At 35.0% G+C, this 64,815-nt stretch overlaps 1 protein-coding gene across 1 annotated transcript; it reads right to left on the minus strand.

Annotated features, from left to right (window-relative positions):
* Positions 1–6,253: 6,253 nt before the first annotated feature.
* Positions 6,254–7,998, minus strand: LOC125647807 (myeloid differentiation primary response protein MyD88). The gene is made up of 4 exons (XM_048874627.2): positions 7,899–7,998; positions 7,238–7,430; positions 7,000–7,091; positions 6,254–6,813 (listed from the first exon to the last, which is right to left on the minus strand). The coding sequence occupies exons 2-4, from the start codon at positions 7,423–7,425 to the stop codon at positions 6,533–6,535; spliced, it is 561 nt and encodes a 186-aa protein (XP_048730584.2). The 5' UTR covers positions 7,426–7,430; positions 7,899–7,998; the 3' UTR covers positions 6,254–6,532.
* Positions 7,999–64,815: the final 56,817 nt, after the last annotated feature.

Consider the following 64,815-nt stretch of genomic DNA (forward strand, 5'->3'; position numbering starts at 1 on the left):
CAATTAATCGTTTGCATTGTATAATTACCATTTGCATTGCAAAATCTTTCATTTGTATTGTATCCGAGGGATTGTTTATTTTGATTTGGTACGAAGGATTTCCTTAGTTTAGGTCCCTCTTATATATAGCCGTCACCAGCTGTAGGTGACGTACCATAAATAGACGTACTATACTCGGCGCACAATGGCGCAGCAGTGGGGGTTCTTTAACGTGCCAACGCCTGTCGCAACACGAGATGTCAGAAAGACCCGTGATTCTCACCTTTAAATAGCCATGTGGATGGGGAAGTATTAGCTATATTTACGTCTAAGGTTCGATGCAGCCATGACACGAGTAGAACTCGAACATGCGACCTCACGGTTACGAACCAAAGGGTATATCACTGAACTACCGCAACCGGTTCCATATAGGACTAGCTGAACATACATGTAGCTAGCAATGACGAATCTTGCGCCTGGCGACACCCCCCCTCCCCCACTTCCTTTACAAATATGATATTTTGTTTATTTTGTCTAGAAATGTCGAAAAAAAGCATGTATGTACGTTTTATTTTGTCAGAACACACTTGTTTTAGGGGACTTCGCCCTCCACCCCCACCAAGGCTTTGCCCTGGACTCGCTAGGGATATTTAGACAGTCCCCAGACGTCCAGCAGTTTACTGCATCCTTTCGTTCAGAATTATCTAGATCAGCCAGTGGTTAAACACGAGACTAGTTTGAATGTGTTGATCACATTAGGCGCATAAAAGCGATAAATTAATTGAGGGGGGTTGATTGGTTACGCCATGGCATCGAGCAAATACGGTACATTCCTGCGAAACGTGGCTCCCGAATTTGACCTCTTCAGCATCTCACGCATTACCAAAATCAATAGACGATAACTTAAGAGTAATCCAATGAATAGTTGTAACAAACCAAACTTGATGTTAACAATTGGTGGGGACCCAAGGGCCAAAGTCCCCCGAATCTACTGAATTCTGACTAATGCTTTTCTGGACAGTTCTATAAAATAAAAAAGATCATGTTTGGGGTGGGGTGGGGTGGACTCGCCATTGCTAGAGCTAGCTACGTATTTTAAAAAATAACTAGTTCTCCATGGACCTGGTCGCGGTAGCTCAGTGATATATCGCTTGGTTTGTGGGCGGGAGGTCGTGAGTTAGAGCCCCCGTTCCTGCCATTGCCGCATCAAACCTAAGACATAAACATAGGTAGTGATTGCTCCTTTGCCAAATACTCGGCATTTTAAAGTGAGAATCACGGGTCTTTCCGTTATGACCTTAAAAACAGATATCCTGTGTTGCGGCAGGTGTTGGCACGTTAAAGAACCCTCATTGCTACGGTCCTGTGCGCTAAGCACGTCTACATTTGTGGTACATGAGTGAACAATTCTCAAAGCAACGTTAACTAATGAAATCCTTCGTAACAAATCAAAATAAACAATTCCTGGGATACAATACAAATGAAAAATTATACAATATAAATCGAAAATATAGAATACAAATGAAAAATTATTCAATATAGATAGAAAATTATGCAATACAAATGGAAAATATAGAATGCAAATGGAAAATTATACAATACAAATGAAAAATATAGAATACAAATGGAAAAATATTAAAGTTTATCTACTCAGGAGTGAGGATAAAGTAGGTTATTTTGAGCATATTATTTCACGATTATTATAGCAAGAACGATAACTTCTAGTATTTTTATACTTATGCGACTGAGCATGCTCAAGTGTAACATCCTTTTCCTGCTGAACAAGAAAGCTGCAAGGTGCCAGAAATTTAACTAAGAAACTGATCTGAAGCATCACGAGGATAAAGGTAAAATGAGCTTATGAAATTAATCGGACGTTACATAGAAATGAATTGAATTCTTTAATATAGAATTTAGTCTTTTTATTCAAATTTTTAGTGAATTTGAATTATTTCATTTTAGTTTGAATAAAATCTGGCCAGCCTGGTAGGTCAGCCATGTTGTAAAAATAAAATAATATATAATGCTTTCCAAAAATAATTCAATAATATTAACTAAAAAAATTTGGAGAGAAATGTCAGTAAAAAAAATCAAATAAAAGTTGATGCAGTTTCTTTTGTTTTATGAGCCATGTTGAGAGCCAATAAAACCAGAGCATCTAAGGCGAAGAGCTCATATTCCCGACCACCGGCAAGGACATCCCTTGATCGTGGTGTAGTAGTGACCACGGTGACCACCCAGGCTTCCACATCCTGCTTTGACCCTATCATTCCCATGTCAATCGCCAGTCTTAATTCAGAGGCAGCTACCTCAGCTTCAGGAAGAAGTTACATGGTCAGCCATGGATTACTAGCCCAATCAGTACACCTACAGCCTGTTTATGAGATTTGAAGATCGGCGCATATGTTGTTTTGATAATAAATTGTGAATAAATGGCCATGACAAGCACGTCAAACAATTACTTATTAGTTATGACTTATTTTGGGCAAGATAGTCAAAGTCATGGTGATAATGATTAAATTCAACTGACACAGGGGCACCTTGTGTCTGAAAATAAACAATTCAAATGAAAAATATAGAATACAAAAGGAAAATTATACAATACAAATGAAAAAGATCAAATATTGCAACGTTTGACGTGCCATAGTAACCTATCTAATTCTTTGACCACTTCTGGTTTACTGAAAAGGATAAATGGTGCGTACTATTGTTTTGTAGTGTCTAATACAGGATTTAATATCCCTCTTATACTTTCAATCCATTTTGACAAGGTATCAAGTTTTCCCGTTTCATATTTAGCGAGAAGTTTATTTTGGAAAGAAAAAAAAAAGATTTTTTTTTATAAAGAACTTACTATATTGCTCTTTTACGACGTACAATTAAATTTTGAATGAAGGTACATACACTTATCTATTGTCATTTATCGTAACACGCAAGTCAAGAATCATTTTCTGTATATATGATCATTTCTAAGTACATGTATATGGTATTCTAGAGCTGTCTACTCGTTACCCTCCATTAGCTTGAAGGAAATATCATTGACTGTCGTAAAATGTAAATCAAGATAAGTCAATTTGTGTATATATGTTGAGCTCCAGGTACTTGTACATAATATTATAGTTGTAGAGTCGTTACTCTCCATTAACTTGAAGGAAGTAAAGAATATTTTATTTTACATTACTTCACTTTATAGTGAAGACTGGATTTTGGAGACGTTTTATCTATGAAGAATAATAATTTTCATTCATATATGGATTCGATATATCCCTGTAATAAAAGACACCACACAGTCGTCCACTTCTGCTTCCTGCTTAGATATTTTATTGAAAATAGATATTAACGGCAGACTAACATCTCACATTTATGATAAACGGGATGATTTCAGCTTCTCCATCGTCAATTTCCCATATTTATGTAGCAATATTCCATTATCATCTGCATATGGTGTTTATAGCTCTCAACTGATTCGATACGCAAGGCCTTGTTCTGCAGATGATCAATTTTTAAATCGAAGCAGGCTACTGACAAACAAGTTGATGGTGCAGGGGTTTCAACAGTCTCGTTTAACGTCAGCATTTCGCAAATTCTATGGTCGTTATAACGATCTAGCTACCATTTCCACCTTTTATTGGCGTGCCATGTGTAGAGAGTCCATAAATTATATAAAAAATAAAAAAAATAAAAATCAAGGAAAATCAACCCGCTGATTAATTTCATTCCATTATTACGTATTTTGATATTTTCCCTTCAGATTCTAGAGAGGGAACCGGACTTTACAGCCCGCACCATAAATGTCTGGACACTACTTTAATTCAATCGTGACGTCACATGTGTTAACAGTTTTCAAATAACAATGAACGTAAATGCTTTTTCTGCGAACGAAAACGTACACGAATATGTGCTTCTAGAATTATGAATGTATGGAATTTGAAATTCAAGTGATCAAAGTTGATGACTGAATATCAAGAAATATGCTTGCCCCCGGTCGTTGCGAAGAAGAGGATCTCTAGACTTGGTCCGATGTATCGTGCAACGACCTCTGGCGGGTATATTTCCCATTATACAGTCAATATCCTGTAATTATATCATGAGTTATTCACAGTCTGACGTGTTTCATGGGTCTTTCAGATTTGACCTAAAAATCGGAAGTCACGTGTCTCGGCAGGCGTTGGCACGTTAAAACCCTTCACTGCTACAGCCCTGGGCGCTAAGTATAGGTCCAAATTTGTCGTACTGCACCTACAACTGGTGACGTCACATAGTGGGTGAAAAATTCTCGACGGGGCGTAAAACAAACAAACGAAAATCACGGTCCTGATCTGACCAAACTTTCAAAATCATGTTCCGATAGCGATAATTTTTTTTAAATGCACTGGTATTTCGTTGACATTGACGGATTGCAGTGCTTGATTTATTTTTGGAATTAAAAAAACTTTAATGATCTTTGATGTTAATTTTTCATTCAATATATGATTCGATTTAGCTACCGACCTGCATAAAAATAAGACATTGAGTGATTTATGTTAAATAAAAATTCCGTAAAAGTAGGTTTGTTTAAATATTGGAAAAATCCTTGCAAGGAATGCAAATTACGATACGGTAAACACTTCTATGTATATTTCGAGTTTGTTTTAAGTATGTGAGCTTGAATCACACACACACACACACACACACACAAAATCTATTGTCACCTTCATTTTCAGGCAAAGTAGATTTACTTTTTGCCATGGTCACATGAAACCAATCAAAATTATTGCAGAAAAGTTCCGCGTTAACGGGTTATGCAGTTTTTTTACGTAACGCCGTAACGATTGCTACCTTCATCACCTGGTAACATAACAAAGAGGACATTTATTGTTTATATGAATAGTTTTATGCATTTTCTAAAAATCTAAACTAGATTTAACTGGACTATCGTATCGTTGACCCATTCGTTACTTTTTACGGAACAGTCAATACACCCATTAACCTTCATGACGCTCCATATTTGGTAATTATTATACGAACAGGTGGTAACTAAAAAGTCTGGATCGAACTAGTTTGCAATATACATGTAATCATTGTCGAGGGTGAAAGCAATGTCAAGTTCAAAAGAAAAAGAAGAGAAAAATGATTTAGTGAATGTAAATATATTATGACGATTTCGAAGACGTATGAGGGAGAACGACCAGTGTCCAGCGTAAATTTTACTGTTATGAATTTCAATGCTTCTAAAACCAGGAAATCAAACACAGGTGGACAGCATACCTACAGGTGTTCTTGGAATAAATCAGAACAACATGTATATAATAAATACTGACCAATAAAATGCCTCGATGCTTAACGTGCGTTTGTATGCCGATAGTAACGACGACATCCGTGTTTATTTGTTTACTCTGTGCGGAGTGCTGACTTGAATGTTTAGGTGGGGTGAGGTAATCATAAGTCATGTGTTTTGTTGTCGCATGAAAGAGCTCAGTCACAAGAAATTCATTAACACCAAGCATGTTCATGCTAATATCAAGCAAATAATGACAAGTATGTGTTTTAAGGTGTATCCTACAAATGTGAAAATGGCTTTCTCAGCTGAAACATTGTCAAATATTAACGAAAGTAATAATTGTTTGAATAGAGCATTTGCCCTCAATCTAGTACAATGATTTTGTCATATTAAGTTTTGGAGTTTGTATACACTGTTTCCGCGAGACAGTCAATCATTTGGACCCTGAAATTTTAACACCGTGTATTTTTGTTCAATTGTTGCTTCTCATTTGCCGTGTTCCTGGTTGACCCACGCTTTTATAAGTTCTATAAGGAGAAGGAAATGGATATTAGCCTGTTGATAGCCTATCGATTAATATTTAAGTAGCGGAGATTTATGAAAAAGCTTGCAATGAAAAATATCTGTCCTATGCGAGTGTTAGTATGTGAGTGTTTAACTTGAGTCATTTTTTTCTGACAGCGCTTTGACAGTCCTTAGTAGTTAACAGCAAAATATATCATTAATCATTTTAAATTTACTCATAGCAATGTATTATTCATGACATAAGTACTATAATTATAATTGATGAACGCTAATTAATTTTTTTTCCGGGATATTAAAGCATTCTTGATAATAGTTCTCAATATAATTTGAGATCGCAACCTATATGTAGTTAAATGCAGTAAAATTTGGATATGTAGTCGGTTGAATCAAACATTCTTCATAATATTCTGATGAAACAAATTCCCATATGAAAATTTACTGGACATATTAGATGTGCTATCTGATAAGTGTAAAACAAAATATGGAAAATAAAATTCATATTTATTCAAAACGAAACAAATGTAAAAGGAAACTAGACCCGCAATTGCTGAACATTTGCAAGTGTTTCAATTATGTGCATGAAATATCACAGCATGACTGGTGTATGTACAGGGATATATTTCAAAGTTAAAATACTTCAGACAAGTTATCACATAAAAGCTTGGTGCCCAAAGGAATTAAAAATCAGAAAAAAGTTCATATATATCATCGTGTATTATTTCTCTTACCACAACCTAATTATTACTAATTGATCTCGTGATGTTTATATCATGCCACAGATGCTTTCAGCCTCCACCAAGACCGAACACGCTTCAACGGAGACGAAGTCGGAATTAGATCGGGAAGCTTTCGTTTCTCTGGAAGGGACACCGACTTTGATACTCTCGATTTGAATGCGTAATCACTGTCCATAAAAGCAGCATGGAGCCTGTCCCACACAAACACTCGAAGTTCTTTCTTGTAATAATCACATGACGTGGTGAACCGAATCACCGCCGGAACTTCTATTGCATCCAATCGAATAGGTATGACTTTTCTGCTCCGAGCACCTGCACGAAGGAAAATGTCCCACGGAATAAATTTTGATTCAAAATTATCAATCACAACTCACTAACATATTATCATTATACATCAAAAGATCAAAAGACGTGTACATTCTTTCGGGTTTTCCTAATAAATCAAATCTCCATGATTTAGCAAATGGGAATAAAACCTGTTAATCTTGTAGTACGCACCTGGTGACATGGAGTGGGCAAGTTTAAGTTGAAAATGGAATAGGTCACTCTCCAGAGATGCTGCTGAAATCACAACCAGTACTTTCTTACACCTGTAAACGAATTATATAATAATGTAGTTATGTTTAGAGATTTCGTAAAATGTACAAAACGACACGTCTTTTTTGGGCCCGGTGAAGAAAGAATAAAAAATGTCCACCGCTTATCATGCATAAAATGACTAATACGAAGTTTTTACCTTTTCTCTAGATTTTCTGCAGTAGCCACGGCTTCAAAACAATCGTCTGCATCATCTGTCCATGGTACATAAAGCCTGAGGTTGTAGGGAGGAGATGAAAGTACTCTGGTCATAAGACTGACGAATTCCTGGTCTTTTCCATAGGGATTATACACCACAAAGGCATCATACTCAAATTCTGTCATCATGAACACTGGAATAAACAAATTCTAATACCTCTATTGTATACCATAGGAAGCAAAACCATAAAAGTCTAAAATAATAAAGTCTACAGATATATCTTAATAATGCAATGCCAATTTAATTTTAAATCTACCACTTTATTAATCATTTTTCGAGACAAGCTTTTGATTCGTAATTGAATACCAATTGATTGTGTATTTTTTCTTGCCTTATCACAAGAAATGAATTATAATTATCTTTCAAACTTTTTTGATTTTTATGATATTTTGATTCAAAATTAAAGCTTTTCCATAAGCCTTTTCGTGGCATTGATTTATCTTTAAATCAATCTGCACATAAAAAAATCGATAAAAAGTAAGCAATCATCGGAAACCACGATTGCAATTCGTCATCAAAGTTACACATATAATCAGAAAAATTTAAATTCATTTTTATCATACTAAGGCTTTTCCTAGAAAACAGTGTATAAAATTCTTACCAAAGATTTTGAACTATGTTACACATTCAACAATAAATCCGATCAATAAATGGAATACCACTTATGTAACAAATATATAGTGATGTGAAGTGTTTGATACAAAAATAAACTCATCTCCAGAGAATAAAAGTCAATGAAAATACGGCACTAAGGCCAATGATTTGCAAGGTGAGAGGTCAAGAAGGACCAATCAGAACGCATCTCTGACGGAATACGTTATTGATATTGCGGTTCGGTGGTTTTAAGATAGCAATATTCAATGGGATGTTTCCTTTTAATAGTGAATGAGCTGGTTTATAATTAAACACTGTACTACAATATTTCGGTGCGTACTTTGAAAACAAAACACGATGATATCAGAGTAGAGAAGTGCATGTTTGTGTGTACAATGAGGAAACCCAGTCCCTCTATGTTCATTTACGTTCGTGGTTATGCACAACAGGAATTGTTCATCTAGAATTTAGCAGGAAAACGTTCAATCTAATCAATGTGTTGTTTCTGTTAATGGCTTCCTTAGCATCGCTGCTCGAGTTCGAAAACACATTAAACGGAGTCCTTACATGCAGGAGTGCGCGTTCTACTGTAGGTAGATTGTATTTATCATAGACCTCCGACATAATGTTACAAATATCAATGCTTATGAACTCTATGTTGAAAAACTTCACAGTTACAGTGCTTCGTTTTATTTTGTTTAAAATGCATTTTAGAAGTAAGTGATAAATTCATATCTAAAAGCATCATCTTTCCTCGTGAAATAATGCCAAATAATGATAATAACAATAATATAAAAGATTGAGAAAATAAACCCAACAAACTCTGGTCATAATAATCAATATCCCTCGCTAACCTGTAATAGTATTCTGTGATGTGAATTGTGTACCTTTACAGTGGGATAATACCATTACGTGACAAGGTTAAGTATTTGATCATACACCAATACATTTGTCAATGTGCCCGTTTCACGATGTCATTTCCCTATTCGCATTACTTGTTATAACATTCATCTTCATGAACTTGCGGCAAATAGACGAGAATATTTAAGATTTTTCGTAAAAACGATAAGAGATTTGCATCGTTTTTGCATAGGACGGTGGCTATTTTATAAATGTCTTTCAGTTTTCGAAAGTACCAGTATATTGAATAGCTCGCGTTAGCGATCTATAAAAAGCATTCCGATGTAAAGAGGCTCAAGGCATGTCATCTTATGTACATATACAAAGACTGAAAGACACTTCTTATGTTTATGTTTTAATCAAATTAATTGGATTTTTAATAATAAGCCCGTGTAGAAGAATCAAGTGTATTTATAGGCAGTGATTAGCCTATTTTAAAAGTAGAAAGTTAATGAAATAATAATTCCCAGTTTTAGTTAGTTAAGGGAAATACAGAGTAACTGTAAGTACAACGGTACGTTAATAAAACAGAAGAAATATACACGAGTATTAAAGTGCTTGTCACTTTCAGTTTCATGCTTCTTTACAAGCTGAATTTTAAGACTTTCTCATCATTGACCAACATAAGAATGATATATAACACTGCGTTTGTTCATGTACGTTGTTTTCTTTTCTAAGATTAAAATGACGAAAATATTTTTTTCGCCCAATAAAAAATACTAAAGTAGGCGAATGTATGCTAATAACATTAAAAAAAAATTCCCACACAATGGTAAATACGACAGGGCATGCAGAGTGCCTTAATGTAGTAGAACAGCGATGCTAATTATGTCCCATAAACATATTTATGCAATTTTTTATGTGTGCAATGGTTAATGTTGTCACCCGTCCATGCTTCAAATGACCTGCTCATTTAATACAATGACGAAACCGGTCAACATTGGCAATATCTCTTCATTCGGAAATGCAATGTATCATTTCTTAGTTTCGTATCTGAAAGCAATATATATATATATATATATAAATTGTATTAAATCTATTATTAAACGGACTAATAAAATCCTCCACCATGCAGATTATGAGGTCAATGTCGAATATATTTCCATAACAAATATCAATGAAACATACACAAACCAGTCATTTTCTTTTGTTTCATGAAAGGCTGCACTGTTCTGGAAACCATAAAAGACAGGCGTGGTTTGATAGTTTCGTGAATGTCGCTTTGTTCTAGCAAGTGAGAGTGCAACGAACTATTTGAAAAGTCTTCAAACAAAACGCCACGGAGTTCGACGACTCACATACTAAAAATGGCATTCTCAGAGCTTCTGTTGATATTGAAGAGTTAGAAAGGGTTCATAGAAGTACAGCTGGGATCCTTACAGGTATTATATTAGCACCTTAAGAATCTCTTTACTTAGAAAATAAATTGTTGACACAGAGATAAATTAACAGCAATGTTCAAGCTCGGGTTCTTTATTGCCTTAAGTCGTACGGCTTATAATATAACAGGGAATAGAAAAATAACATTTACATACATGTACTAAATAGTTTACATACAGATACATGTATATCACATAAATATCAGGTAAATCCAGGTGCATATGTATCGCATGTCAACCGTTACAACATTTTATCTTTTCCATTTGTATAGTGGAAGGTGAAGATAACAGTGATCATAACTAATATAACGATTAAAAGATAAATAGTTGGGCAAACACGGACCCCTGGAAATACCAGAGGTGGGGTCAGGTGCCTAGGAGGAGAAGGTACACGTACTCCCTGTTGACCGGTCAAACCCGCCGTGAGCTCCATGTCTTGACCAGGTATACAGTGTAATCTGTGGTCAAAATCAGTGTGCCAAGAACGGCCTAACAATGAAACATGTCATACAGCATTTGACCCAATGATGAGTTGTATTGGCAAACTATATCATAATAACGACCATAGAATAAATGCGAAATGCTGACTGTTGAAAACCCTGTAACATCAACTTGTTTGTCAACAATAGGGAACTTGTGTGATATAGCGAACAGTGATGTGTTTTGCATGCAAAGGTGGACGTGAGATGAGGTTTTGTAGCTTCTGAGCAGGTTTTAAAAAATCTGTCTGGGGTATATTGGTTGTTTTCCTATTAGAACGGGCCAGTATTTGACTGCTGTTCTTGTTGTACTTTTTTGTACTGTGTAGGTCAGCATATATCTGCTACACAGTTTTTTCCTTAGGTGAAAAATATTTCATTGTAAATTTTTTGTGTCTTTTATCGGTGTACACATAGGTGCTTTTTATAATTATTTTCTTTATCATTTGTTTGATTATCACACATTTGCTCCCTCCAACTCACGATATCAGCATGTCCTATTACGTATTTGTTTGTTTTGCTGTTTTCCGCCACATTCAACAATATTTCAGTTATCTGGTGGCGCCCATTTTTTTTTTATTAGTGGAAGTCAAGAGAGAACCCGGTTACAATGTACCTGGGAAAAGACCACCGACCATCCGAAAGTAAACTGAGAAACTTTCTCACTTACCGGCACGAGCGGGATTCGAACCCGCGCCGACAGAGGTGAGATGCCGTGTGAGTTTGAGCGCGATACTCTAACCACTCTGCCACGGAGGCTTTTATCCTCGAACTCACGATATTAGCATGTCCTACTACATGTAGGTATTCGTTACGACTGTTTTCTTTTTTAATTATATTGTACGCTTATTTATTGTCATTAATGTTGCGCAGGTCAGTATTTGACTGCTGCGCATAATTTTTTCTCAGTAATACACACTTGCCAAAGTTCAATTCTGGTAATTCTTGGTTGGTGCAGCAACTCGCATGCAGAATACAACATGTTTCCTTGCTGTATGGCCCCTTTTGTGCACCACCTTTTTGTTATAGTTAGTGTTTTTAAGCATTTGTACTTGTTTTATTTGCTGGGCTACTTGTGTCATGTGACTAGTCAGCCTGTTTTAAACACCATGTAGTTAATCTCTACTTATTAGTCAATTCTCTGATGTAAGCCCAGCCAAGTAATTGTTATGCAAGATAATGTACATATTAAAGTTGAAGATGACGAACAGTGATCAATCTCATAACTCCTATAAGCAATATAAGATAGAGAGTTGGGCAAACACGGACCCCTGGATATACCAGAGGTTGGATCAGGTGCCTAGAAGGAGTAAGCATCCTTTGTCGATCGGTCACATCTGCCGTGAGCCCCATATCCTGATCAGGTAAACGGAGTTATCCGTAGTCAAAATCAGTGTACTAAGAAAGGCCTAACAATATCTTGATCAGGTAAACGGGTAAACAGGTAAACATGTGTAATTTTAGTTGGTAGTCATTTGTTATTTTGATAAATGACGAAATCATAAAATGGTATTTTTTCTTATCTTTTCATTTGTAATGTACCGCAAAACTAAGCTGCAAATTACCAGAACTGTTTTCTTACATTCTTTGGGCCAAATTGTGAATATAAATGCTTTGCATGCAAAGGTGGACGAGAGATAAAAACAGGATAAAATGGCGACGAATGCACAACATTCATGGTAGTTTGTAAGTCCTCCCTTGATTGATTGAGTATTATTCAACGTCCCACTCGAGAATCTTTCACCCATATGGAGACGTCACCATTGTCGGTGAAGGCTGCAAAATTTAGGTCTATACTCGACGCTTATGGCCTTTGAGCATGGAGGGATCTTTATCTTGCCACACATGCCGTGACACGGGCCTCGGTTTTTGCGGTCTAATGCGAAGAACCGCCCCATTTAGTCACCTCTTACGACAAGCAAGGGGGTACTGAGGACATATTCTTACCTGAATCTCCACGGACGTCCTGCCTTGCCTTGAAGGTATCGATATTTATGGATGTGGCAGTGGCAAAATGTTCGATTATGAAGCCATAAGATATAACTTTTCCATTACTGCTGTTTCCCTACATGTTTTCTGTTTTATGAATTTGTAGATGATTATGCCAGTCGATGGGCTTAATATGAAAAAGAAGAACTTGATACCTTGTCAGAATGAATTAAGAATATAAGAAGATTATTGAAATCCCGTATTAGACGCATCAAAACAATAGTACGCACCATCTATCCTTTTTAGTAAACCAGTGATAAAACAATTAGATAGGTTACATGAGGAATATGTTTTGGTTCCAGCTGACAAAGCTTGTGACAACATTGTCTTTGTTTGTAAGGCGCATTATTACAACTGCATTTTAAACGAACTTGGTATTAATTCCACTTTTGGTAATCGTACTTATACTCCAAATGCCATTTCAAGATGAAATTCTTCAAAATCATACTTCAGTTTTAGACACTTTTAACATCCCATTCAATGGGATGGATGTATATGAGTTACTTTAATTATACTGGACACCTAAACTTCACAAAAACCATACAGAGATACATTGCTCGATACAGTAAATGTTCTACCAAGCCTCTATCATTGCTCCTCACGAAAATATTAACAGCTGTGAATGAGAAACTTCAAACGTACTGTGCCACAACATATGCCAAAAGTGGTGTAATTCAAAAGTGGATTCTAAAATGTTTAAAGGACATTTAGTAAATTTGAAAGCGCACAGCTTTTCTCAAATCAACATCAAAACGTTTGTCTTTTCAACACATTACACAACCGTTTCTCACGATAAATTAAAGACTAGACCTCATGACATCATAGACTGTTGCAGCGTCAAAAAAAATTAAAAGCAGGAAATATTCATATCTGGTGATAAGTCATTCAAAAAATTACTTTTTTAAGCACCACTCTGATTCCACGCATAAGTACTCCGAAGTACATGAAGACAACAGAATCTACATATTTGTTGTTATTCCATTTATCTCCAGTATTTCTGCCCAGTTCAATTCTGAAACAATATAATGACAACCAAAATTCACAAAAATCAAAAGCCAGAGTGTTTAAGAGACATTTGTTTCCTCTAGAATAAGGAAAATGTCATGTCAAAACATTTGGAACGGAGAATACGGTTCCAAAATGCAAAATTGACATTTTCAAAAAATCTTTTGTGTCATACGCCATTAGCCAAATTACTGAGTTTAAAAACAAGACAGACATGCTCTCGCAGTGAATTTATAAAGCATTTTGCCTATAAAGTGCTGTATTTTTCAACTGGCAGGAGTAAAATAAATGTAATTCTCACTACGACACAGCTGTTTACTTAATTAAAATTTATAGACATTATATAATTGTTTCCCTGGTCTGTTCTTGTGGCAAGCAATAATATGCTTATCATTTCTTCTTTCCTACATTTAATATCCCACTCAATGGGATGAATGAATATGAGTTACCGTACATATACTGGGTTCCAAAACTTCACCAAAAACCTTACAAACAGAAATAAATTGCTGGATACAGTAAATGTTTTACTAAGCCCATTTCTTTACTCCTCACGAAAATATCAATAGCTGTGAAGGAGAAACTTCAAACATATTGTGCCACAACATATGCCAGAAATTGTGTAAATCAAATGCCGATTTAAAAAAAATTCCAAGAACTTTTAGTAAATTTGGAATAGAAAAACTTTTCCCAAATCGTCAACATCAAGACATAACTTTGCTACACTCTCACGATAGATTAACAACATCCGCTTCTTCGATAACAATGGAACAAGGGATATTCATGATAAATTAAATTAAGATAACGAACAGTGATTAATCTTATAAATCCCATAACGAATACAAAAATAGGTGAAGGGCAAGCATGGACCCCTGGATACACCAGAGGTGGGGTTTATTGCCTGGGAGGAGAAAGCATTTCCTGTTGAACGATCGCAACTGTCGTGAGCCCTATAACTTGATCAGGTAAAGAGAGTAAACCCTAGTCAAACTTGACGTGTAAAGAACAACATAAAAATTTGGTATGAAACACCTCAGCCAGCATTTAATCTAACGACAGGTTGTATTTGCAAATAAAAGCATTACAAGGACCATACAATTTATGAAATACTGACTTTAAATGAGACTGCTGAAACCCCTGTAACATTTACTTATTTGTCAGTAACTAGTCTCGATTTAAACATCACTCATTCGCAACAGTTGAGAGAATTAAACATCATATTATTTGTCGAAATGCGCATCTGGTGCATCAAAATTGGTACCATATAAGTTTTACATATGCAAATGATAATATGGGAAGTTGATGATGAAGAAGTTAAATTGATCTTATTTGTCATAAAGGTGCGATGTCAGACGTTATATCTTGCGATGAGACATCCAAAATTACTTTGTTAAATTTCACTCTGATTCTACGTACAAGTACTCTGCTGATGATATAACAGTGATGCTGGAGTTCCTTATCGACAATATAGTCCATTATCACCTGTATATGGTGTTTATGTCTCTCAAGTCATTTGATACGCGAAAGGACGTTCTGCGTATAATTTGTTTTAATCGAGGCAAGCTACTGACAGATAATTTGATGTTACAAGGATTTCAACAGCCTCGTTTAAATCAGCATTTGGCAAATTCTATTGGTAGCCATAAATAAAGATATGATTTACAAATACAGCCTGTCATTAGTCGAATGCTGTCTGACGTGTTTCACGCCAATTGTTAGACTGTCCTTTACATATCAATTTTGACTGCGGATTACTCCATTTACCTGATCAAGAAATAGGGCTCAGGGTGGATGTGACCGGTCAATAGGAGATGCTTACTCCTCCTAGGCAGCTGATCCCAAGGAAGGCATGACCAGGAGTACGTGTCTGCCCTACTTGTAATTTTGTATATTTCATACAATCTATGAGACTGATCACTGTTTTTATTCAAAAGTTGAAATAGCCACAGAAAATGTTTATATATATATATATATATTTACATTATTTTTATTCTATTTTCACCACAAGGTATTGTTTTACAACCGAAATATGGAACACTCAATACTTTTCATATCACAAATGTCTTCAGAACGTGCTACGATTGACGATTAAAGACTATACATGTATTTGCGCCTACGCATATCTAATGCGTCAGAAATAGACCGTCACACGACACAACAGTGGTATGTTCAAACGAAACCTAATAAACATTTTTATTGTTGCTGCATTTCTTAAATTCATTGGATGTGAGAGATTTACGTTCAATTGATTTGATATCCAGGATCTCAATTGTGATTTGTTTGTCCTTAATAGACGTTATACCACGAAATTGAATATTTCCATCTTTGTTTACGTGGACCAATTTTGGGTTTTCAAAATCACGAATTCAATATGTTTTGTGAATGAAATATAATCTTTAAACAAATTGATCTTATGTGGAAATTGTTTATCATTTCTATTCCACACGAACAACAAATCATATTTAATTATAGGTTTTGCAAATTTATATAAAACACGAAAAAAGAAATGAAAGAAAAATCACCTTTTTAATATGATTTTACAAAATCCAACATTGCTCACATCGCTGGTGCAGTTTTAAAAAACAGTTTAACGTTATTTCGCAATTCGGTAGAGAAGGAACACATGGTTTGATGATATTGTACATGTTCGTTATAGACAGTTAAGGAAAAGAACACACTTTCGAATCTGCAAGAGGATTTTTATTATACAGTTACTTCGATAAGTAGAAAACAGAAGGCTTCACTGCGAAATATGAGGTCTATAAACATGCAGTACGCACATGGGTAATGCTCGATCTGTTTTCGAATTTTATACCATAAAATTTAGTTAGATTTTCAATTTCTCATACTAAATATTCCTTATTTTTATTTTTCGTTTAACCAAAATCAAGACCGAGTAATGAATATGAAGTTGTAAATGCTGCATAATGCATTAAATGAAAGGCGAAGATAACGAACAGTGATCTTATTCCAACAAATATACATATGTCACTGAGTAATTGAAAAATAATTTTCAAGAAATGTGTAATTCTTTTTCTCACAAAACAACGAATTGTAGAAATAGGTTTCAAGAATGAGTGCAAGGATGTCTGTAATTTCGTTAATATTTCCTTAATTTACCAAAAAGAAAAAGACAAGAGACATGAACTTCAACAAACACAGACCCGCCTTTTTTGTCGACAGACATTAACCTAACCAACCATTACAAAAGTGTCACTGTTAAACATAATGGGAAATCTAATTTTTGATTAAGCACGGTAAACGACAGAACAGTAACATTTGATCCAATTCATTTGCTTACAAAAATAACCTTCACGGTGAAATATATACGTAATAGGAACTGCATTGTATCAATTTAATAGCATCAAAGTAAATTCTCGATCTAAAAATAACCAATCAGGTATAATTTGGCGAGTTCCATATATTCCAGTAGCTGGCTCAATCGTATCTATTATGAATTTCCCAATTTAATTTGGACCCAATGTTGGCGAAATGAAATGTTGTATTCAACTTAAAGGCACGAGCATATGAATGAAAAGGTGAAGATATTTTTCCAATTCAACCTGTAATTGGGTCAAATGCCGTGGCTTGTTTCATACCTATAGTACCCCTTGCTTGTCGTAAGAGGCGACTAAATAGGGCGGTCCTTCGGACTAAAACGCAAAAACCGAGGCTCGTGTCACAGCAGGTGTGACACGATAAAGATCCATCCCCGCTTAAAGGCCGTAAGCGCCAAGCATAAGCCTAAATTTTACAGCTCTTCACCGGCAGTGGTGTCGTCTGCACATGAGAAATTTTTTCGAGAGGGACGTTAAACAAAATACAACCAAATAACCAACACTGATTTTGACTGCGGGATACTCCTGATCAAGATATAGGGCGCACGGCGGATGTGAACGGTCGACAGGGGATGCTTACTCCTCGTAGACACCCGATTCAACCTCTAGTATGTCCAAGGGTCCGTGTTTGCCCAATTCTTCATAGGAGTTATGAGATTGATAAATGTTCGTTATATTCACCTTTTCGTATCCATTTTGAAATTTCCAATTTATTTCCAACCCTGTGTTAGAGAAATCAAAAGTTATATTCACCCAAAGGTACGAGCAGGTGAATATAATCTTCTGTTTTATTAGGTTGTTAGATATCTGTGAATCAGAAAGCTCGATCATAAAATATATATCAATATCAAAACCTGAACAAAATTTTTGTTAATGGATATTTATAGATTGATGGAATAATTGGATATTGTTTAACGTCCTTCTTGAGAATTTTTCACTCATATGGAGACGTGATATTTACAGATGAAAGTAAAAATATATATACTAAAGTTGAAAGAACTACAAAAATGTTTTCTTTAAAATAGAATTTACATGCTTGATATATATATATATATATATATATATATATATATTCTATTTTCACTACAAGTTAGTGTAACACGCAATACTTTTCATATCACAAATGTCTTCAGACCGTGCTCCGATTGGCGATTGAAGACTGTAATTGCGCCTACGTATGTTTAATGCGTCAGAAATAGACCGTAACACGACATACACTGCACAGGTGATGTAAAGAGTATTCTGTTAGCACCATCGTATAAACATAAAGCTAATTACGTAGTGTTGACCAGTGGTGTGTTCAAACGAAACCTAATAAACAGTTTTATTGTTGCTGTATTTCTTAAATTCATTGGATGTGAGGGATTTACGTTCAATCAAGAGATAGATTTTATTTTATAGCTAAGGTCTCAATAATTGTAATTTTTTGTTCCTTAATAGCCGTTATACCATCAAAAAGAATATTTTCATCTTCGTTTACATCAACCAATGCGTTTTGGGTTTTGACAGAAATATAATCGGAAAACAGTTTTATTCGATATAATGTCCGAATTAATGATTATTTCTATCTCATATGAACTAGAGGACCCTCTATACGTGTGATATACAAGTCATATTTCATAACAGTTTTTGCATTTGTATAAAACACGAATGATCAGATTCACATCTTCTCAATATGACTTTAAAAATACAACTTGTTATTAGCCGATACTGCATTTCAATGGAGACGCGACACATAATTTGACAATACCACACATTTATTTTGTAGACAGTTAACGAAAATAACAAATAACGTATAAAATTGTTATACAATCATATCGATAAGAAAATTTAAAAAACGTAGAAAACAGGCTTAATTTCGAAATCTATACATCATAAAAATGTTCTATGCACAAAGTGAATACTCAATCTGTTTTCAACTTTTACAACATAAAATATCGTTGGATTTTCAATTTTTCATACTAAATGTTACCCTTTTTAAAGGGGAAAAAATCAAGACTAAACAATGAATGTAAATTGATGTATCTTTATTATTTCAGTTTGTTTTATAATACATTAAATCTTTATATTTATATTATTTAGAGGTCACTGAACCATTCAAGAATAACTTTCGAAAATGTGTTAATGGGTTTTTTTTCTAAACAAGAACAACGAAATGTAGGAATAGGTTTTAAGAATGAGTGCAAAGATTTCTATAATTTTGTTAATATTTCCTTAATTTACCAAAAAGAAAAAGACAAGAGACATGAACTTCAGCTAACACAGACCCGCCTTTTTTGTCGACAGACATTAACCTAACCAACCATTACAAAGGTGTCACTGTTAAACATATGAGAAAAGTCATTCTCTGTTAAACATGACGAACTGCGGAACAGTAATTGTAACGTTTTATCCAGTTTCTTTGTTCACAAAAATAACCTTTACGGTGAAATATTTCAGAAATAAAAACGGAATTGTATCAATTCGATAACAATGATAGGTAGTCATCACACGTTTTTGAAAAATAATTTTGTCAATGATAGATCTAGAATTTATCTACATCATGTGGATACAAAATAAAGACTTAGTGGCGATCAGATGCCATAACGCTCTGAGAAAACTAAAAAAGTGCACATTGTCTCTACATAAAAGTTCCAGTCTTTAGATCAAGAACTATTCCAAAACTCTGGTTATTCCAACATTAGTTAGCCCTCTATGTATTCACAAGAACCAGATTCAATTCCATGACAGATTATGATAGGTTTTCGATCGCATGACAGATTGTGATAGGTTTTCACACACTACACATGTCGTCAGCACAACAAATGTCGTCAGCACAACACATGTCGTCAGCACAACACATGGCATCAGCACAACAAATGTCGTCAGCACAACACATGTCGTCAGCACAACACATGACATCAGCACAACAAATGTCGTCAGCACAACACCTGCCGTCAGCACAACACGTCGTCAGCACAACACATGTCTTCAGCACAGTATAACTCTAATAGATGTAATGAGTACAATCGTTGTCAGAAAATAAATTTGAAGTTTTTCATAGCAAGATAATATCAGAATATAAATATTTAAGTTTACGTTAGGAGTAATGCATGTTGAAGGAAACGCAAAATACAAAATTCAAACTAGTTACCAATTAATTTGTCTGTATGTTACGTATCAAATGCAGTCACAAGAATAAGCCATATTTCTCCGCTTTGCTACTTTGCTTTATGATGAGAGAATAAAGACTTTAACACTGTTCATTAACATAAATATAGCTCTAAATTAACTAAAATAGGTTTAACCCTTTCTCTACCGGCACATTTTAGAGGTTTTTAAAGACAACTAAAACATCCAAATGATTTTAATATCGAATCTAGTGGTTTCCTAAATAATCACATCAAGTTACAACTATATCTTGTTAAAATTACCAAATTACAAAACTTAGAGAAGGTGAAATAAATTTCAGTAAAACATAGATAGGGGTCTCGGTGCTGAGTAGATGCCGCCCTTTAATGCAATTTATGTAATAAATGATTTTATGCTGACAACTGTACGTACCATATGATTGTTTACCCATGGTGAACCTCAATTATTTACCAATACAGAACCCCGTATGTTACCCCTTAGCGATACTTCATTTTGATTGGCTAAAAGATAGCGTCCCTTTTGTGAAAGATAATCCTGATAGAAGTCTAAGATCACAGAGAATATTTTTATTGCAAAAGTTTTGTTTTAGCCGATTTATTACGGTTTAAGAGTTGCTGCATCGTTGTTGGATTGTTGTTAAATATTAACAATATAACTTCTTATTTGTTAGTCCCATATACATGTTACCTTGATTATTATTTGTTTTCTTGACTTACATGGAATGCCAGTAATAGATATGTATTTTATATGTGTAAAGTTTACTTCGGTCTGTCAGTTTTTCTGGAAAAATTCAGGGTAATTGTAAATTTAAGTATGTCCATTGTCTAAAGAGAAAGTAAGCTTTTGTATATTTATGTTTTGAATTGCTCGAGTGCAATTTTGTTATTTGTTTTGTATTTGCTTTATTCACATGTGTATTGGATAGTTACATGTAGTCCTATGAATATTTTTTGGTAGTTATTTTTTCTATTTGTTCCAATTACATGTTTGAATTGTTGATCAAGATTTATTTGATCAATAAATTTCTTTTCAACATACATAGAGTTTTTGTTGTAAAGTAAGGAGGAGGCATAAAAACTTTTATCAGATTCAAGACGCCATGTGCGAATCATTCAGGATTGATTGATTACGGTTTTACGCCGTTTTTGACAATATTATAGCTACTTTAGGGCAGTTAACTAATTGAAATGTTTGGTTTTTAGTGAGTTTTCCTGACGACCCTCAGTGAATCTACTCTTTTTTCGAATAGCATGCAGGAAAGTACATGACATTCAATATTTTCAGTATTCTAATTCTAATCATGGATTTGTCATATATATAAATATGATAAAGAATGCGTTCTATTAATGCTATTTTTGACACATGCCAGAGTATGGTTCTGCAGATACAAGGGGTTGCTGATTTAATACTTTTGGTATAGAAGATAATTTACCAAATTCAAAACGGATTATGAAGGATTCTTTTTAAAGAATTCATATATGATTTGTAAATCGAGGAAAAGGACTAAACTAAATCTTTTTATAACAAGCGTATATCCAATCCTAAGTCTATCCCTATTCCCGATAGCCCGTCTGTCCTATGACTGAACTGTAACCGCATCCCCGCTCCTAACTTGAATGTGACCCTCAACTCTTGAAACATCATCTAAACGCTTAACTTGAATGTGACCCACAACCCTTGAAACATCATCTAAACGTTTAACTTGAATGTGACCCACAACTCTTGAAACATCATCTAAACGCTTAACTTGAATGTGACCCACAACTCTTGAAACATCATCTAAACGTTTAACTTGAATGTGGCCCTCAACTCTTGAAACATCATCTAAACGCTTAACTTGAATGTGGCCCTCAACTCTTGAAACATCATCTAAACGCTTAACATGAACTGTGACACTCAGCTCTCCTAACGCTTAACTTGTCCACAGTCACTACCCATGTTAAACATCTTAGGTTTGACGTTGGGGTGGAGAATTGAACCAGGACCCCCAAGGGAGCGCTCTAATTAGTGGGCTACAACGACCGGTTGAATTACCTGTAAAATATTTCCATCGGTACGTTTATACGTACTATACATTTTCTGAAATGGAACTATTTTTGGGAAAAAACTGTTTTGTCGTTAGAACAAGGACATTAACCATAATTACTTCACATTTTTGGTGCATAAAACACTACTGTTACAATGAGAGACCCGGTTTCTTTTTTACTTGCATGGGTTTGATGAATTTGTGCTATTTATCTTAATATTTTGCAAGCGACTTCCTTAATTAAGAGAGTATTAACGTATGTTTTACAGGCTTTGGTGTCAAACTAGCACAGATATCACCATCACTTCCTCACAATATGGGTAGGGAAATTAATTTGCAATTGTATTCAAATTTTATGACCCCGTGACTTTATTTGGGATTTTTGTCCTGTCTTGTGTGTCAATATTGACCATAATCTAATAAGAGATTTTGAAAGAAAATTGATGTATTCTTTCTGACAGAGCCCTTGCAATGTGCTGTGTTGTAAGTCTTGCTACTTGGACATTGACCTACGGCCAACAACGAGGAAGAATGTTTTAAAGTTACATTTTGCGGTGTAATCTAATGGCACAGTCGTAACAGTGATGTAATACCATAACATGTGCTATCATCGGAGCGTCATATTTCACAAACATAGCTGTGGAGAGAACGATGCACAAACTAAATACTGTCATTAAAATATTAATATCATGACGCCCCTTCCTCAGGACAAACGAAAAGGATCAAATAAGATGGCTAAAGATATACAATATAAAAAAGGAAAAACCCACAAGCACTAAGACTGCACTAAATCTACACACGTATTTACATTGCAAATTATGTGTTTATTGTTTTTGACTTCATAATCAATGTTTTGTAGAGAGCGAATTAGGACATGCTGTATTCGTCCAATGGACTGACCCTCTAGTGCTTTTTTGTATATCCTTTCGCCATCTGTGTAAACCTTTGTCCTTAGGAAGGACGGGTCGTCCCGAAAATTTGACGATCTAATTGTTCGTATCGTTAGTCATTTTAGAGCTTTGTAAATCTTTTGTATTTGACCTTGTATCCACGTTGTGGATCCGAGACTTATAGGTATTGGGTGTTACTGGCACTCAGTGCTTTTTATATACATGTATATGATACACACACACACACACACACACACACACACACACACACACACACACACACACACACGCACACACATCAGAATGTCGTTTGAGTATACTCAATCAGCATTGGGATTTTCATACTGCCGTTTGTGTAGATTTTTCTATGTTTATATCTGGATTTTATATATGAAAAGGTGAGGACAACGAACAGCAAATATAAGTACTGTAAGGAATACAAAATTAAGAGTTGGTCAAACACGAACCCCTGGATATACCATTTGGGAACAATTGCCTAGGAGGAGTTAAGTACCCCCTGTCGACCGGTCACACCCGCCATGAACCCTGTGTCTTGATCAAGTAAACGGAATAATTCGTAGTCAAAATCAGTGTGTCAAGAACGGCCTAACAATAGGTATGAAACCCGTCAGACAGCATTTGACCCAATGATACGTTGTATTGGCAAACTAGATCGTTATAATGACCATAGAATTTGCGAAATGCTGACTTTTATCGAGACTGTTGATACCCCTGTCACATCCATTTGTTTGTCAGTAGCTTGTCTCGATTTAAATACTGATCATACGTAGAACAAGCTTCTGTGTATCGAATCAGTTGAGAGATACACACCATGTGCAGGCGATGGTGGAATATTGCGACATAGATATGGAAAGTTGACGATGGAGAAGCTGAAATCATCCTGTTTGTCATAAAATTGGATTGTTAGTTTGCCTTTAGCATTTACTACATTTTCTCTTGTTGATGAAGGACTTGAATTAGTGGTACGGTATGTCCATACCTTAAAAATAGCCTGAAAATAATAAGCTAAGAGACATCATTACTGGTAGATTTAAAATGAGGGAGAAATTGAATGGTTACGAAATTACATTTGCACATCTGCCAAATTTGGATGGCCATCCTTTTTGAGAAGTTGTTTTGTGCCATATTGAGTGCTGCAATCCTTCTTATGATGTAAAAAGTGGAACCAATAGTATATAAGACAGCTCCCTTTAACATTTTCTTGATGCAGCTCTAATCGCGATTTCATAGTTTCGTAATTTGCCAGACGGGGACAGTTTAGCGGAAATAAGCTCAGTGTAATATAGGAACTTTATAGACAGCTGCTATCTCAACTTTGCTTTTACTATCCCTGTGAAAATGGTAGAAATTACTATGAAATGATTTAATTTCACTTGTAATTCGCAATTTGGTTGGTTTATTTAACTTTGTGAACATACATTCTGTCTTATAGGTGGTGTTAAGTCACGCCATATAATGTTCTAGGAATAATATCACTTTTGGCTCCTCTGTTTTCAATTGTTTGGAACGGTAATATTGTTTTACGTCATTTAAAAGTGATAATTTATTTAAAATTATGCATTAAATTATATTCAATGCGCTGTACGTGCTTAAATTCTAAGAAATGGAAGTATTTTCTACTCATTTTATGGGATATGAAATAAGTCGGGATTGTTTACACTCTTTTATAGACAATTTACTTCATATTGTGGAAATGAGCAGAAAATAATTTCATTTCTTACATGAATTATAGATTCAACGTAAAATTTGTATAACTAAACCTTTTCAACATTCTTTTTATAGATGTCATTAAACAGCCCCATAGGACGTCCTAGGAATGACGTCACTACTTGTTTGACTTTTCTGTTTCAGTTTTGTCGCTACGGTAACATTGCTCTACGTCATTTAAAATTCATGTTTTTTGTTTTAGAATTATTCATCAAATTACATAAATGTGTTTGACTAAATTGAATTATATGAAATGAAAGTGATTTCTACTACTCATTTTGTAAGGAAGTTGCATATGCAAGTTGGGACAGTTTTCGCATTTTCATAAACCGCAAAATGATACGTAATTTTCTCCAACTTTCTTTAGATAGATTGTGATCAAATACTTATAAACAATACGGGAAATACCTATATAAGTAGAAATTATTCTTACGTATTCTATGATAGATATGATGATATAATATGTATTACAATCATTTGGATTTCCCACCAAATACTGAGAGTTTTCCAATGAGTGATATTGCTATCTTTGGTAGAACCATTCATTAAAAAAATCCTTAATCAAGCACTGGAGATGATTGATATGATGATGAAAGAAAAGCGTACATAATAAATGGATTTTCCAATTTAAATTGAGAGTTTACATCAAACAAACTATTGAACGAATTATACATTGTGTGTACACGTTAAAAGAAGAAAGTTCAATATGCCTGTCCAGCTAATTTCTTATTACAGACTGAATTAATGTGTTTCAATTTTGCCCCAAACCACCTCTGAATCCAGTAGAATAGTGCGTAACACCTTTTATGTATTACAACACGTCTGATGTGGTGTAAATCAAAGGTGGATTCTAAAAAAAAAAATTCCAAAGAACTTTTAATAAACTTGACATAACAAAATTGTTCTAATATGAACAGCATCAATCATACGACTTTTTAACATCTTACACCACCATCAATCAAAGACGATCCCTTTTTACAGTAGACAGGAAAAGCTTCTTTTTCCAAAAAAAAAAAAAAAAAAAAGGGAATTCGGAAATATTCATAGGTAGTGATCATTTATCCAAAAAATACCTAAACACTACTTCGATTCTATACACAAGTATTTTGAAATTGATACTGAAAACTTGATAATATATATGGAGTGTTTGGAGATCAAATCTTCGTATACATTTCTGGATTTACCGCTGGACTTCTGGACTTGCGCTGTTCTATCAGCTGATACATTTTGTATTTTTAAGGCAAAATTCAATTAAAAACTTCTATGGAAGAGGTAGAAAACTCTTGCGAGGCCTCCAGCTCAATATGTAGATCCATCGACACCGTTTTATGCTGGTGGACACTTGTCATGCGATATATGTTCCTCCATGAACAAATTCTATGGTCATTATAACGAATAAGTTTGCCAATACAACCTGTCATTTGGTCAAATGCTGTCTAACGTGTTTCATACCAATTGTTAGACCGTTCTTTGCAGAGTGACTATGGATGATTTACTTGATCAAAATATAGGGCTCATGGTGGATGTGGCCGGTCGACAGGGGATGCTTACTCCTCCTAAGCACCTGACCCCACCTCTGGTGTGGTCATGGGTTTCTGTTTGCTCAACTATCTATTTTGTATTTCTTACAGGAGTTATGAAATTGATCGTTGTTCGTTATTCCCACCTTTTGATGTATTGACAATATTGACGTTTTTATATTTCTATTCGATATATCCAGTGAAGGTGAAAGAAAAGACACCACAGAGTTTTCCACGTCTGCTTTATATTTGGGTGTTTATTGAACATATATGTTGACGGAAAACCAACAGGTGAACTTTATCACAAACGGGATTACTTCAGCTTATCCATTACCATATTCCTATACATATATTTATATAGCAAAAATTAATTATAAATGCATATGGTGTTTAGATCACCCAACTGATTCGAGCATGTTCTGCATATATTCAATATCTAAACCGAAGCAAGCTGATGACAAATAAGTTAATGTTACAGGGGTGTCAACATTTTCTTTTAGCGTCAACATCTTGAAAATTCTATTATCCTTATAATGGTAGCATTTGCAAAAACAACTTGTCATTTGATAGAATGTTGTGTGGTGTGTTTCATATAAATTGTTTCTCCGTTCTGTACGTACTTTACGAAATAATTTTGACTACATATTACCCCGTTTTACTGATCAAGATAGGAGGCTCATGGTGGGTATAACCGATTAATGAAATGCTGCTCCTCTTGAGCGCCTGGTCCCATGTCTTTTTAGAGGCCCATGCTTGCCCTGTTTCTCATTTTATGTATATTGGTGGGATTTAGAGATTAATCACTGTACGTTATCTTAACTGGACTCTATCAAAGTATAAAATGAAATCGACCACAATACCTGACATTCTACTTTTCAAATCTTTTTCCTAACTCTGTTATCAAAATGTTAGGGATTAAACCACTCACCAATCCTAAGATTCGCTAACCAATCTTGGAAATTCTAGGTTTTCACTCACTTTTTGAAAACCATTGTTACCGGCCTGTGAAACAGATCTTTCTGCTGTCTTCAAGGATGTCTTCCTTCGAGCATTTTCAAAACTTATCATTTACTTTGTAGAGTTTCCCTAAATAATTATATTAAGTTTCAACTATATCATGTTAAAATTACAAAAACGCAAAAGTTTGAAAAGGTGAAATAAATCTCAGTAAAACACAGATAGGTTTCTTGGTGCCGATACTGTTGCGTAGATGCTGCCTTTTAAGACTTTAACAGATTCAGTACGCAAGGCTTGAGTTCTGCAGGAAAGTAGCTGAAATTTGATATGGATTTTCAATGTTTTCAGTTTCTAATTTTAAACAAGAATTTGCCCTTTATGTAACAAGGGATGAGTTCTATAGATTTGTTTTCCTTTTTAGAAAACTCCACAATACAAACCAAAGACATTTGGAAATTCTAGGTTTTCACATACTTTCTGAAAAACCATTGTTACCGGCCTGTGAAACAGATATTTCTGCTGACTTCAAGGACGTCTTCCTTCGAACATTTTCAAAACATATCATTTACTTTATAGAGGCAAAATATATGACATAGTTTGATTAGCGGTTAACCTCGTCTATTCCAACTGTCAACAATCTGACAGAATTGACGCAAGTATTGAATGATATTTGAAAAATGAATAATCACTTCTCGCTGATTTGCTGCCCGTATGTCATTTTTCGACATGAAGATACATAGTATTGCAGCGACTTGTTTTTAAAATGATTGGGTTACCCTCTCAAGGTTCTCTTCTTACATACGCTTCAGACGAAATCAACAAGACTTTCCTCAAGCATACATGAAAGGCGAACAGTGATTAATCTCAAACTGAAGGTGACAAATTAATTGTAGTGAGCCTTAATGAAGATGGTCTATTATCTCTGGGTCGAGACCTCTGCTGGTCGACTGTTAGTCTCCGAGGGTCTCTACAGCCCATTAGCTAAGTACTTCCTTACTAGCTTGAAAATGCATATGTATATTCAATTACTGTGATAAGATTTAGAAATTCCTTTCAAAATTAAGGATTATCTCCCTCATGCATAGCTCTGATCCTTAGACGAATTTGGCTCCAGTCTTTGGCCTCTGTTTTTCCTTTTAGCTCTTACAAGTTTAATGTTATTTCGGATTTCCAAAATTTCGGCTTGAGCATCACTAAAGAGACATTATTTGTCGAAATGCGCATCTGGTGCATCAAAATTGGTACCGTATACATTTAGAAGTTGCACTGCTTTCAAAATTACAAAAATGAAGAATTTGTCTTTGTCAGACAATGCAAGGCCAGATTAACACTATACCGAACACATTTACAACATCACCGTTATCCAAATGTGATAGTTCTCCATATTCTATTCTGATATTCAGATGGCAGCAAGATCAGTTAGGAACTCCATATATCTCTTCAGGGGGACTATATCAAAATCGATATCATGTACTTACAATTGCCATAAAAATAGCCCCAGCTATCTGTGAAATATTAAATAATTAAACACTGAAATTGTAAGAAATAAATTAGATTATTTAAAAATGGCTTCATGAATTTCACATTAAAACTAATCTTTACTCTATACTAACGGTTGTCAATCTGTTGACTTTAGTAGTGAAGAATATTCCATGAGGAATACTGAATTGAGAGGTGTGTAAACACGGATCCCAGGACACACAAGAGGTGGGACCAGATGTCTAGGAGAAGTAAACATTCCCTGCTCACCGGTCACATCCGATATGGGCCCTATATCTCGATCAGGTAAATGTCAACACAATGCCTTATGAACCGGTTGTCCAATTCTTCAAAAAGAAATTCTTTATATTTATTATCTGTTTTAGGTAATAAAAAGAAAGAAAATATAGTTTAAAAAACTCTTGCTGAATTGCGATTTCATATTAAAGAGAGACAGATTTTGGAAAATTTAGTCTTAATAGATTGCAAATTTTGCTTTGGGTATGAGATCAAAACGCACTACCACTTAAACGAAATCAATCTACTCTATGTTCTGTTTGGTATTTTGATAAAAACTTGCTGAATCTAGGTGAATCATTATATGAAATTAATTTTGTACAATGCAAAGGTGAAGAAATCGAACATTGATCAATCTCATAACTTCTATAAGCAATGCAAAATAGATAGTTGGGCAAACACGGATCCCAGAATATACAAGAAGTGGGATCAGATGCCTAGGAGGAGTAAGCATCCCCTGTCGACTAGTAACACCCTCCCTGAGCCGTATATCTTGATCAGGCAAACGGAGTAATCAGTAGTTAGAATCAATGTGCCAAGAACGGCCTAAAATCGGTATGAAACACGTCAGACACCAAAATGACCCAATATTAGGTGGTATTGGCAAACTTGATCGTTGTAACGACCATAGAATTTGCAAAATGCTGACTTTAAAGAATACCTGTTGAAATCCTTGTAACATCGAATTTTTGGTCAGTAACCTGCCTCGATTTAAAAACTGATCATACACAAAACAATATTTTGCGTATCGAATCAGTTGAGAGATATAAACACCATAGATAGGTGATAATGAAATACATGTATTGGCACATAAATATAGGAAATTGACAATGAATAAACTGAAGTCATCGGGTTTGTCATAAAGTCGAGTTGTTAGTTTGCCGTTAATATCTATTTTCAATAAAATAAGATACAATTTATCTAAAAAACGAAACAAATTGTTATTTTCCTAAAATTTAAAATGACTCAATATTCACCAAAACATTGTATCCATATGAAGTGAAATTTTAATACAAGGAATAACATTAAGGTTGTTCATAGCTAATTTGTTAGATCCCACTATTTTGCATTAATTAAGAGTAAATTTATTGGCATGATTCATTTATGCTGGCTGGTGACATCAGTGATTACTATGTAAAACCTTAAAGTTTACATCTGCAGAGGTTATGTTTAATGCTGAGTTTGTTTAAGGATTATTCTGTTTATCTGATCGAGACAAAGGGTTCACGGCAGGTGTTACTAGTAGATTAGGCATCTGATCTCACCTCTATTGTTTCTAAGAATTTGTGTTTGCCTCTGCTTTCGATGTACAATTGTATTCTTTATACCATACTTAGACGAATTTGACTCCACTTTTTTAAAGTTTTTGAATAAATTCTGTTTCATAAGAATATAAAAACCGGTCAGCTAACAAAGGAACACAATTCGTGTCCATGGGAATTCCAATAGACTGCGAAGATATTGTCAATGAGAAATCCAGCATATTTTTATAAATGTATTAAAATAAACTGGGGTTTTCTGTCTCCGTTAGAAGATTTCCTATTGAGGGCAGAAATTTGATTCATTAGTACAGTTTCCTTAATTCTGCTTAGAGAATATATAGCAGCAACTGAGACACGCCTCTTTTTCAGATGAAAATTTCATGGTGCATATTGTTAAAATCTCATCATGGTTGTAGAGAAGTTTTGTATAATAGAAATAATTACCCGATGAATGAAGGGTAATTTTGAAAGAAGTTATTCTATACTACTGATATGAAAATGAATACGCAAGATCGCGACTACTTTTTCCGTCTTGAATTTAAATTTTACTTTCCCCTTTTAAAGTCTCGCGAGACCCAGAGTATGCGAGAATTTGGGCATGTTGGTAAATAATACCAGTTCTGCAACTTTTGTCGTGATCGATTCACCTGATTTTAACAATGGTGCACTATCATTGCATTGCACTATACTCTGAGTAATGATTCAAGAAAGAAACAAAATACGCAGAAATATCCACAAATGATAGATTTTAATAGAAATTTGGTGGCTTTTTCCCCACTGCTGTCAGCCAGAAATTCCCAAAGCTGAGAAGAGCTTGCGTCAAAACATATATCTTCACGAGCTAAATTCAGGAGTTCATTTCCCCTGTATACAGACGTTTTTACACACCTTTCATTTAAAAATGCTTTTAATTGTGGAAAGCACGGGTTAAATCGTCTTCCGATGCCATGTTTGAATAAACAAAAAATGTCCAAGATCGACACGCTTTTCCGGACTTCTTTACAAGAGAGTTCCGCTAACTCGGTATTTACGATCTTGCGTATTGTCCTAATACTAGTAGCTATGAGATTGATCACTGTTCGCTTTCCTCACCTTTCACTGTCTGAATACTTATCTAAATACTTATCTATGAAAAACAAATAACAAATAAAACTTCATAATTCTTAAGTTAAAAAATATAGTTTTAATATCAATTATTATTCTATGATATAGAAATTGTTTTATTTGAGGTTTTGCTGTTTTTGCAAAAACAGAAAAATAATAATCTGGCATTCTTCACAGCGCCCACTTGCACAAAGATTAGGTAAGTTTACTTGACAGTTAACGCTTTTACTTGTCATATGCAATTTGAAAGGTTTAGAAATAGTGTAGATTGTATAACCTAACTTGGGATTGGGACACACCCCTTGACAACCAAAGTAGTGACATTTCGTTTTCAAATTAATATTTTTCGTGTCAGAAGATGTGGTGACACTTGTGTTAGATTATATCCGTAAATCTAGTCATAATAATCTTAGACAACATGAGTAACCATCATAAGTAAGATATCATTCCTAAAGAATGAGATTGGGAAGTTAGGACTGAAATGAAATACACACTCAAAATCATATGATATAGGGGATATATGTCACTTTGATGAAAAGGTGAAGATAATGAACAGGTATTTCCTGAGAAGTGAAGATAACGAACAGTGATCAATCTCATAACTCCTATAAAGGTGAAGAGAACGAACAGTGATCAATCTCATAACTCCTATAAAGGTGAAGATAACGAACAGTGATCAATCTCATAACTCCTATAAAGGTGAAGATAATGAACAGTGATCAATTTCACAACTCCTATAAAGGTGAAGATAACGAACAGTGATCAATCTCACAACTCCTATAAAGGTGAAGATAACGAACAGTGATCAATCTCATAACTCCTATAAAGGTGAAGATAACGAACAGTGATCAATCTCATAACTCCTATAAAGGTGAAGATAACGAACAGGGATCAATCGCATAACTCCTATAAGCAATACAAAATAGAGAGTTGGGCAAACACGGCCCCTAGATATACCAGAGGTGGGATAAGGTGCCTAGGAGAAACAAGCATCCCCTGGCGACCGATCAAACCCGCCGTGAGTCCCATATCTTGATCAGGTAAATCCTATAAAACACAGACTTCAGAATGTAGCAAACACGGACTCCTGTACATACCGGGAATGGGATCAGGTGCCTAGGAGTAAGCAACATTTGTTGATCGGTCAAACGACTTGGGTTTAGCGATAACCTTGAGGAAGACTAACTCGCAGATCATACTGTGACTGACCACTGTAATTTAATTGGACTAGTTAATTTTGTGGGCCAGCGAACGGACTTTATGACAGACTAAAGCAAAATCTTTTAATCTTATTTATTTTACGACGATTAACAAATAAATTATGCAGCTCATGTTAATGCTTCAAGTAAACTCGGATATTGGCGCCAATGAGTCATTGATGTGAGGAAATCTGAGTACCCGGAAGGAAACAACCTGTCATTAGGTCGAATGCTGTGTGATGTGTTTATACAAATTGCTAGGCCATTCTTTACATACTGAATTTGACTACGAATTGTTCCGTTTACGTGATCAGGATATAGGGCTGACGGCGGGTGTGGTCGGTGAACAGGGGATGTTTACTACTCCTATCCACCTGATCCCACCTCTGGTATGTCAACAGGTTTGTGTCTGGTCTGCTCTAAATTTTGTATTTTTTATAACATTGATGAGATTGATCACTGTTCGTTATCTTCACTTTGTCAACTAAAGTTGGTGAGTAGAACATCTTTGTAGAGTTAAGATTTAATGACTAACCATATGATTTCCTCGTAGACACAGGTGGAACTGTAACATAAGTGTCCGGAATGTGTTAGATAGTACTTTGTCAGATGATTCACCATTAGAACAGTCAAATTTGGATATACTGAAAGTGTATGGTTTTAGTTCCTGCAAATAAAATCTCTATCAATGGAATGTATATAGCGCTCATGTCGCTAATTTGAATGTTAACAGTATTCTATGGTTAGATTTTATGAAATCTAAGAAACGTAACTTGCATTTGTCCATGTGTCAATTTGACAATCGAAAGGACAAGTATACCTCCATCATGCAAATACTTAAGAATTAGTTGTTTTAGAGTCCCTGTGAATGAACATATTGCGATGCCACCAATGAGCGGATGGGTGGATGATTTTGAGTTACCGTACCTATACTGGATTCCTAAACTTTATAAAAACCCTTACAAAGATACATTGCTGGATCCAGTAAATGTTCTACCAAGCCCCTATCTTAGCTCCTCACGAAAATATCAACAGCTGTGAATGAGAAACTTCAAACTTACTGTGCGACTAAATATGCCAAAAGTGGTGGAAATCAAATATAGATTCTAAAAAATTCTAAAGAACTTGTAGTAAATTTGAAATCGCAAAACTTTTCTCAAATCAACATCAAAACGTATGACTTTTCAACACTTTACACGACCGTTCCTCACGAAAAATTAAAGACTAGACTTTTTGACATCATAACAAAAATGGAAAACGCAAATATTCCTATCTAGTGATCAGTCATCCAAAAAATTACTTTGTTAAGAGCCACTTCGATTCCACGCACAAGTACTCTGATGTTGAAATAAAAAATATGCTGGAGTTCCTCATTGACAATATCTTCGTAGTCTTTGGTGATCAAGTCTTCCAACAGTCTGTTGGAATCCCCATGGGCACGAATTGTGATCAATCTCATAACTCCCATAAGCAATACAAGAGAGAGAGAGAGTTGGGCAAATACGGACCCCTGGGTATATCATAATGAAAGAAGGTAATGTTTATCTGGGCTATATGATATAATCTAACTTTGGTAGTTTACACTTTTCAAACCGGCCTCGCGGCTTATGAAGCCCACAGTTTTAGTTGATAACACCCAAAACATTAGCTTAATTCCGAAATAATGACAAAATAACTGTCAGGTAATACGAATATTAACTTTGTGCAACTGGTGTGAATTTGACAAATAGTAAAATTCATTACAAATGAGGAACTGTTGCTAGATACATTTTAATTACTACATTGAAATGTTTCATTTCTTAACCAAGACGGAAGTGAATAATTATACATATATACGAATAAATATATTACACCTATGTTTATCTACTTTCAATTTTATTTTTGGTTTTTACTGCTCTAAATTCATTGCAGTAAACAGTGACTTGTCAAAATTTTACCATCAATCTTATGGTTATTTTTTCTTCATGTGCATTCAACACCTACTAATATAGTTTTATGGAAAACTTTCACTTCTGAGAAAAATACAGTCTGATTAGACATTTGTTATCAGACTGTCGTATAATTGATGATCCAAATGAAAGGTGAAGATAACGAACAGTGATCAATCTCAATCTAAATGTGAAATTCAGTTGAGAGATGAATTTCCAAATTTTTGAATTTATCAAGCTAGAAACCTCAGGCGATTGAGGTTAATTCAATATTAATATTCATCTTCTTTTATGAATTGTACAGCTACAGTCTTCTTACTTTACTACAGTATTAGTTTTATAGGAATCTTAAAGCATAGATAAAAAAATCTTTCAGAAATTTACATTGAAAGTGTAATTATTGAAGAAACAAAATGAGATACTTTCACAAGCTGGATGTCTTTCACCCTCTTCTCACTCATTCGTACGGGTACCTGAAAGTACCAAAAGAGATGATGATAAAATCGCTGTATCATCGTCTATCCAACGATTGGATTAACAAAATTATGAAGATATACCCATCAGAAGAACAAGCATTTCACATCCATTTCCTTGTTGCAGTTTCTTTCCCGCTCAAATTTACTGCATATGGTCGGGGCCATAGATAGGGTTGATGTTCTGCATCTATTTCTACACATTTTTTTTAGTGAATGTCCTAACTACACGATCAGTTGTATCTGCTTTCGTCTGATGTAGAAGTATATTTGTGCTGATGATTATTTATCATAGGCAAATTTCTTATAAAAGAACCATATCGCGTGTAGGTCGTCCTAGCCAAGCCTTTTGAATTCAATGTCGCCCAAATCTCGTCTCGTGGAGATGAGTCTTTACTCTGGGTTCATGGTGGCCCTAGTCTGGCCTAGGTAAATGTAGGAACACAACAAGGTGTTGTATGAATATCATTCTGAAAAAAATATATTTGTGTTATTGAGGATATCTATGGAATACGTTACACTATACTAGTCCTTGGAATCACAGTTTAAATTCTTATTTAAGGTAAGCTATTTACATAATTCTGAATTAGATGGCACCCAGGAAGCAAAAATAACTATTATCCTCAATTGTAACTTCAACGTATCTGTCAGTAGCTTGCCTTGGTTTCAAAATTGATCATACGCAGATTTACATGCTAATATACAGAAAAAAATCTTTATAAACGTTCATTCAAGAACCACTGGGCCAGTAAAGTTGAATATACATTAAAGCTTCCTGACATAGAGTAGATTTAAGTTTGTTCAAATCAGGTTCCTTGGGTAGGGTGAGGGTAGATTGCTCTCGCGTATAGAATCAGTTGAGAGACATAGCACCATATGCAGGTCATAAAGGAGTACTGCTACATAAATATGGGAAGTTGACGGTAGAGAAACTGAAGGCATCCTATTTAACATAAAGTCGACTTGTTTGTTTGCCATTAACGTTTATGTCGAGTAAATCATTCTAAAAAGGAAGGGATTTGGATTACATGTAACGTTACAATTATTTGCATTGAAGATGATCTTTTTAGCTCTTCTGAGCCGAAGGCTCAAAGAGCTAATCATATGGCCATATGTCTGGCGTGGGGTGTGCATAAACTTTTTGGGAAAAGGGTTATATCTCAAGAACCCCTTGGCCAATTTTTGTCAAATTTGTCACAGGGTATCCTTGGCCCAAGGGCTTTCATTGTACTAAAACTAGGGTTGTGACCCATCAACAAGGGGATATAATTAGGAAAATGCAAACAAAAGTAGTGGTTGCTAAAAAATCTTCTTCTCAAGAACCACTGGGCAAATTATCACCAAACTTATACATAATGATGAGGATAGGTTGTAGATTAAAAATTGTTCAAGGCATCATCCTGGGGCAAAGGGTGTGGTCTCAAGGTCACTTCAAAGTTGACCTTAAATTTTGTTTTGTTAAAACTTTGATATTTTGCTTAGTATAAGGACTAAGATCATCAAATTTTGTCAGTTGATGCATCTTAGGACCTAATATCATGTTGTCTCAAAAGTAGGTCATGATGACCTAGTTTTTGAATTTCGCAGGTAATTATTATTAAATGGATTTTGATGCATATTTTGAACACTTTTGAGCCGATGATCATCAAAAGTTGTCAGTTGATGGATCATGGGACCTTAAAGTGTGTCATGTAAAAAGTATGTCACCATGACCTACTTTCTGAATTTTATGGCTAATCATTTATGGTTGTTATTTCAGATACCGAGAGGTTTAGAATCACCAAACCTTGTAAGTTGATGCATCTAGAGGCCTCGAAACATAATTATAAAAAAGTAGGTCACAGTGACCTACTTTTTGAATTTTGCAGACATTTAAATTTCACATTTTCAATTTTAAATGCATATTTCAGACACTATGAAAGCTAGGATCATCAAACTTTGTCAGTTGATGCATGTTGAGTCTTCAGAGTGTGTTGACTAAAAAGTAGGTCACCGTGACCTATTTTAAAAAAAATAAATTTGACGGCTATATTTGAATATTTCAGATACTATTTGACTTACAATCATCAAACTTTGTCAGTTGATGGGTCTTGAGTCTTCAGAGTGTGTCGACCAAAAAGTAGGTCACTGTGACCTGCTTTTGGAATTTGACGTTTATATCTGAATATTTCAGATACTATTGACTTCAATTATCAAACTTTGTCAGTTGATGCATCTTGAGTCTTTGGAGTGTGTCGACCAAAAAGTAGGTCACTGTGGCCTTTTATTGGAATTTGACTGCTATATTTGAATACTATTTGACTTGTCAGTTGATGCATCTTGAGTCTTCAGTGTGTCGACCAAAAGTAGGTCACCGTGACCTACTTTTGGACAGTTACATTTAAATTTTCAGGTTTCTATTTGACTTAACATCATCAAACTTTGTTAATTGGTGAATCTTGGTTAGTGAGAATTTTTGCCTGTTCTACAATGTATCAGAAGAGCGATTCTAGGCCCATTGGCCTCTTGTATTTATTTGAAAAACTATGTGGTGTCTTTTTACTTCGAGTCCACTGGGATATAGAATGGATATATGCATGAAAATGAATATCGTAATTGATAAAACGGAATCGATGTAACTATATGTCGATTTAAAGCAAGAGTTTTTTAGGACGTTACATTTGAATAAATTCTGCTTCATAAGAAAAAATAATTTTAAAAAAACTTGCAATGTAAATAAATATAGCATTATATATAATTCAGATATATGTAACGTTATGTGTTGTAAAATACAAGTAACGTTGTAAATGATACATACTTTTTATTTCAACAATGTGTTCATCCGAGGATATGCGCAATAACTTAGGCAGTTCTGTGTTCATTAGAATTTTGTTTCAACACCATATATAAATGTTTGCTCTTTCTTACTTGATTTCAAATCCAAAATCTTTAAATAATGCATTCGATGTTTGGAAGGTACAATGTGTGCGGCAAAATGGTTTCTAAAGGAAAAGGATGGAAATTCTATTATCATTTTCTATGTCATTGTATTTTTTATTTGCTGTAGTTTTCATTACAGATGAAGTACAGTATATATAAACTTTAAAACTTGATAAAGAATTTATAGGGATGAAGTAGAATCTGGTAAGTAAACTGTTTTACATTTCGTCGAAGAATTTAGTGGAATTAAGTAAATCTTTTTTTTAACTTTTAGGTAAGTTTACGTAAAATTTACGCCACAAATCATACTTACGACTCTTTATCAATAATTTCAACTTGTGTCCCCATAATTTCTTTTCAAATTTCAGGATATAATTTTTTTCATTTCATTAGTTTCAGAAAAAACTGAAGACTGAAAACTTTATCGTAAGGCAGAAAATAGATGTTTGAAATTCGAGTACAAAAGGGTCACAACTGATACAAATAGGGATATCATAAAAAAAATGTTGACGCTATTTTTGTTAAAGTAGACAATTTTAGTTTACATCATTGTGCATTTATTGTGGAAATTTAACAATACTATTCATAACAGCGTATATTTGAACCATTTCAATGTTAAATTTCAAGTGCATAAAGATCAAATTCAATGCAATCTTACTCAGTAGTAAGTGCATACAACCACTCTGGTCTACGCGTTTGTAATTCGTCATATATTACGTCATTAACCTGATCAAAATAGAGGGCTCACGGTGGGTGTGACCGATGAAGAAGGGAGTTTTGCTCTTCCTAAGCACCCGATCTCACCACTGGTGTGTCCAGGGGTCCATGTTAGCCCTACTCTCAATTTTGTACTCTTTATTTAAATCGGAAAATTAATCAAAGTTCATGACCTTCACACTTTTATGCATTAATATGATACAAATGTACTTTTTTCGTTTGATGTTCATGCTGAGTAGCAAACTTTATTAAAAATGTTTCATCATTTACATAGTAGGATACAATGAATAGGCTCGAACAATAGACAATTTATGCCTAGAGATGTTCTATCCTTTGATCAAGGTAAAAGTAAACTGTATATCTACATACATTTTAACATAAATCAACAACAAATGACATGTTTGCAGCATATTGAGATACTAGTAGTGGTACACATTTTAGTAAATGGCATGTTGATAAACGTGATATGGCGTGTTTGAAAGGATGTTGTTACATAACTTTTGTTACAGAACTTTTATGGTTAATGGCTTACCCTTGACCAAGAGACCTGTCATAAAGTTGTCACTCACATTATGTTAATATTACAAAATAAATGTTTTCTGTTAATAATTAGCAAATGTAAGTGATTAATGTTATAAAGAGAGTAATACTGCACACGGATGTCAATTTCACTGCTACAGATAATAGGAAGCTGAGAGGACATTTGAACAACGACATTTAATGAGGTGATATGGTTTATTGCCAGAATGACCGACTTCCTTACAGAGCACATAATTATTGCATGATATTTCAAATTACCTTAAGGCGAATGTAAGTCTGTTGATCTGTACACCATGAATTCGTGTCCGGAGGTAATTAATTATGTTTGCTCAATGATTTTTTTTTTACTAAAATTGCAATTTTTCGTTGGTCTAGGTGCAACAACGGTCATTTGTGGGTCATGAATTGAAACATTTTTTTTAAATTTTTTTAATATTCAGTAATGTTTATGCTAAGGTAGCTCATTACACCAACTCGCGGTAGCTTAGTGGTAGAACGTACGCTTTGAAATCAGGACATTGTGAGTTTGAGCCCCCTATAATCGCATCAAACCTAAGACGTAAACATAGGTAGTGAATGCTCCTTCACCAAACGAAGTGAGAATCACGGGTCTTTAAGGATATGACCTTAAAAACAGGTTTCCTGTGTCGCGATAGGCATTGACATGTTTAAGTACACTCACAGTTACGGCAATGAGTGCTAAATATAGGTCTAAAATTGTTCAATTGTTAAAGATTTCAAGAAATAAAAACACGATAAGTACAAATCATTAGAATTTCTTGAGATCAGAAAAAAAGTGCATATGCACTTATATAAATTCCTATCTCGTCGTCAGACAGCATTTGATCCAACGATAGGTTATGTTGGCAAACTAAACCATTATAACTACCACAGAATTTGTGAAGTGCTGAATATAATGAAACACCCGTAACCTATATTTCAATGTAAAAGTTGGATTTTTTTCTGAGGCCTCATCCTAATCCGGGGGCATGGTTTGAACAAACTTTAATCTGCACTCCTTGAGGATGGTTGCATATTATTATGGCTTATCGTGGTGCTGCTGTTCTTGAGAAGAAAATTAAAAAAAAAAAATATTTTCAGTGTATACCCCATGTAGACTTTGATTCCTTATTGTGGCACCACCATATAGCACGAAACCGTGATTTCTTCAAGGTAAAATCTATATCATATCAGGATTGTTATACACAAGTTTCATCCTTTTTTGTGAATATATTTTTGAATAACCGCATCCTAGTTTTGCTGTTTCTTAGAAGAGAGGCACAACTCTCAATTTGAAAACAAATTGAATTCTTTTCATGCATGTATGCTAAATACATGTATCTGCCAAGTTTGATTGAAATCTAGAGAAGACGTCGATAATGTGTAAGTTTACAGACGAACGGACAGACCGACATATACAGGACAACACACAACTGGCGACCAGGAAAGCTCAATAGAAATTTATAGATATTGGTGAGCTAAAACTAGTGATTAGAAAAGCTCACTAGAAATTTATAGCTATTGGTGAGCTAAAACTAGTGGTAAGAAAACTCACTAGAAATTTATAGCTATTGGTGAGCTAAAACTAGTGATAAGAAAACTCACTAGAAATTTATAGCTATTGGTGAGCTAAAACTAGTGGTAAGAAAACTCACTAGAAATTTATAGCTATTGGTGAGCTAAAACTAGTGATAAGAAAACTCACTAGAAATGTATAGCTATTGGTGATCTAAAACTAGTGATTAGAAAAGCTTCCTAGAAAATTATCTTGGTGAGCTAAAACTAGAGATCTTGGTCAATTCACAAAGGTTGAAAAATGAAGATGATTTATTACTAAAGCTATAAGAAAGGTGAAGATATGGAACAGTGATCAATCTCATAACTCCTATAAAGAATATAAAATAATGAGTTGGGCAAACACGGACCCCGGCACATACCAGAGGTGGGATCAGGTTCTTTATTCTTTCTTGAATAGACATTTAATTCTCATAATGGAATGTGAAAACAGATGATGTGACAAAAGATGAAACAGTTTTCGCTAAATCTTACCAAAATTATTTCGGATTACATTTACTTGTATTTTCTTTTTCAGAAAAACTTAGTCTTGTCCATCATTTTGGATGCGTACTGCAAAAGTAATTTGGTTGAAGGAATTTATTATTAATAGAACATATAATGCATTTTTCAAGGTGTAACCAGATAGACGGGCAAAACGCTGTTAATTCACTTTTAATTTGATATCCTTGACATATGATTTATTTTGGCAAATTAGATCTTGTTTAAGAATGTAACGTAATCTGTCTTGGTATTCTTTAATTTTATAGAGAACATGACGCCTTACAATAGCTTGGTAAGAAACGATCAAACTTGCTATATTTTTCTTGCTCTGATGATCTGATTCCAACATATTTTATTGTATAAGTTCATATTATACAAACGGTTTGAACACAAGTTCTTTCAACTGAAAGGGTTCTCATTTTGCTCCGATGACACATCAGCTCATCGTCCCTACTTAAAATACTAAATTCTTAATAGTGAAATATACTAGTTTCAAATCTGTTTATTTTTAACAACGAACTATGAATCATTCTTATTATACGTTATGACGAATAACTCATTTCGGTGTACATAAAACTTAAATCTTCTAAGTGAGACTATATCTTGGGAAGAAGCGCATTTTGGTTACCGTAGCTAAAAGAAATAAAGTTCAAAAAGTTACTTGTGTAGCAATAATGGCACATGTTAAAACGTGAAACAGATGGCAATATATCATTTCATAACTATGTTTTATAATGCTCTTGGAAAGGGGCTAATTTGTTAATTACTGTTCCTGTCAGCCTAATATGTCTTTGCAAGCAGACAATATGAATTATATTAATTTAAAAATGATGATTAATTACATCGAATAATTCGCTGGAAATTTAGTTCGGAAATTTATTTTCTCTTTCTTAGAAAGATCTACTTAAATGCAATTTACGATAAAAACTAGATCTGCAGCATCCAATAGAAAACATATCTAAGCGATAATTTGTTACGTTAATGAGGTAATTATACATGTGGTGGAGAAATGCATTGGGTTTTGGTATCAAAATCAATTGTAATACAAATAATGCATTTTAATGTTCTCTCATATGACAATGAGTTCTACAATCAAGAAGAATTTCAATACACTTATTCCTTGTATACAGAGCTGACAAGGCACATATATGGTGCACAAGTCGTCAAGCCTTAAATTGGAAAGTTTGCAGGTGATATTTATGACACTTCTGTCAACAATAAGAGAATATGTATAGCTCAGGTTCTGACGTTTTGGTTCTTTTTCAACTTGATTTAATTTCAGTTGCAACGCGAAGTTTATTTTGTATAGAAATTCCCCGCTTACAAGTAGATGCATTATGACGCAATAAAGCGAAATACGTGGGCTTTTGGTAAGATAATTTTAATGGTGAGGTTGATAGCAAACATATGATTATCAGATAGGGGAGATAAAATGATTTTGAGGTAGGTGACGCTTTTTTATGAAGTTTTGGTTATCCGGACCGAAACAATTTCACTTTCCAATAACATGGCTTGCTATCAACTCCATTTGCTAGCAACTTCATTACTTAAATAATTTAGTGATAAGAACCGAATACATTGCAATATTACTCTGCGTCATATAAATATTTTCATGTTGCAAGAGAGTTTGAAACAATGATTTTGTTTTAAGATAATTTGTTTTTGAAAAGTATGTGCTCCGTTTTATCAGCCAGGGTAAACTGTCCCAAACTAGGCTTATACAATGGTAAAAAATTACCTGCAGTCCTACGTTAAATTTTAAAAAAGAAATTCTCTGCATACAAGCGTTTTATCGAAATTCAGATTTTCCCAAACAATGCTCCCTTCGGGTAACGGGGACCGTTACATATGTTCCCAAAACCCCCCCCAATTAAAAGGTAGTGTTATTGTAAACCTATAGCAAAAAAATCATTTGATTTTAGCCCTTAGTAAGTACGTTCAATATGGTCATTTCAGTACCAAGAAATGAAAGAAAGCAATGCACGCGCATTCACGCGCACGCTAGTATGATTCCGTACTTTTGTTGATGCCATTCAACAGGCATTTGTATCATATACCAACAGTATGAATTTCATAATGTTTGCATCACATATAAGAAAGTTATAGTGATTTTAAAATCATCCAACCAGAAATCAGAACACGTATATGCACGTGCTGAGCAGTAATTTCAACCACCGTAATTTGTAAGGAGTACCAAGACACACCTAAAATCTCAACATCATAAGAATTTAATGAAAAACAAAAACGTTATCGTCCTTTACAAAATGAACATTTAAAAGACGATGCATGCGCATGTGCTTTTATATATTCTTACACTAATATATAGATACACATATCATCTACCTATGCTGTGAATATCAACTCATTCGCTTCATTAATAAGAGAGTTACAGCCGTTTAGTATTATCCAATTAAAAAGAAGAGCACGTGCATGGGCGTGCATATTGGTAATTTTAATAACTACCGGCGACGCCAAATATAACCAAGCGACATACTCCCCAGCTTTAAATTTAGCGTCTCGATAAATGAAAAACATTAATCAAATATAAACAGCCACATACTTCCTACTAATAATATTTACATGAAAACACAAAGCAACAAAAAAAATTCATAATATCAGACATAATATGTATAGAATTGTCATCTTGAAACAGATTTGGTAACGTCACGGCGGTTTAATGTTTTCTGGCAGCCACCATCGGATACAACAGCTATAACGTTTCCTGAAATGTTCACTACGCGATACACAGTTGAATCCCATGAATCTTGTATTTTGTTACGGCCACGCACTTGACGGTTTCTAACATATACCTTGTCACCAATGTCCAAGTTCGGCTCGAATGCTCTACAGTCGTTGGTAGACTTCCGGTATTCCGCCATCATGGATGTACGGTCACCAGCTTTGTCGAACGCGTACTTTAGTCGGTCTTGGTGGTTTCTGATCCATTCATCAGTAGACATCAGATCGTCATCGTCGTCATGTAAGAATCCAAGTAGAAAATCAATCGGTAGTTTAGGAAGACGTCCAAACATAAGATGAAAGGGGCTGTATCCTGTTGTTGTATTTTGCGTTGCGTTGTAGGAAAATAGTAACTCTGGAAGATGTTTCGGCCAATGTCGCTTACGTTCAGGTGTAAGTGCCTTTAATAAGTTGTGGAGAGTTCTATTAAATCTTTCACATTGAGCGTTTCCTTCGGGATGATAAGGAGTGGTGCGTGAACGTGAAATCCCATACATCTTACACAATTGAGCAATGACATTTGCTTCAAAATTTCGCCCTTGATCAGAATGTAGACGATCCGGTACACCATACTTGTAAAACCACTCATTGAGAAGTACGTTTGCAACGGTATCTGCTTTTTGGTCTTTAGTCGCAACGGCTTGAGTAAATTTCGTAAAGACATCCGTCATCACGAGAACGTTTTCCTTACCATGTGCTGGCTCCAGAACGGTAAAGTCGATTGCTAGAATTTGTAACGGTTTGGAAGCGATGAGATGGTTCATGGTAGTCCGAACAGCTGGTTGAGGCATCTTAGAAATAACACAACGTTCACAACGCTTACAGTAATCTTTCACCGAATTAAATATTCCCGGCCAGTAACATCGTGATCGAATAGCGGAGAATGTTCTCTCAATACCTTGGTGTCCTAGATTGTCATGACAACTGATCAACACTTTCTCATGCAACGATCTGGGTAGAACAAGCTGTTTTAAATCCCCTAACGTAGGATCTGCTACCACTCTGTAAAGTACTCCCTTGACAAACATCAATTTATCCCACTGCTGAATCAATGTAACCACGGCTCTCGGTAGTTTTCTCATTTCTTTTTTCGTTGGTTTCACTCCCTCATTGAATATATTAAGAAATGTTCCAATGTTTGAGTCAGCGGACTGTAGAGATAGGATTTCGTTCAATTTTAGAGACGGGAAAGTGTCATATTCTTCATTAATAAACTCACTAGGTGTATTTCTTTTCTGCAAGTCTGAACATTCTGAAGGTACTTTTGTAGAGTCAGAGAACTTTTCCAGTATAACCTCTAAATCACTCTGCCTCAATGCGTCATTTGGATCATTCATCCGTGAAAGGGCGTCTGCATTTGCGTTATTCCGACCTGGTCTAAATTTCACATCAAAATTAAACATAGCCAATTTTGATAGCCAACGTTGTTCTGTTGCACTGAGTTTAGATGTTTGTAGGTGACACAGCGGATTGTTATCAGTAAACACAGTGAACTTTGATCCAATTAAGTAGTCCTTGAATTTTTCTGTAATTGCCCACGTTAACGCTAAAAGTTCCAGCTTCCGTGAACTGTAGTTTTGCATGTTTCTTTCATTTGGTCTTAGCGATCTGCTGGCGTAGGCAATCACATGTGGTTTTCCGTTGTTGAGTTGTGAGAGAACTGCTCCCAGACCACGCATACTGGCATCCGTCTCAAGAATGAAAGGGTTTTGGAAATTTGCGTACCCTAATATAGGAGAACACACCAGAAGTTCTTTCAGTTTACAAAATGCAATGTCACACTTAGAATCCCATTTATTTCCAAATGCCTTCCTTGGATGAGGTGTAAATTGTTGGGATAACTTGTGCAATGGTGCTGCAATGTCACTAAATCCTTTAACAAAGCGTCTATAGTAACCCGTCAATCCAAGGAAAGATTTCAATTTTTTCACTGTTGACGGTTTTTCAAAATTCTGTACAGCACTGATTTTTTCAGGGTCAGTTTTAATTCCTTTGGAAGATATAACATGTCCAAGATAGCGAACTTCACTCTGGAAAAATTTACACTTCGACATTTTTAATTTTAATCCATGTTCACGTATTATTCTAAACACAGTTTCTAATCGTTTAACATGTTCTGGAATGTCCTCTGAATACACAATGATATCATCCAGAAATACTAATAATATGTTAAATATTTCATCCCTAAAGCAGTGCTGCATTAACCGCTGAAACGTAGCCGGCGCGTTGCATAAACCGAATGGCATACGAAGGTATTCATATAGGCCCATGGGTGTTGTAAATGCAGTTTTCTCAACATCATTCTCGTCTACAGCCACTTGATTATACCCACTGGTAAGATCCATAGTTGAAAAATATTTTGCACCACACAAAGCATCAAACGATTCCTCCAGTCTAGGTAATGGGTAAGCGTCACGTTGAGTTTTGCTGTTAAGCTTACGGTAGTCCACACACAACCGAAGCGAATTATCTTTCTTCCGTACCAAGACAATAGGTGATGCATATGGACTACTACTCTCCCTTATAATGCTATTGTTCAACAGTTTACGAATATGTGATTTCACCTTCTCGTACTGAGATGGCGCAATTCGTCTATAAGGTTGCACTATTGGTTGATTGTCCATTGTTCGTATACTATGCTTGATTGTAGTCGTATAGCCTATGTCATCATCGTTCTGTGAAAATACATCACGATTTCTGTAGAACAGGGATCGAATCTCGTTCATCTGAGCTGAATTCAAATTCAGTTTATCAATCTGAGAGGGAATTTGAAAATCACTCGGCACTTTGTTAGTTAATTTAGTTTCACTGCACATCAGTTCTTCTTGAATGTAAATTTCTTCAATGTTTCCATGCCTGGTAAATTCAATGTTAGAATGATTTTCAACTATCTCACCATGTACAAGAACTGCAACTCTTGCTCTGGGTGCTAGCCACACTTCGTCACTGCCAACGTTTGCTATGCGGAAACTCAAAAATCCCCGGTTCACTTTGGTTAAAGTACGAACGACAATAATATTTGACGACAAATGCTGATTAGATGCTAAAGGTTCCACCATTGCTTCATATAATCTTGGTAGCTTTGGTCCTGTACCATTGATAACAGTCACTGATTTTCCAGGAATGCGAACTGGAGATTTAGCACAGACTTTCACATATCCTATGACATCATGTTTTACATTTCTGTTACACGCTTTGAATTGTTCCTTTAACTTGTTGTTCACTGAAATCTCTTCTACGTTTTCTGTGTAATCAGTGCCATGTTGTGTTTCCAATAGCTTTCTACAAAGTGAAATAGTGTTCATTCCTAAAATAGCCGGAATTTTCTCTTTGCGTTGTCGAGTTTCATAGTCAACAGAGTCCTTCACTATTAATACTCCAACTTGCTCTAATAGCTGACCCATGACCTCTATGTTGACCTCTACGTATCCAATGAATGGAATAGAAAATCCATTTGTAGCTTTCAGTGAAAACACAATGTCAGTATTCAGTTTGCTTGCTGCTTTTAAATGTTTTTGATAAAAAGATTCAGTCACTGTTGAAACTGATGAACCAGTATCTACTAAACAATTTACTTTAACACCGTTCATATTTACAAATGTAGTAGGACATTTACCGACTAATCGAGTGTTCATTCTCCAAGAGTCCGTTTGATTCCCTTCTATAACTGGACTCGGCATTACGAAGGGCTGTTGTTTTCCGGTGGTGCTTTTGTAGACTGACGTTTTGAATCTGCATTTGTAGACTCGGATTTTGATGGACAGTCAGCTATTTTGTGGCCCTGCTTCTTGCATCCAAAACATATCAGTGGTCGTTCATAATACCAGTCAGGTTCATACCTTTGCGTTGAATTAACTGCTTTTGTTAAACTGTCTATTTGTCGCGATTGTTTCTTCAACATTTCGGACAGTTCTTTGATTCTGCTTTCACTTCCGCTTTCCGATTGTTTTGTTGACATATCAAGTTTCGTTTCATTTGATTTCTCAATTTGTTTTTCACTTGAGTCTTTTACATCGGTGTTTTCGTCTTCCTCTGCCCAGAGTGTAGCCTCCTCACGAAGTTCGATAAATGTTATATCCGGCTGTGTCCGCAGAATACGCTTTAGATGTTTCCGTAGAAAGGTATCCCTGACGTTTCCTGAAAACTGGTCACGCATGGCTTTATCTTCATTCCTAAACACTGACGAATCCTTGCGCAATAACTTTAAAATTTCATATCGATCCCTTTTGTAGTTTCTGAGAACACTCCCGGACAAAAAAGTACCGAAGAAAAATAATAATAATAGTGAGAAACAGAGTAAAAACAATATGTTCCTAAACTTTGTTTTGGGATAAACTTTGTTTGGGGAATATAATAATAATGATAAAAAACAAGCGTCAATCCCCCATCTTCTGGTGTCTATCGAAAATGTTTGAAATACTAATCTCATGCACAACTCCTGATTTCTTCAATGAAAGGTGAAGATAACGAATAGTGATCAATCTCATAACTCATATAAGCAATACAAAATAGATAGTTGGGCAAATACGGACCCCTGGACACACCAGAGGTGGGATCAGGTGCCTAGGAGGAGTAAGCATCCCCTGTCGACCAGTCACATCCGCCGTGAGCCCTATATCCTGAGGAGCTTGATCAGCTTCCATTAAGAAGCGCAGTGAAATTGTATTCAATGATGATGTCATTAAATCAAAGCTTTTATTGACCTTTCCGTAGCTTGTTTTAAAGATACATTCTTAGTGTCTGTAATTAGCTGATAAATATGTTGTTTAAGTAAATGTAAAATCGTGGGATATTGCACATGCGAATCGTATTAATTGCAAACCCATTCACTTCGCTTGCTGAGGTATTTTATGGATACCTGATCAAATAAAATACCATTACTGCATTAAGTTCAAATTTGTAAGGATAACGTCCCTTGCTATTAGGAATTTAAAATGCATTATATCTAAGCATGACAGAAGCATTTTAACGCATATTTATTTAAAGAAAATAATTTCCCTATTCAAAGCAATGCTTGATGGTTATTTATAGTATTCAAAATACATTACAGCCAAATACAGACAGAATGTGAATAAAAGATTTATACGGAAGAGATTGCAAGAGGTTCTGTTAGAGAGAATAATGATATATGACAATGTCTACAATATAGGGAAACCATATGCATCAAGACAAGTATGTCTCGTAATCTCATTTGACAAAACCGACGCTTCATGGTTGTTCCCAACACGAAGAGCACAAGGTTTATTTTGAGAGCAGAGGAGAGATCACTAGTTCATCTCCTAACACGGGCAGTTACTTGGACAAAATAATCAAAGCATATAGGGAAAAGGAAGGAAATCTAGAATGGTAAATTGTTAGAAACAGTCAAGTAATCTAGAATGACATATTATTAGAAACAGTCACAAAATCTAGAGTTCAATTTCAAAATGTGTCTTTAAAACAAGCGTAGGAAAACTACAAAACTAAGGTCAGCTAACTTTTTTCTACAAGTAAAAGTTTAATATAATTTCGACCTACATAAGTTAACAAAGATATATGTTTTTGTAATTTATACGTAATTTCAAAGAAGGTAATCCGACAGTTATGATAATATAAAAAGTTAAAAAGAAATTGGTTACGTGTTCTACCATACATTATATTAACAGGTAAACAACAATTTTGATTGGAAAAAAGCGCATTACAGGGGTATATTGTAAAACGATTGATAACAAGAGAAGGACTGATATTGATAATAAAGATTACAATTGGACAGAATACTTAAAATTTATGCCAATTCAGTGAAAATCTGCACATGATATAGCAAAGTTATGAAAAGACAAGTCAATTTTTTAAGATTAATTATTATCGTTTTGCAATTCAAAATACTATGTAGACCAATTAGCACACTCTATAATACCACAATTAGACGTGTAACTAATATCTGAATGTGATATTTAAATATACTGCATGGAAAAAATCCTTTGTTGGACTAAAATAAACCTTGTCCTCGAAGATTGTAAAAGTACAGTTAGTAAATTAAGTCACGCACCTTTTACCTAATATTTTGTAGACTAATTGATTCTATCCTAATTCCCAGTACGCTTATTATTGGACGATTGTGTAGGTTTCTGTCACTTGTCCTGATAACTTTTACCTTAGTAATTACCTTCGTAAAAAAGTAGACAGATTTATCACCGCAATGTGCATTCGTGTCTGTAAAATGCAAGATATCTCCAATATGTGTCCTTTCTTTTGTTCATTTCTGAAGAATTTTGTGTTACATTCAACTATAGTACAAGTTGGACAACATGAGCATTCGAACTGTGTGAACATGTGTAGAGGATTCATTTTACTTACCATTTAAGTTCTGTATTACCTAAATATGACAAAAAAGCGTCAATATTAAACACTGCTAGAATTCAAAATAATAAATTATGATACAAAAGCACAAGTTAACGCTGCAAAATACTTTCAGTTGCTCTCAATGCATATAAGAAATATCAATTTTCATTGTTTTGTACATGTTCACTCAACAGAGAAGAAATATGATTACTTTAATCATGAGCTGTCTGGATAGAATTTTGTTTGTAGATAAATGTACTCACATCGCCCAATTCAACGCGTCAGTTGGGTTCACAAAACTGAAATATGGATTTTAAAATAGAACATTACTTAATCGAAAGTCCCCAATTGGGTTTTTAAACAAACTAGTTTCTCAAGGTACAGTTTAGAAATGGCTATACAGGTACTTAAGGTACACATAAGTATTAGATAGAGAGCTCTAAATTTTAGTATAGAAGTTGTCATCATTTTATGATTCAATTTCCTTTCATTAATATAACATTTAACATTTGTGTGTCCAGGGGTCTGTATTTGCCCTACTCTTAATTCTGCATCTTCACGGGAATTATGAGATTGATCACTGTTCGAAATCTTTACTTTTTCATCAACGCACCAATGCCTCCTACGAAACGGGACCTCCCTTTCTAAGGTCGCATCCGAAAGATCCGTTATTCTCACTTCTAAATGTCGAGCGTCCGGCGAAGGAGCAATCACTAACATTGTTAACGTTGTAGGTTTGACGCGGCCATGGCACGAACAGGGCTCGAACTTAAGACTTAACGGTTACGAAACGAAAGCTCTATCACTGAGCAGCTACCACGACATGTGAGGTGTCTATGAGGGTAAGCATCCCCTGTTGACCGGTCATACCCGCCATGAGCCCTATACTTTGATCAGGTGAACGGAGTAATGCTTAGTCAAAATCAGTATGTAAAGAACGGCCTAACAATTGGTAGGAAAGAGGTCAGATACCATTCAACCTAACGACAGGTTGTATTTGTAAATTAAATCGTTATAACGACCACATAATTTCACATCATAGAATTTACGAAATGCTGATTTTAATCGACACTGTTGACACCCATGTAACTCTGTAAATTTGTAGTATTTCACCTACACCTACAGATGAGTGAAAAATTCTCGGCGAGACGTAAAAGAAACAACCAATACATCCTAGGCACTTGAATCCATCTCTGGAACGTCCAGGGGTCCGTGTTTTCCCCTTTTCTTAATTTTGTACTTTTTATAGGATTCTGATATTGATCACTGTTCGTTGTCATTGTTTTCTGCATTAACATTTTTCACGAAAATGCAATATCTGATAACCAAAGTAGTATTTCTGTTATGAAATGATTGCTACGGACTCACAACCTGTCATTTTAAACTATGCAGAGGTATTAGGGCTATTCGGGAGTTTTAAGTTTGATCAAAATAAAATTAATCTAGTTCACGCGCCCAATCTCCTTTCATGTGAGGAAATGAAGTGATGAATTCTGTCATACTGCGATAGTTGGAGACAACTCTAAAACGGTAAATCAACCACGTGTATAAGAAATTGACAAGTGTCCACAACATTGATTCTTCAGGATCACAAAACATGCGAATCTGAAGACATACAGAGTGCTAAAGAAATTTAAATTCAGTAAGATTCACGTCGTAAATTATGGAGTGATCTCAATATTGTTCCTTCTTTATTTATTTACGGACTTGCACTTGAAAGGGGCAACTATATATGAAAGGTTCATCCACTTTAAAGGACTTGGTTGATCAATTTACACAAATCAACAGATGTATGGTGGCATACATTGAACTGGTATGGAAGTTTTTCTGTAAACAGAATGCAGTCTTTGGTATGACTTTTTCGTTTAATGCATATGGATTTATTAGGTATACAGTGAACTTGAGATTCATGCGGTGTGATCAAAGGAACGAGTAAAACTCTCCCTCACATCAATAAATCGAGAAAATAAACCATTGTACCTACCTCCTAGGAACATTTATGACAAACAGAAAACCACAATCATTCTGTGAGCATTACTAAAGTAGTACGTAGTAATTTATTCCCTCCCGACTTAGTATTGTACAAACGTGTTTCATATTAGAGAACCACAACGCCTATAAAATTATCTACTATAGAGGGTTCAGTGCTATACAGCTACAGAGTATGCTGTATTTCAACGCGTGAAAGACAATGTACCATTATGATAACACTTGTTAATGTAAATCATCCACGACAAAGGTCGAAATCAACCTATCACTTGAAGGTTCGTAAAACCTCAAATAATATATAACGAAAAAGAATGAGGAAAACGAAATGACACAGATTAATTGATAAACTGATGAGCAATCGGAGTATAAACCTACACTCCCCTATGGTAATTGTAATACTGGTAAGGGGACTAAAGGTATGCAGAAAACCCTCTTATATTCCATTCAATCCATTGTCAAAACCATAAATGAGGGGAGGGATAGCATGGTTAACATTGCTTTAGATTATGACGCTCATTCTAGGGTATGACCCTTTTCTCCTAAATACGAAAGTTTAGGAGGTCAGTGGGAAAACACTTCAATGGATAGAATGTTTTCTTGCCAATAGGACAAAACAGCCTGCCCACTAACAGAGTGGGGGTGCCCGGTCCTTGATTCCACGAATCAGCCTGCTCACCAACAGAGTGGGATTGTCCCGTCCTTGATATCTCATCTGGTATTCCCTGAGGAATTGGGCTCGGAACCTTATATTTCTTTCCATACATTGAACACCCACCAAATTTGAAAGGTTTATTTTTTTGGCAGTTGCAGATGGTTGTCTGGTGTACCGTGGAATTCGAAACCAGATGGAAGTGTTTCGAAGAATGATCTCTTTGTAGATAAGCATAATGAAAAGAAAGTAAACGCAAAATCTTTTCAGGTCTGTGGATGATTTTTAATGCCAACAAAAATTCAAAATTAGAACTAACAGATTTTTTTGGTCTTAGTAGAAAGCTTCTTTTATTTTTCGTAACGATTGATCATGGCACGACAGTGGTTAGAGCGTTTGCATTGTGACTTGGAGGTCGTAAGTTCCAAACCCCATTTTTGCGCCATGGCCTCGTCAAACCCAAGACGTAAACATAGTAAGTGATTCCTCCTTCGCCAAACGTTCGGAATTCATAAGTGAAAATCACGGGTCTTATGTATAGGACGGCGGTCCCGTGACGCAGCAGGCGTTAGCACGTAAAAGAATTTTCCCTGTTACAGCCCTGGACACTATGCATAGGTCTGAATGTGTGGAGTTTCAACAGTCTCGATTGAAGTCAGCATTTCGCAAATTCTATACCGGGGTAGTCGTTATAAGGATCTAGTTCGTCAATACAACCTATCATTGGGTCAAATGCTGCCTGACGTGTTTCATATCGATTGTTAGGCCGTTCTTGGCACACTTATTTTGACTACGGATAACTCCGTTTACCTGATCAGGATATGGGGCTCCCGGCCGGCGTGACCGGTCGACAGGGGATGCGTACTCCTCCTAGGCACCTGATCCCACCTCTGGTGTGTCCAGGGTCTGTGTTTGTCAAATTATCTATTTTGTATTGCTTATAGGAGTTATGAGATTGATCACTGTTCGTTAACAGAGACAAATTCTCATAAAAATAACTTTCAAAATGTTCCTTAGCAAGTCCCTTTTTAAATTCCTTTGTCATTGATTGCCATTGCAATCATATGCATAAAAAGTGGAATACAACGAACAATTTCATAAAGAATACAAATTGAAAGCAGGGCAAACACATACCCCTGAAAACATCAAAGGTAGGATGATGTGGCTTGGAGGAGCATCGTCAAGTTTCCCCTGTTGACTCGTCATACCTGCCGTGAGCCTCTATCTTTATTGGGTAAACGGAGTAAAATTCGTAGTCAAAACAAGTACGAATATGTATTTTAGCGTATCTAATAGTTGACGCAATTAAATCTGATGCACTAATTGGCATAACCATGATTTAACGCCTGTTCAGTGTTTGATAGTGAATAGATATTGGGTTTTGATAAGTTAGCACAATCATAAAAATGTTCTGATTGTTATTGTTATTATACAATGTATTTAAGGAACGAAAAAGTAAATTATCCAATCAATTGCTTTTAATCCGAAATTTCCAAATTATTTACTGACAGATAGTTTTTTTTTTGTCCACTTATCAATCTCTTTCGCAAGAATGCATCGACATCGTTTTTCGAAAATTTGAAGGATTAACACCATTTATAAATGGTTGAAACGTTTGTCTTTCATTGACGTCATGAAATGAAGAGGAATGTATAGAATAAATACATTCAGTGTTTCACCTAAATAAATACAATCCATCACTATCTATAGTATAATGAAATTTGCAAGGAATATAAAAAATATTAGTTTTAACCTTGTCAGTGAATATACGCATTTTAAATTTGACAATTTTGACATTCTATTAAAACTGTCTGATTGAATGAATAAAAAGCCCCACAAATATGACTGAAGTAAACGAACAGTGATCATTATCATAACTCCTGTAAAGAATACGGAATTAAGAGTAGGATAAACAAGGATCCCTGGCATATTAGAAGTGGCATCAGATACCTATGAGGAGTAAGCATCCCCTGTCAATTTAATTTAAACAATATTTTATTCACAAATAAATCACCCTGTTAACCGATCACACCCGTCGTGAGCCCTGTATTTTGATAAGGTAAACGGAGTAATCCGTAGTCAAATTCAGTGTGTAAAGAATGGCTTATCAATTGGTATGAAACACACCAGACAGCTTTTGACTTTATGACTTCTTTTTTATCAGAAAACGTAAAAAAAAAAAAAAGCGAAGATAACAAACAGTGATCAATTTCATAACTCATATAAGCAATAAAAATAGATAATTTGACAAACACGGACCCTGGACACACCAGAGGTGGGATCAGATGCCTAGGAGGAGTAAGCATCCCCTGTCGACCGGTCACACCCGCCGTGAGCCCTATATCTTGATCAGGTAAATGAAGTTATCCGTAGTCAAAATCAGTGTGTCAAGAACGGCCTAACAATTGACATGGAACATGTCAGATAGCATTTGACCCAATGATAGGTTGTATTGGCAAACTAGATCGTTATAACGACCATAGAATTTGCGAATTGCTTATTTTAAACACGACTGTTGAAACTCCTTCACCATCAACTTGTTTGTTAGTAGTTTGCTTCGATTTAAAAACTGACCATATGCAGAACAAGTTCTTGCGTATCGAATCAGTTGAGAGATGTAAACACCATATGCAGGTGATAATGGATTATTGCTTCATAAATATGGGAAGTTGAATAAAATATCTAAATATGGAGCATAAGTAGACGACTCTGTGGTGTCTTTTATTTCAAGTTCACTGGGATATGAATCGACATATGAATGAAAATTATTGTTAATAGATAATACATCGTCGATATATCTAAATGTCGAATTGAAGGCCACAGCAAGAGATTTTTTCTTCTCACGTAGAAGTTTTTGAATAAATTCTGCTTCATAAGAATATAAAAACAGGTCAACCAACATATGACTTTTCAATATTTTACACCACCATTCCCTACGATAAATTAAAGACCATCATAGACCGCTGCTTCTTAAAAAAGATCTTGTGATCAGTCATCCAAAGAATTACTTTCATAAAACATTCTGATTCAACGTAAAGTGCTCTGAAGTTGATACTAAAAGAGTTCCATATTGACAATTTACATGTACTCTTTGTTTCCATGTGCACTAATTGTGCCCTTTTATTAGCCGACTCGTTCTATTGAAGAAGAATTTGTTAAAAAACGTTTACATGAAAAACATATTGCTATGACTGTCAAATCGATATTTAGATACGTCAAATACATTTTATCTATCAACAATATTCATTTTCATTCATATATGTCGATTCGATATATCTCAGTAAACACGATATTATATAGACACCACATAGGCTTCCAGATATGTTTCATATTGTACTAAAGATAGACATTAATGGCAAACCAGCAAGTAAACTTTATGACAAACTGGATGACTTCAGCTTCTTTCTCGACAATTTTCCTTATTGCTGTAGCAATATTCTATAACTATCTAGATATGGTGCCTTATGTCTCCGAACTGATTCGATACACTCCTAGGCGCCTGATCCCACCCGGGTTCGATACACTCCTGGGGTTTTTTCAGGGGTCCGTGTTTTCTCTGCTCTTGTTTTTTAAAAAACAAAATCTTTATAGGATTTAAGAGATTGATCACAGTTCGTTAACTTCACCTTTTTCATACAATAAATTCCTCAATAGAGCATTACAATGTTGTCATTTTCTAAGTTGTCTAGAGCTCTCTTTTTCTGTAAACTACATAGGATTATGAATTCTAATCTTGTTATTCATTATTGACGTTTATTGTCTCTCAGTAAACTATTGTCATTTGCGCATTTGAGATGTATCATGATTCATACCATGTTGATTTATAAAAGAGAAATATCCTATGATAATTAAATGGCATTATAAACAATATCATTCTTTGGGTGATGTAGTATATTAAGCTATATGGTTTAGAAAAGAGAGATAATAAAGACAACATGCTATAATTGGTACTAGTATTGGCACAATCCCTAAATCAGGCAGCTATATTTAATTACAGTTCACTGCCGCTAACTATAGATTCAAAGTTTAGTTGTGAAAGTTAGGAAAACTATTTCTCTCTCTCTCAAAATCTTTCAATGGCAAAGGAATATTTATTAATGACAAATAAAAACGTTTAGTTTGTACAAAAAACAAGAGAAACCTAATAAAACTACGTTAGATAACCGCTTTTAGCGTAAAACAATATATAAGGAAGAATTATTGGCTTGCAAGACAGTAATTATTTAATGATCAAAATTACATATTCATGCACCTGGTTTGAGTGTTTGAAATAATCAAATACTGGTGTTATTACTGAAATATGTGATATAGAGTAATTTCCATTGAATTAAATTTTTGGTGACAAAATTACAGCTAATGCCCCTTTAAACTTTTACAAATCAAAGTATCATAGTAACGTAATGCCTTACTAGAGTCACATAGAGCGTCAAGCATTTCTTATAGTGCAGTAAGTCAAAGTTTATAATGTTTGATTTGTTGAAATATTTACTGTTGAGTTGAAACATCGCCCAAGTTATTCAGAATGGAAAAGTCCTTTTACTCAAAAACATTGCAAGTCATAACAAATACATTGTAAGTCACAACATGAATATATCAATATTTTACTATATCTAACAACAGTATAAACATTATTAGTGAATCAATGTACAAATTATCATTATAGTGAATTACAATTTACTATAGAAAGTAGTATGTGGCATTTTGTTTTCGCAGACCCCATAACTCGTACTATCAAAGTTTAAGAAGGAATCTTTAACGAGAAAACGATCCATTCGATTTCCAGGAAACTATTTTTTGCTCATTCTGACGCCAAAAGAGCTCGCTTGCTGTTATGCATTCAGCATACTTCGCGTCAACATATTCTGAAGGAGAAAAAGTATGAACATTTATGGTGTAAAAATGTGCGTGCAGTTTGCTTTTTGCGAGAACTTTACGTAGCCACAACAAACAGGGTGAAAACGGAAGATCTAACTTAATGAAGTTAGCCATCTGTCTATTTATTTTGATGTTTCCCTATTGCTAGTTTTTTGAAAATGTCTGTACTTTTGCTTTGAAGACCTTCAGATATAAATTTAGACATATGACCTGCTGATCTGATCACCGGATCGGAATTCAACACATACCGGTGTGTACTGCACGTGCTAAACAACGCTGCAAAGAATATATATTGAAAAACATGAAAAGTTATTTCAAACTTTTAATAGTGCATTTCAAATATTATTGAATTTAAGTGTTAAATATAAAGGTAAATTAGTTCAATTTCAAAAATAAAAAAAAACAAAAATTCCCAAAGTGGCTGATTTTCAGGAGAAAAAAATCCACTTTATATGTAGTTTTTACAAGAACTTTTTTCTTTCTTTATATAAAAAAATGATGATTCTTTATTCTTTAATAAAATTCTCAGAGAATCAAAAGCAAAATATATCGACTTAGAACGAATCAACAAATTCCATCTGCTTTAACAGTGATGTTAAGTCTGCGAAGTATATTTAAGAAGAAGAAAATGACGAATACAGTTAATATGTAAATAATTTGAGAGCGCCAGTAGCGACGCCTGTTCTGTCATTTAATACGGAGACTGTTTCCTTTTCAAGAATCAATTCGACGTGAATACACGGATGAGAATATTTGAAATCCAGACAGACACCGTTAAGGGAGTACATAAAGTATCACTTTCCTCATTTTGAGAAAGTATTCCCACCTTGCAATATTTCGGAAATTTGAATCTAAGTGAATGATTTAGATCAAGAAGTAGATAACAAAATATTGCTTACCAGTGGAATCAAGACATTATTTCCCCATCTGATAAAAATACAATTACTTTGGAACTATTTCGTTTATTCATAATGTCGCTATGTTGTGAATATGAGATAAATGAGTATCACAATAACTTTAATTCTTATTGCTAAATGTATTTATAAAACCCAAAGTACACATTTAACATCTTTGTGTTTTTTTGTTTTGTAGTATTAGAGAAAGAATGAAGAGGTGAAGATAACGAACAGTGATCAATCTCATAACTCCTATAAGGAATACAAAATTAAGAGTCGGGCAAACACGAACCCCTGAACACACCAAAGATGAGATACATGATTTTGACTATGGATGACTCCGTTTACCTGATCAAGATATAGGGCTCATGGCGGGTGTGACCGGTCGACAGGGGATGCTTATTCCTCTTAGGCACCTTATCCACCTCTAGTATGTCCAAGGGTCTGTGTTTGCCCAACTCTGTGTTTTGTATTGCTTATAGGATTTATGAGATTGATCACTGTTCGTTATATTCGCCTTATATACAGAGATGGGATTAGATGCCTAGGTAGTGATATCTGCAATTGGAAAACTTAATAGATAACACAAATGAGCAATAAAATTGAAATAAAAAGCTTAAAGATAATTTTATATCAGAAATAATTGTAGACTTGAGCTTAGCAACACTGACGTCATCTCATGTAAAAAAATAAAAAACAGCTGTCAGTTTAGACATTAGATATGAAGGCGCAAGATGCAAATACAGAAAATCCATAGATGTTAGTTGAAACTTGCTTGAAATATATTTTTTCATTGTCAGAGTATGAAAAATGTCCCCGTCCCGTAATATGACAGGAGGCATAAGTGTTATGACACCTGAATTCCACAGAAGAAATCAAAGGAGTACATTTTTACATTAAAGTCAAACACAGATCTCCCGAGAAGCATTAATGGACAAACCACAACGCTAAGGTGGGATTCTTCATCCCAGACACTCCATCGGAGTTTTGAAATACGCTATTCTCTTAATGCATTGAATTATATATTAGTTACTTCTATTATTTTTCAAAGTTTAAGGTTAAATGCAGAAGAGGCATAGGTTATTGTGAAAAGGTGAAGATAACGAACAGTGATCAATCTCATCAATCCTATAAATAATATTGGTTTGGGTCAAAGGAAATCCCGCGACCAGCAGAAATCAATCACAAAGCGATTGAAAGGTTTAACAATTTATTCACAGAAAAAATATATCAATGAAAAAGTTGGTAACTTAGGTCTAACTAAACAATAGTGTCCGATGCTGGCTTACCGTTGTGTTGAATTCACACACGAGAATATAAACTGTCACAAATCAGCTTATTAAGTACCATCAATCATTTAATCAATCACCAGGCGAAATTCCGTAGAATGCTTATAGAAAAGTGAAGATAACGAGCAGTGGTTAATGCTTACTGAGTCCTAACAGTGCTTACTGTCTCAAAAATTTGAGTTTTATTTACACTTAAATGAAGTTTTAAGAGATTTCGTTTTTACGACTCAAATAATCAGCATTACCACATTTTTATCTTGAACCGACAAACATCGTTCTATAAATAGAACATCTAGAATCTTGTTAGGTCACAGGTAAATATCAAGTGCAAATGTGTTACACAGCAATACAATCTGACAACAGGGAAACATGGACCACCGGAAACACTGAATGTCAGGGTCAGGTGCTTAGCCTGTTGACACCGGAAACACTGAATGTCAGGGTCAGGTGCTTAGCCTGTTGACCGGTCATACCTGGAGTGTGTTCTATATCTTTATCAGATAAATGGAGTAATGCATAAGTAAAATTAATATAGAGAACAGCATAACAATTGAAATGAAACTCGACATGCTAACTTTAAACGAGATCATTAAAAACTCTAACTATAGGATGTTTTCATCTTTACTAGCATCAGGGCGCTTTTGCAATTTTGTAAATGTGTTGATGACGTCATGAGTAGCACAATGACAGTCTTTTAAAAACTCAAACACTATTGTCGTTTCTGTGTACCTTTGCTATTTGGTATGCTTCTTTTCGATGGTCTGAAGCCTTGACCAACTGTAAGTGATTAAAACAGACCCCACATAAATGAAACCCAAATAAAATCACACAGTGATACAAAACATAGACACGTTCTCGTGTACAATAACTAAAACAAGCTAGGAAAATAATCGCTAAATATGTTTATTCTATTTATTCACTCTAACCAAAATGTTGGTACATGAATTACATTAAAAAAATATTTACATAATGCATAGAACAATCACATTCATTTGATTGTATTAAATTTGAATGTCAGATAATGTGGTGAGCAAATTCTTTAGAGATACACCCACATTGTCCCAAGTTTTACTGGATATACTCTTTCTCTATATTGGTATTCTGAATACCATTTTCAGCCCGTCTTATAGTGCAGCCCTGCGGTTTTGAAATTTGTTTTACATTTGAATACATTGATTGGTGATTATAAGTGCTTTTATGTATAAATTTGAACTGTAAATACATTAAATTTCTTCTTGATCCCAGACAAGTGAACCTTAATCGACTCATTTGTGTCGGTATGAAAAATGTTTTCCAAGATAACGTGTGTGTGTCTGTGTGTGTGTATTTGCATCCGTGTTTGTGTGTGCTAGAGCATTGTAAAAGACCGTACTATAAATGAACATGCTTCTTTAACTCATATTAGTTGATAGGAGTTGTGACTGACGCTTTTGATGCCATGTTTAGTCATCATTCATAACATCATGCAGCAGGCAGTCGAATAAAATACAACTTAATACACTATCTTAACTTTAGAAAAGCCTGTGCAATTCACAGAGACGGATTGTGGAAGATCATCAAGTCACGTGGCATACCTCACAGTGACCGAAAAGGTAGTAAAATGGTTAAGATTGTGTGTGATGACCTAGACTGTACAATAAACAAGAATAATCAACAAATATAGTGTGCGGCCACAACAGGAGTGAGACAAGGTTATGTAAGGTTTGTTACAAAACATAAGGACAACAGGAAAAGGTTAAAGATGATGGATTGAGATAAATCGACGACGTTTTATCTATTAACAATACTCACTTTCATTCATATGTCGATTCAATATATCCCAGTGAACTCGAGATAAAAGACGCCACAGAGTATTCTGTATCAGTTTCATATTTGGATGTTTAATTGCACATAAACGACAAACTGACAACTCAACTTTATGACAAACGGGATGATTTCGGCTTCTCCATCGTCAACTTCCCATATTTATGTAGCTATATTCCATTATCACCTAGATACGTTTTTAAAGCAGGGTACTGATTAATAAAGTGATGCTACAGGGGTTTCAACAATCTCATTTAAAGTAAATATTTAGCAAATTCTATGGTCGTTATAATGATCTAGTTTACAAATACAACTTGCCATTAGGTCCAATGCTGTTTTATAAGTGTTAGGCCGTTCTTTGCAGACTTTTTGTTTACTACGGATTGCTCCGTTTACCTGATCAAGATATAAAGGGCTCATGGTGGATTTGATCGCTCAACAGGGAATGCCTACTCCTCCTAGGTTCCTGATTCCACCTCTGGTGTTTCCAAATGATATTTACAATCTAACTAGAGGACCAACATTGTACTATCGAGAGAAAAGAATTATCACTTTAAACTACATCCATACCCATAGTAAACCCGACAGGCTTATATACTACCATTAAAGGACATGTTAAGGTTTGGCATGAAAAAAGCAAGGCGATGTAAACATTTTAACAAACAGCGTTAGGTGAGGATCAAAATAGGGAAGCATGAGTTACCATAGAAGTTGCATAAAACTCTGTCCCCTTGGATTGACAATCAAGTCAGATAGAGGACTGAATTTCCACATCTGCTTCATACTTAGATAGTTTATTGAATATATATGTTAATGGCAAACTAACAACTCAACTTTATGACAACTGGGATGACTTCAGCTTCTCCGCCATCAACTTCCCATATTTCTGTAGCAATATTCCATTATCACCTGCAGATGGTGTTTATGTCGCTCAACTGATTCGATACGCAAACACTTGTTCTGCGTATGATCAGTTAGGCTAATGACAAATAAGTTAATGTTATAGGGGTTTTCAACAGTCTCAATTAAAGTCATTATTTCGTAAAATGTATGGTCTTTATAACGATCTAATTTACCACTGCAACCTGTCATTGGGTAAAATGGTGTCTTGCATGTTTCATATCATAACTATTGTAATAACATCTTACTATGAATAAGTATGTAGTGAAAGTTTTTACTATAGCATATGAAAATATTTATCATAGCTTATCAAAGTATTCATACTAGTAGTTAATCAAATAAAAGGTTCTTACTATAAAAAGGTGAGAAAAACCGAACTGCGATCAATTTCATAACTACTATAGGGAATTGGACAAATACGGACACCTGGATATACCAGGGGTGGGATCAAGTACCTAGGGGGAGTAAGCATCTCATGTCGACCGGTCACATAGTTAAATATGGTTTCAAAGTTTACTCAGGAAAATCAAAGACTCGAAGTTTTTCTACACTAAAATACAGTAAGATGTAGTTACCATAATATTGTTGTAACGTTAGGTTCCAGTAGACCTTGCAATTATCATATCTTGTTAACTATCATATCGCCATTCCAGTCCTCTACCGGTTTGTAAAAGGGGAGTATAGCTTTCTTCTCCATCTGTTCCTCTGTCTGAATGTTAGTCTGTCCCACTGGTTTTAAAAAAAAATCAGTTTTTATATTTCACGTATTTTATTCATCGGGATCGGGCTTGTGTTCCCATGGAAATGCGGTAAAAGTAGGGCGCCTGAATAGAGGCAGTCGACGAGCCTCGATCACTGATTTTGTGAAAAATAACTTCATTGATCTAACATTTGAAGCTTGTTAATCACAAAAGGAACATATCAATGAAAATATATATCAAATCTATTAATCACAGGAGGATTTTCGTGCAGTCGATGAGCGAAGTCTGGTGCGTTGGCAATTTTCAATTTACTGCATTCCTGCATTTCACGGGTATTCGAAATCGGCCTTCAATTTACTTCAAATAGTTGATTTAAATAGTATTTTGAAGTCCTTTTTAAGTATTTAACGTACAGGTATGGATGTTATATCGGTGTGTTGTTTTGTGTCCCATTTGCACGATTATATCCTCCACATATTTCGTGCAAAGACTAAGACTATTTCATCCTTGATAAAATCTACATGCGTCAACTGTATGAGCAATAAAACATTAAACTAATTCGAAATTGGTGAACATGGTCACTTGGTACCTATGTATTGGGTCACAGTTCAAGGTCAAACAACATAAAATGTACATCTTTTTGAATATTAAGAACAGTCGTCAATTAATGGGGTCGCCCGTAGGGGACATGCATTGCTTATGCAATACTCTCCGAATGATTGTTGAATTATGAAATTGCTGTGACATGTCACAACTGGCAATGTAATTGGGTTACAAGTGAGTCCTGTTGTCTGCTTGGTTGGCCAGTATGCATATATCGTACTTTGATCCAACGATTGCTTCGTGAATATTTGTATATACTGAAATATCGTTTCATTTTCTAGGGCACCGCAGCACTTAAAATATTAATTTGATAATGCTTACTGAATCCTGATACGTGCGTATTTTCGAAATCTTTTCGCTATAATAATATCAATATGCTAAAATCATTCAACAATGTCGCCAAATAAGCAATTCGTTGACCGTTGATTTGAATTTACAATGATATAAAAGATAGAAGATGGTGATTCGACACGGTGATTCCTAAAATAGATAAACTTTTTTTTTATGACTCTCGTGTTCCAAAATCGTTCATCTACCTAAACGGAAATGTTGTGAACAATCGCGTCAAAGCTAGAGATACCTCGCTACAGTGTGAAAATCGTAAATCAAAATCGAAATTGCAAATTTAAACATGGAATTTTTTTCACACCGAATGACCGGGAACTTTGTATAAATGAAGGCTGCACCAAATAAAACAGCAAACACTGGGAGTCCACGCATTGTAGCAAGGTAAAATATAGCATTGATGTTAGGAAGAGGGCTTCTCAAATCTGACACAGTTCCTTGTAGCACGAAGGCTTTCATCAACCATTCGGTATATGTGCTCCTTGTCATTTTATTAAA

The sequence above is a fragment of the Ostrea edulis genome, chromosome 6 (assembly GCF_947568905.1).
Source record: "Ostrea edulis chromosome 6, xbOstEdul1.1, whole genome shotgun sequence".
NCBI lineage: Eukaryota > Metazoa > Mollusca > Bivalvia > Ostreida > Ostreidae > Ostrea > Ostrea edulis.

Excerpts from the sequence above, each read along its gene's own strand:
- LOC125647807 (XM_048874627.2), bottom strand. The coding sequence starts at position 7,425 with ATGATGACAGAATTTGAGTATGATGCCTTTGTGGTGTATAATCCCTAT. Across the intron at positions 7,092-7,237 it reads GCAGAAAATCTAGAGAAAAG|GTGTAAGAAAGTACTGGTTG; the intron begins GTAAAAACTTCG and ends ATTCGTTTACAG. Across the intron at positions 6,814-6,999 it reads TGCCCACTCCATGTCACCAG|GTGCTCGGAGCAGAAAAGTC; the intron begins GTGCGTACTACA and ends TCCTTCGTGCAG.